Raw genomic sequence first — 72,089 nt, 5'->3', positions numbered from 1 at the left:
GGAGAAAGTGCAATTTGTTACTGATAGTATGATAGTTAAGGTATAGTCATGGGAATGAGTGGCTAGGGCAGAATGAAAAAGGAGTTGAGAGATCTGAGTTTTGAAATTTTCATCTGCATGGATATTGAAATCATCAAGAATTATCAAAGCACAAAATTTGGGAATTGGAACTTTAATCAAGGTTTTTATCCTCCTAGAATGAGAAGGCCAACTTGGGTGTCTAAAAACATCTGGATGGGTTTATTCTGATGACATCGGATTCAAAGTTGTATGATTTGAGGAAGAATAGAAGGTTCTAGAAGTAGCATTGGGGAAGTAAGACACAGAGATGCTGCTCCTAGCACTTTAAAATCAATGGAGTACACAGAAAAGTGCCACGTATATGAGTAGGACACTGCAGCATATGCAGCAGAGTCAATGAATTTTGGCACATTTTTTAAATGTCTATTTATTTTGGGGAGAGAGAAAGACAGAGTTTAGGCGGGGGAAGGGCAGAGAGAGAGAGGAAGACACAGAATCTTAAGCAGGCTCTAGGCTCCAACCTGTCAGCACAGAGCCCAATGCGGGGCTCGAACTCACAAACTGTGAGATCATAACCTGAGCCAAAGTCAGACGCTTAACCGACTGAGCCACCCAGGTGCCCCAAAATTTAGTACATTTTTGCAGAAAGTGTCTCAGTGTGTTGAGATAATTGAAGATTCTAGTTGAGTTACTCTGTTCTAAACTGTATCCCCTTAGAACCTATAAACACAAAATTTACTCTCACATTATGTCTATTTTTCCTATCTTGAGAAAAATAAAATTTAACTCTGTAGTTAATGAAAAATGATTTTTTCCAATATAAAAAATAATTAACACAATCCCAAGTAACAGCTAGTGTGTTAATGTCTTAATTACTAATATCCACATATAATTTAGATTAGATTAGATTTAACATCTGCATCAACATATAGTTACACAGAAGCAGTAATATCTTTAACCCTACTGAAGGTACTGATTTATCGTTCTCTGCCATATTGTAAGGACAGTAAATAAAAGGAAGACAACACATTTTAATCCCACTAACCCCAAGTTAACAATTCTATTGATTAAATAAATGATCAAACATCACCTCTTTAGTGATATTTTATAAATGATTATAGATTTTTGTCATTGTGTATATAGGGATAAATGTAAATGAAACCAAACAAAACTAAAGTATTAGTTGAACTAAAAGAATTAAAATGAGCTTTGCAGGGCACTCATGATGAGCACTGGGTATTGTTTGTAAGTGACGAATCACTAAATTCTACACTGAAATTAATATTACACTGTATGTTAACTAGAATTTAAATAAAAACTTGAAAAAGAAAAAAAGATATGAGCTCCACAGATAGCAAATGCAAAAAAAAAAAAGTGAAAGCAATGCATATCAATTATTGATCCTTGATATTTAAAGCTTCTACCAGAAACTAGCCCAAGCTGCACATATATAAATAAATGTGTCACCCTTATGTATAATTGACAACACATAACAGTGTATAGTAAAAGGATGAATATTTGCCTTCTTGTGTGTGTATCACACGATTGAATGGGTGTCAGGTTCTCTCCTTCTAACCACGAACACTCTATTGCCAATCTACACTGAAGATTTTGTTCCATTGAGAAGTGCCTTCCCACCTTGCCTTTGTACATATTGCCTCTCAGGCCTTTCTCTATACTACTTTTATAACTCCCCAGCATGCCATCTTATCTTTAAAATTTTTACCCCAATATCAATTTTCCTTAGGAAATGAATGTCAAAATTTAATTCCCCCCAGCATGTGCTCCATAGTTGTTTGTTTGTATCTTTACTTGGAAGTCTGTTGACTTTTATTACAGTAATTCACTTCAGTGACTGTTCCCTTGGACAAAACGCACACTTCAGCTGGGAAAATATCACAAGCTTACTCATGCAGAGGAGGAAAAATAAATTTTCCTCTACATTTCTAGGTTCTTGGCAGAGATATCCCCTGTAATAAAAGGGTGATTAACAGGAGAAAAACAAATTTAATCTTATTTCATACATAAGGGAGTCTAAAAGATATAAGACCCAAAGAAATGACCAAAGTAGACAGCTTTTATACCCTTTTGACAAGGAAACAATAAATTTGTGAAGAATTGATAAGACAAAGAAGTTTGAGCTTAGGGTAGGAAATTAGAGAGGAAGTAACAAGTAACAAACAAGGCTTGTTTATATAGCCTTCTTAGCTCCAAATTCTCTCTCTCTGGTTGTAAGGATGTCTCCTTTCCTTTTTATGCTGGGAGGACACCCTTTCACATGGGAGATTCATTTCCTACATTCATGGAGAAAGAAGGGTTAGAGTGTCCTTGCATGGACTATTTCTTTTGTAACTTTAGCTCAAAATAATCAATCTGCCAGAGTAGCACCTTTTGGGGTCACCTGCTTCGAAACCCATCATTTATATATTCCAAACTAAAACAACATCTGACCTATAAAGGGTGATTAATAATTGTTACAATGAATACCTAATTTTGCCTTATTCCTTTTTGTTTTGCAAGGCTATGAGATATTACAAAAGAGTGAAATTCTTCCCTGCTAGTGTGATAAAATACTTGCCACCTTAGTCTGTTTTCCCTCAGTCTCTTTGTATGACTGACTTCTTACTTTTCACTGTAGTTGCGCCTCTATTACCTTAGAACAAATTCAGAGACAAATACTGACCATGTAATTATAGAGATTATTCAAGCTATGTAATAAATTCGATCGAGTACTAGGTTTCAAGTTGATTCCTAAATTATAAGCATTGAGGGTTTTTTCTTCTTCATAATTGTACTTTCTGTCACAAAGTGCAACAATACCTGTATTATAGGCCTCCCCTGGGTCTAAGTGACAATGACCTAATAGTCCTAGTTGGTCTACTTCGTGGATAAGTTTGGCAACATTTTAATTCTATGAAGATTTCCTCTCTACTCTAGCAATTTGAACCTCTGCTAACAATCCTTTAATTATTTTTTGTCAAGAAATTTTCTGATGAATTATGAAATAATTTTAGTATTAGCCTGAGAAAAAGTTGATTAAAAACATAAGCCACTGTCATAAATAAACCAAACATTTTCCCAAGTCAGTTTTCAATACAATTGTGTATTTTATTATTTTCTTTTTAATTTGTATCATAAATGCTAATGCTTAATCTAAACAAGTCAATTTAGAGAATAGTTCTAACAATATTAAGTGCTGACCGTCAACTCTAAAATGATTCAGGATTACAAATTTTCCACCAATGAAATATAAGATTGGAAAACATGGTAAGTACCAACATTCCTTTGACTTAATAGAGATTTTTCTGTGGAATTACATGTTGCTGATTGTTCTTTATTTATTAAGTATAAATGAAGAAATAAATCTATTTAAATTCAGGTAAATGAGGTAAAAAAAGAAACAACAGGAAAATGTTGCTTTTCCTCCACTTATGTTAATGTACTTTACATATGTATTCAGTATATCTAAATAATTTTTATTTGATAAGCATTGTCTGCATTTTTTGTAATGACAAAATAGCCATATAAGAATAACTATAGCAGGGAAATTAGCAAACTGAGTGCTTAAAGGTGTAGTCTACATTTTGACAATAAATTACTATCACAGAGGATGAATGGACACCTGAACTAATAAATGTCAACAAGATCATACAGAAAAATCAGACTCTGCTCACTCATATCATATATCTTATAATTTTGTGGTTGCATTATTAATAATATTCCATGTTATGTTTGAGCTTTTCACATTAACTTAATACAAAGCAACAGCATAATAAATACTTTTTAACAAATTAAGTCTTGTTATTCCTTTAATAAGAAGAATCAAATGGTCTGAGCTATTATTCAAATCCTAATGGTAATTTTGTAACTATTTGGGTATATTACTTTTCCTTTGTTAATACAGATTAACTATTTACATTTCTAGAATCTTTGCTTTCATAAATCACTCCCCTGTCACTTTTGAGATGAAGATCCTCTGTCTCAGAAAAACTGTTCTTGAAATTTGCATATGTAAAAATCGCAATCATAATAACTAATGTATTCAAGAAGTTTGATTTGTGATTTATTCATACTAGTTTAACAGAAGACAGCTCTTCTTACTGTAATAGGATTTAATTCTTAACAATAGTATACTTCAGTAACTATGAATAACATTAAACGTTCAAAATAAGTACTATTGAAAACATATGTGCTATTTAGGGGGAAATGAAACATTTTTGAAAGTATAATTATGGAGAGTGCTTTATTCCTTTTATGTTTTAGTTTTCTTCCACTTGTTTTGTCTTGAGTTAAAAAAATGTTTTTGATCACATTGCTTTTGTGGGGTTTTGGAAGCCTTTGGACAGAGTGCTTTGCTCATGAAATCGTTTATAGGGAAACTAGTATGTGAATCAAAATAGTGCTGCACCAGTTCCCATTTTATTTTTCTGGCCAGTGTTCCTGAATTCAGTAATATGCAATTATAGTAACTGCCAAAATGAACACTAACCCAACAGAAATAAGAAAACAGGCCTGGTGTTCTTGCTTCTGAAAAGTAATTACATAGCTGCATCAAGAAAATAAGAATCATCATGTAAAAAATACCAAAGCTAAGCTAAAGAGGAATACTGGAAAAATTTACGGCAGGACATAAAGGCTACTTGGATTGTTATGTGTAAAGCAGGTCTACAAAAAAACCCATTCAACATAATATCTGTAAATATCTCTGAATTGCTCTTTTCATACCGCAGTGTATAGGCTTTCTTAGAAAGACAATTTTGGCCTGACATGAAGAGATGGAGGGAACATTTTTCAAAGGGCTTTTTAGTTGAGGCGCCTGGGTGGCTCAGTCGGTTAAGCGTCAGACTTCCACTCAGGTCATGATCTTCCAGGCTCATGAGTATGAGCCCCATCTCACTGGGCTCTCTGCTGTCAGCACAGAGTCTGCTTCAGATCCTCTGTCCCCTCTCTCTCTGCCCCTCCCCGCCCATGTGCTCTCGCTTTCTCTCTCTCAAAAATAAATAAACATTAAAACAAAGGAGTTTTTTAGTTTAGAAACCCTACCTCATCTTCATTATCTCCCTAACCTAAACCTTGGGTTATAGTTACTGCCTACACAAAATTAGTCTTCTCCCTTATGTTGGCAGCCTATGTAGCTTTGCAGTTTCCAGTACATATCCAGGTCACTCTAGCACTGACATTAAGAAAAAAAAATATCCTAGGTTTCCCCAGGGGTGGTCTCAGCATTCATGAGAAAGAACCAGCTCTTAGTCTAACAATCCACGAGTGAGGTACAGACTACGATTTTATGATGTCCCATCTCGGAGGATTATACGTTCTCCCCAGTGTCCTTCTTCTTTTTCCTGAAGAAGGACAGCCCTCAAGAGAACTATCCACTCATCAAGTTAGACCAGTTTAATAGATGAAATTAATTATTATTTACTATTTAAAACAATTTTAAGTGTTTATAAAAATAATTTACCTAAAAAGGTAAAGAAAAACATTAATGTAAGTATTTTCCATACTTTTACAAACTATTCCAAACAACACAGTGGAAACAACACCTTGTTTGAGAATTAGACTCAGATTATAATCAATCACATTCCTAATTCCAGGTCATGACTGGCTAGGGTAGCTAGTGGTGAATAAAACACTGGAATTCCCATTTGCTTGTATTAGCATAATATTCAAATTAGGGCACTGTGGAGACATACAGAACTGCTTTAGAAGCATGTAAAAATTACAGATGCCGACTTCCTTCCATGAATCTGAAGTGCCTACTGCTAAAAGCTCTGGGATCAGACCCTTACCACGTTAGAACCACTGCTTATTAGAGCCTACATGTTTTTGTTTAAGGTGACTCAGTTGATTACACCCTCAGAAAGAAATTTTTTTTTAATTGCAATTTTTATTTTTGTGTTAATTGTTGTCCCATTCCAGCTATATAGTTTAGAGAGAGTTCAATATTCTCTATATTCTTTTCCAGAAATGTTACACTCGCCAATAAGATCTTTGAAGACTTGTATCTATTTAGGAAAAGGATTTTTGTCTGCCTTGTCAATTACTTATAAGGCTTGCTCTGTAGAGTATTTTTGTTTTTAGAAAACAATTCATTTCATCTAAACATTTTAGTTGATTAGCCTAAATTTATGTACAAAAGACTCTCAGAATTTTATCTATTTACTCCCTATCTGAATTTATTTTCCTGTTTTTGTTTTCTTTTTTAAAAATTTTTTTAATGTTTATTTATTTTTGAGAGAGACAGAGACAGAGTGCGAGTGGGGGAGGGGCAGAGAGAGCAGGAGACAGAGAATCTGAAGCAGGCTCCAGGCTCAGAGCTCTCAGCACAGAGCCTGATGTGGGGCTCAAACTCATGAACCAGGAGATTATGACCTGAGCCGAAGTCAGGTTCGACTTTGAGCCACCCAGGTGCCCCAACCTATTTTTGTTTTCTAAGGTTGTGTATGTATCAGCAATCAAACTTGCCAGTAGCCCAAAAGATTAGCATTGGGTTTTACTAAACAATAACTACAATTTTCTTTCTATTTAGAATTATTTTCTTTTTCCTTGAGTTTGTTCTATAGAATAGGTTCTCCTAAAATAAATCTTTTGTTAGCATTAGCCAAATGCTAACCTCATACATTTTCTTTGTTTCTAATTTACACATTTTCTTGAATTAATCATACCACATATGTAATATTTACATAATTAAATAACATGAATTATTATTTTCTTCTTGTCTAAGAATTATTTAGAAAGTGTATTTTGTTTTAATGGTGAAATAAATTTTTGGCTAATATTTCACACTTTGAAAAGTATCTAGTAGAGGTAGGCTTTTTCTTTTTAAATTATCTGAGACTTCTTTTAAGACTTAATACATGGAAGCTGTTCATTAATATTTCTGTAAATGTTTAAAAATAATGCAAATGCTGGGCTTGTGGGTATATGGTTCCATACACATCTATTAGGTCAAGATTTTCGATTGCGTCATTCAAATACTCTTCATTCTATTCTTTTGTTGCTGTTGTTTACTCAATCTATTTTTTTTCTAAAAGAATCATGTTCAATTCCTTCATTTTTGTTGTAGTTTTTTTTTGCTATATTACATATCTGTGTACTTGCATGAAGATCCATGAATATTATGATCATCCTAATACCCATCCTATCCACTGAGATGTTTTTATGATCATAATTTATTACAATCTTCACAATTTTTGTCTTTAAATACTGTCCTTGCTGTATCAATATAATTTTCTCAAATTTCTCTTGTAGCTCAAAATAGTTTCTGCACTTCCTTTTTCTTAATCTTTTAGAGATGTGTGGTGTCCAGCCATTTGCAAGCCTGGTTCTCCATTTCTTATCTGTTCCAAGATCCCATTCCATCTTTCTTTGGCTGTGTTGCCAAAATATGGTTAAAGTACAAGTTTAGTTTTATAATTCTGTAATGGTCACAGCACATCAGGAGTAGACATGGGGACCAAAGATGTTACAACTGTAATTAAAGAGGATTAGACATGCTTTATTTAAAAAAATTTTTTTAACATTTATTCATTTTTGAGAGTGAGACAGAGCATGAGCGGGGGAGGGGCAGAGGAAGAGTGAGACACAGAATCTGAAGCAGGCTCCAGGCTCCAAGCTGTCAGCACAGAGCCCGACGCAGGGTTCGAACTCACCAACCGCAAGATCATGATCTGAGCCGAAGTCGCACACTCAACCGACTGAGCCACCCAGGCGCCCCTAGACATGCTTTATTCAAGAAGAGTTTGTCATTTTGAAATAATACATGTGATAAGTCATGTACCTGGGATACAGCACAGATAAGAATTTACCAAAATGTAGGTTATTTTAAAACCTTGGAGGAAAATGTGTTTTATTTCACATTCAATTTTTCACAGTCAAGTTATTGTGTTTTTCCATGTGGTTTTACTCCTGTTTGTTTAAAATCGCAAACCAACATACACAGCAAGCATACACTTTCAGCAATTTTGTTTCCTGCTTTTCTTCTAGTTCCTGGAAAAGTGCCTGGTAGAGGGTAAGAGGGGTAAGAGCGGTAAGAGCTTGCTTGCTTGCTTTCTTTCTTTCTTTCTTTCTTTCTTTCTTTCTTTCTTTCTTTCTTTTATTTATTTTGAGAGAGAGAGAGCAAGCGAGCAGGGGAGGGGCAGAGAGAGACAGAGATAGAGAATCCCAAGCAGGCTCTGGCTGTCAGTATGCATACCCACACAGAGCTCAATCTCATGAACTGTGAGATCATGACCTGAGCTGAAATCAAGAGCCTGTTGCTTCACTGACTGAGGCAACCTGGCGCCTCAGAGAGTAAGAGTTTAAAAAAAAAAAAAACGGATTCATAAATAAATTAAGAGGTTTAAAAATACTAAAGAATGGTGGGACAAGTTAGACAATCTCTAAGTATGAAGGAGAAAATTACATATCAATAATAATATCCCTGTTTGGACTGCTTAATTTCTTTGAAGTATATTTAATGTGATAATTGCACATTGAAATACCCTTAATGTTACTCTACTGTCTTCTGCACATTGAAATACCCTTAATGTTACTCTACTGTCTTCTCTATATTTATCATAGAGACTAAGAAAAAAACAAAACCATCTGAAGAAAATTGATTTAATTTGTTCTCTGTGCTTCTTTTACCTATTACAAAAGATTTTCCCCTGGCAAAAGAAAAGTTAAAAATGATGAAAAATTATATCCTTTTGGCAATGACAGTATAGTTTTATTTCTTTCATGTCTTTAAATATCTTGATAAACTATAGCTTCCATAATGTTGTGAGAGTTGAGTGCCTTTTTAAACATACTATAAATTTTATAGTATATAAAAACTATAATAATTTTCTTACTGAGCTTCCTATTTTCCTATTTTTAAAACTTTAAACAGACATGTAATTCTAAAGTTACTACTGGTCTGATTGAATACTATTTGCCTTGATTTATATAACAAAACTCAATATGATGTTGAAGTATAGATTTTTTTTAAAGGGCTCTACTGTGTTTTGCTTCAAAGTGTTCTGTTCTCTCTGTACTAAGCCTTTCAGCTTAATGTTAAAGATCTTATTCTCTCTTGGACCCAATTTAATCAGAATTTTATCTGCACTACCCCAAGAGAACTCTTTACCAAGGTCACCGTTAGTTTCCATATTATTAAATTAAACCATCATTTTTCAGTTCTCATCTTACTGTCAATAGAATTTGACATAGGAAATCAGCTCTACTATTTTTCACTTGACCTTAAGAACATTTTTTTACTCTTGAATTAACCCCTACTTCACTGCCTGCTTCTTCTAGTCTCCTCACTTATACCTCTTCTATTCAACTTCTTAATGTTGGTAGAGTCCTGAGTTAGGTATTGATTTCTCATCTCTTTCAATCTACACTGACTGCCTTGGTGATCTCGCCCAGTCTGATGACAAAGAACCTCCTTTATTTTTATCTCTAGCATGAACTCACCCTTCAATCCAGCCTCACATACCCAATCATAATACCTAGTATCTTACGTTATATCTCTAAAAGATACTTCACGTGTAGCATCTAAAAACTAGTCTTCCTCAAACTTACACATTTGCAGTTGTAACTATAATGAGTAATGGCAATATTGTCATTTCATATGCTCCAGCCAAGAATTTTACAATCTTTTTTGACTAATCTTTTTCTTGCACCATCCATGCAATCTATTAGAAATTCCTGATAGCCTTATCTTTCAAACATACCCATAACTCAACTACTTTATTCTGCCTACCCCAATTGCTACCATTATGGTCCAAACCATCATGATATGTCATCCGGATTACTACAATAGTCTCATTGTAGAACATTGATGCATTTTCACCCATGCACTCTTACTGTCTTTGTTCTACAGCTAGACTGATTCCTTTAAAATCTAAACCAAGTTATGTAACTCCTCTCCTAAAAACCTTGTATGTTTCTGTTTTGTAAAAAGATAAAAAAAATCCTTATTATGGCCTGCAAAGCTTTATATAATCTTCCTCCCTTGTTACCTCTCTAATTAACCATTATTCACTCAACTCTATCTCCTCAGACTTGCCTTTTGACTGACCTTGAAACATGCCTAGGGCATTAGCATTAGTTACGCTTTTGCCTTGTGAATTCTTCCCTCAGACATTCTTATGACTCAAAGATTACCTTCTCAGTATTCTCAAAACAAGGAACTCTATTCAAAATCACAAATCATCCCCATTTCCAATACTCCTAATGTCCCCATCACACTTATTTACTTTCATGTATTTATTTTATAAAAAAATTTTTAAATAGGGTCTGCAACACTCAGGGAGTCCTTGAGAACTTCACAGGTCATCTGTAACACCAAACTGCTTTCATAGTAATATGATGATATTATTTGCCTTTTCCACTGTGTCATCATTTGCATTAATGATGTCAGAGCAATAATGGGTAAAACCGCTGGCATCTTGGCACAAATCAAGGGATGACACTACCCAGTACTAGCAGACTAGCAGGCAACATGAACAAGAAGTCATTGTATTGTTCACCACCACGCACATATAATTTTTAAAGCTAGTTTCAATTAAGAATATTCTTCATAAACTGATAGCAATTATTAATTTTACTGTATCTGAATCCTAAAGCACACGTTATTTGAATATTCTATAGGATGAAATAGAAAATGTATTTAAAGCGCTTCTACTGTGTAAAGTTTATCTCAACCAAAATCAATTGAGCAATTATTTGTGATGCAATTGAACTAGCTACTTTATTTTTATTTATTTACTTACTTACTTATTTAGAGAGAGGGAGACTCTCTCTAAACTGTGAGCAGTTTAGAGACTGCTCACAGTCTCTGGGAGTGAGCAGTCTGGGAGTGAACTGGGAGACTGTGAGCAGAGGAGGGGCGGAGAGGGGGAGAGAAAGAGAACCAAGCAGGCTTCAAACTGCCAGTGCTGAGCCCAATGTGGGTTTGAATTCACAAACCATGAGATCTTGGCCAGAGCCAAAATCAGGAGTTGGACACTTAATAGACTGAGTGAGCTACCCAAGTGCCCCTGAACCAGTTACATTTTAATGAATATTTATTTTACTGGAAAGAGCAAGTGACGGAAAAACTATGGTTATTCAGACTTGGGTATTTCCAGATATTTCTTTAAAATGATGTGTGTGAGTCTGTTACTTAAAGGAAAACACCTGACTGAATTTCTTGCCTGCTGTATGGAATCTCAGCCTATTGACAGTGATGTTCTTAGCTAGGGATGCCCAAGGCACTTACCTGGGCCTGCATTCATGCATAGCGAGCTCCACAAATACTCCCCACCACCACCACCACCAGGGCCCATGTGGTCGACCAACCCTTGTGACTGCAGGACACAACTTAGCAAAATCATGAGTGAATTTTGAAGAGCAAGATTTATTACTCACAAGTGCTGGAGGATACGTGACACACCTGAGAGCCACACAGCAAAGTTTCAGGTAGAGAGTGGGAAGGAAAACAGACCTGGACTCTGCCTTTATTAGGGATTAAGGGTGAGATACGTGGAAATTCACAGGTTCCCTCCTTATTGACAAATTTAAACCATAAGAATTAGAATGAGGGTGTGAGAAGGGAAAAGTGGGGTCATTCAGGCATTCAGTTATCCAGTTACCCAAGACTTTATAAAAGGGGAACTTCATGATGGAGCACCATGTTTCCTAATCAGTTGTTTTGTTAATAGCCAGTCATACAGCTAGAAATATGTTTATTTGAAATTAATGTCTTTGAAACAGATGCATTGTATAAGTCATACACTTACAATCAAAAAGCCTAATGCTAGACATTAACAGTAGATTGCCAATAATGCAATTCAAATTTTAAACAAAAATTAGAATTCTTGAAAACTTATATCAGTGTCTTAGTATTTAATGGCTTTTCTGTTGAAATTGGTACTGATTTTTTATATTGTATAATGAAATGTATCGATATAGGAAATAATCTGTATATACTTAATGGGCAGGACATGAAGTTACAAAATCATGCTTGTTTCAAAGATCTGTTCAAAGTACAAGAACCACCAGTGGATTTTAATGTAAGAGAAATAGAGAATTTGTTGATATGGTTTCAGATACCTCACTGCAAGCAAGCTTTAAGAAACTAATAGTTATGGAGTGTTGGCATTATCAGAGGAATATATCCACAGTCATTTTCTTTAAGGAAAATGACATATCACAATAGGTTGAGTGAAGGGCCAGATAGATAAATCCAGTTATTATCTAATCAGTCAGATATGCAAAACAGTAGTCAGATTTGCAAAAATTGTAGAAAATGCCACTTTTTTCATTATTTTTATATTTTGAATTTGGAAAATACAGTTTTTTCCATGAAAATATATTGTTAGCCTGTCCTGTGTTGTTTATTGCTACTTTTAACAAATACACATAGTTTAAAAGTCTGTTCAAATATCCAATATGGTATATATCAATAGATATCATTAACAGACAAAATTTTTGTGATCTGTAATTATTTATGAGTGTGCAGAAATTCTGGCTCCAAAATATTTGAGAATAACTCTCCTGATGTATTCTTATTCATTTGTATATTATGCTCATTGTGTCCTGACCTATATCAGTTATTTATTGTTATCTGACAAACCACTCAAAATCTTAGGGGCTTAAGCCAACAACTCTCTAGGCTCTGAATCAGCAGGGTATTTCTGTTGGGTGATCTGAGTTGGCCTCATGTATCTCCACTGCTTGGGAGAATGCCCTTCTTATAGTAGATACTCAATAAATATTTGTAAGACAACAAAGAAAACACAAGAGGGGTTAATCTGATAGAAATTAGTGTCATATCATTGTTTTCTTGAACATTGAAATATACTATCATCTACTGGATAAAGATCCCTAATATAATTTAAGCTCTTCGAAAATAGGAACTAAATTTGGCTCCTACTGAGTCCTCAGTAAATATTTGTTGTATTAATAAATAGATCTCTTCAATGAATGAAGAAAACTAAATATGTAAAGAAATAGAAAATTATTATGAGATTTAAATAATTAATTATTTATTTATATGCTTAGTTAATATTAGTTAATACCTCTAAGAAGGTAAGCATGTAGACAAATATTTTACAGAAGAAAAAATAAAACTAATTACAGAATGTACAGAACAAAAACAGGAATAGGAAAAGGAAGATTCATATTAATGTTTGCTTAACATTTTCTTTCTTGGTCTTTTATTTGCTCAATTTGCTCTTTTTATTCTCTGTCATGTATACACACCCAGGAGATAGTAGAGATTCTAAAGATTCTCAAAGGAAATTTAAATATAAAATTTTTAATTGCACGATTATTCATAATTTTAGAAAATGCAAGCAGCAGAGGCATCTGGGTGGCTTAGTTGGTTAAGCACCCAACTCTCCATTTCAGCTCAGTTCATGGTCTCACAGTTTGTGAGTTCAAGCCCCACATTGGGCTCCATGCTGACAGTGCAGAGCCTGCGTGGGATTCTCTCTCTCTCTCTCTCTCTCTGCCCCTCCCCTGCTCATGTGGTCTCTCTCAAAATAAATAATTTTTTTTTTAAAAATGCAAACAACAAAAAATATTTGCAGAGCAAAATCAATGAGTCAAATGATGATATCAAAATAATTATTATGGGGATGCCCGAGTGGCTCAGTTGAGTGTTTGACTGTTGATTTTGGCTTCGGTCATGATCTTGCAGTTTGTGAGTTCCAGCCCCACATTGAACTTTGCACTGACTGTGGAGCCTGCTTGGGATTCTCTGTCTCTCTCTTTCTCTGCCCCTTCCCTGCGCTCTATCTCTGTCTCCCTCTCTCAATAAATAAATAAACTACTACTAATAATTATTATGAAATTATATTGAATTAAAAAAAATTTTTAGTCTTTATTTATTTTGAGAGAGAGACAGAGTGTGAGCAGGGGAGGAGCTGAGGGGAGAGAGACACAGAATCTGATGCAGGCTCCCGGCCCTGAGCTGTCAGCACAGAGCCCAACACGGGGCTCAAACTCACGAACTGTGAGATCATGACCTGAGCCGAAGTCGGACGCTTAACCAACTGAGCCACCCAGGTGCCCCATACTGAATTTTTTAATACAGAGTAAAAAATATCAAATTGAAATCATATGAAATGTGCAAAAATAAATTTCAGATCAGATATATTATTGTCACTTCTGAATGTGTATCGACTTTTGCAGCTATTCTTTCCTCAATTGCTGACTGAAAATATTATTTACAGAAGAGATTTTCATCTTCACCTAAAAAAAAAGTATGCTTAATAATTCTAAGTGTAGTAAAAAAAAGTATATGCTCCCTTTATTATAGAAAGTCTCCATAAACAATATTCTCTAAATCATCATGCCTGCCTCAGGACCAGTAGAAATACAGACACAATTTCTTAAAGATAAGAATTATAAAACTTTCTGCTTGCCTAGGCTTTCACAGTGTGCAATGATAAAATATGCTTGCTCTAGTGGCCTCTAGGTTAGACCTTGCTACTTTTCTGATGCAGACAAAATCTTCAGAGAGCCACAAATGGTGTGGATTTTACAAAAGTATTCTCAGCTGAAATATAATGGTTATAACTGCACTCCATTCTTTAGTTTGACTAAAATATCTGTCATCGGTAAGACCAATGAATTTGACCTTTCTGGGACTTTTGGATAGGTTCTGTATTTAAAAAAAATACAGTTCAGGTCTGAAATTTATAGCTAAAAGCTTGAAAATGTGTAGGTTAACTCAAAACAATTGTAATTTTCATTCATGAGCTGCGCTATCGAAATAGGTAATATTCGCATGTTCCAATCAATATGGATAAAATGCAAAATTAAAAATCATACATAGTCTATAGACCAGAGAAAGCCATCTCTGTCATAACTGTAGTCTTTTGATACCTGCTAGTTGCCTAACATGAGCAATTTTGTGCAATATTATAGGAAAAGAATCAGAAGATTATTGAATCTCCTAGAGCGAAACAGCAGGAATCTTATCTAAGCTATTCTTGATTGTTCTATTTTCTTGAAATTTTGTTCTTGCAGGAAAAGAATACTTTTCCAATCTCACATTAATTTTTTTGCAAACCATTTTAGAGCTAATAAGCATAGACCATTTTTATATATTATTTTTCAGAATACATTATTTTATACTGCCATTAACAGAATCATGGAAAATAAAATAGCATATGATTACTCTCACTTTTACTCATAGGATGCTTCACAAAAAAATTTTTAAAAAAAACAAAACTTACTATGCTAAAAGTAAGTTAAGAACTTACTATGCTAAAAGTAAGGTGAGAACCTTAAAATAAGAAAAATAGGGGCACCTGAGTGGCTCAATCAGTTAAGTGTCTTGACGCTTGGTTTCGGCTCAAGTCATGATCTCATCGCTGTCCAAGCTGGCAGCATGCAGCCTGCTTTGGATCCTTTGTCTCCCTCTCTCTCTGCCCTTCCCCCACTTGTGCTGTCTCTGTTTCTCTCGGGATAAATAAACAAACTTTTAAGAAATAAATAAAGTAAGAAAAATAGAATATATAAGGTAAGCAGAGGGGCGCCTGGATGGCTCAGTGGGTTGAGCCTCCGACTTCCTCTTACATCATGATCTCACTGTTTGTGGGTTCAAGCCCCACGTCGGGCTTTGTGCTGACAGCTTAGAGCCTGGAGCCTGCTTCAGATTCTGTGTCTCCCTCTCTCTCTGGCCTTCCCCTGCTCACACTCTGTCTCTCTCTGTCTCTCAAAAAAAATGAATAAATGTTAAAAAAAATAAAAGTAAAAAAAAATAAATTAGGCAGAAAGTCATTTGTAATTTTTGGAAGTAAGTTAAGGGAAAAAACCATGCTTAAAAATATGGTTTGTGTGTTTTGAATAAGTGTGTACAGTCTAAAAATACTGTTTACTTGGAGGTGTATTTTTATACATGAACATGCATACACACACATGCATGTGTAGACACGCACACCACATATTCTTCTCTAGAACTTGGAAGTTACAGAGTTAAATATTAAAGTCAGTGCCTTCAGAATTTCAGTAGAAAAATAAATTGAAAAATAAAATGTCTCATTTTATATCTTCCACATAGTTCATGATGTTTCTTTATATTATGGTACTGAATAGGGAAAGTTCACTTAATGTCAACCCTAATAAATTTCATAGACCCAAAATAGGTCCTGTGATTTTTTTTTCAGAAATTTTGTTTTTGGTCAAGCTATTCTCTTCACTCATCCTATTTAGTACAATTTTATCTCCTTGAAGCCTTCTCTGATCAACCTGGAGAGCAGTAATCTCTTCCATCAATGAGCAACTCTAGGACTCTTAATCACCCTCACTTATTTTTACATATACTACTGATATGACACTTTTGTGTATTTCTCTTGCTTTTGTATCATTTATTTATTCAATAATGCCTACCACATTCTGGTTACTATTGTAGATACTCGGGATGCAGCTTGAACTAAGCAAAGACCCTATACTCAAGGACTTTTCTTTGTACTTTAGGCAAACTATAAAAGAGTAACTGTGTCAGCTGGTAAAGAGGATAAGAGGAAAACAAGTAATGTGTAAAAGAATAAGGAAGCTATTTTATATGGGGTAGCCTAGGAAGGCCTTTCTGATCAGATGCCTAACTCATCTGCTTTGTGGAATTGTCACATACTTGTCACATAGTATGTATGACTTGTATTTCTTTATATAAACTCTAGAGTTCCTAAATATTACTGGGAATGGCTGTAACCATTCATACCCATTTACAATGGTTTCCCTACATTAAGAGGAAACAAGACTTCTGGTATCTCTTCATTCTTCATTCATCCTCTCATTCTTGCATATATTCAGTTTAGGATCATGATCCAACTCAAGCCTAGCTCTATCCATTTGTCTCCCCTTTTCCTTGGGAGCCAACTTCTAAAACGAGCATGTACTCTATTATTCTCAGCAATGTGGTGAAGAACCAATCCCCATAAGGGAAGATAAAGAATGGTTCTGCACTGTTATTGACTGAGTGGCTCTGTTTATATTAGAGGTCTGTTATTAGGAAGACCACTAGCCCACAGACATAAGTCAGAGTTTTAAATGACCATTTCATCATTCATAAATGCTATATTTTGCTCCCAATTACTTAACTCACTTCTTTAATTTTTCAATTCATTTGGAATCCAATGAGGAAGAAGGAGGTTATTCAAATTACCACATGTAGGAATTATGTAGAAAGAATAAGTCTAGGCAAAAAAATAGTCTAGAGAAAAAGAAACAAGAAGAAACCCAAGGGTAAATCTTATCAAGGAATCAAAACAACAGTAGTTCATTTGACAAAGGGAGAAGCAGTCACCGGATTTAATCTCTCTGAAAATTGAATAAAGTGAAGACATAAAAGGGTATGTACCTTTGGATGGGACAGCAAAGAACTCATCTGTAACAATGGAAATGATAATCTCAGTGGAATGGAGCAGGAGAAAGCCATGTTGGAATGAGGTGAAGAGTGAAGGGGGCAGGGAGCAAGTCCCAGGCTCATGTGAGGCTAGCATGTGACAGTGATGTAGATGCTGAAAGCTTTTGTGAAATTAAGGGAGAATTTTCCTTTGAAACAATTTTTTGGATTAACTGTATGCTCGAGAGATTAAGGAGAACAATGATGTGTGAGAAAAGGGATCAAAGAGGAATTAGCATTTGCTGGAAGACCTACTTTATCCATGGCAGAAGATGGTTTCAGGCACACCTTGGGGAGATGAAAAAGTTCTTCTCTATATAATCTTACAGACATAAAGCACGAGCTGAGGATATGAGTTGGAAGGAGGAGTAAAGGGAGCAAGGTGGAATTAGAAATCCGGGCACATTAGGAGATGTGTGTAATAACCTTTGTTGAAAATGAGGAAACAAGCTTCAAAGAGCTAATCAGAAAAAAAACAAAACTACTGGGTGTTGTGGAGGGTCAGTTTGAGGTTGGTGTGAATTCAATATAATATTATTCTCAGCTCTGTGATTTATGCCAACAATTCTCATTTTCAATGAAGTCAACTTAGAAGCCTGTCTTTCTGGGCTTGCATCCTCTGTGTTTTATCCCCCCGCATCTTCCTTAGTTTCTCATCTTATCCTGCCTCCTCTTTATATTCTCCTTTATTCAATCATTTCTTGCAGAAATGGCATTACTTCCAATTACATCATTAAATTAGCTACTGTATGTGAAAATATTTCACAGTGTTCCTGACAAACAATAGTTTTATTCCAGTTAAGTGTTAGAGTTTTTTTTTCTTTTTTAGAGATGTAATGTCCTTTGAGAACAAACTATTCACCTAATGAAGACTGAATTCTTAAGCAAGTGCTATGCTAATTCTTAAATATTACACAGAGACAGCTGCTAATTAATTATACAGAAATTTATTTAGACGGACACCTGCCATATTCCCAATAAAAGCTAAGCACTTAATTAAACTTATGTGCTGTTTTAGTAAATGCTTTCTTTAAAATTCTAAACCATTGAATCATAAGCCTCTTACTAAATTAATAATAACTGTTGAATAAAGAGTAAGACTCCATCGGGTCCTTTAGCGTGGTGTTAAGATTGAGAGATAAAACACCAAACTCTAGATGGAAGAGAAAAACAAACACACCTCCATTACCACTTCATTTTTTCAGAAAATTTTGCTAAATGAAAATTAACGATATGTTAATTCTGTACCCATAATCAATATTTAAGTTTAATTAAACAAATATATTTGAAGACTTTATGTGTGAAATGTTGTGGCAGAAACTGCTACATTTTCACCAGTATTAATTATTTTCTTCCGTCCTTTAAAATAATGCCTGCCAAATTTAATCTCAGCAACTAGCACATAGAAGACATTTCTATTCCTGGATCCTACAGCTCAAGTTAATATGTGGTTAACATTATTTTAGCTCAGTAAAAAGTGAGAGGGAATTAAAAATGAAACTTCCCCATTACAACCTTTAAAAGACAACTATGTTCCAGTTGGCATAAACTTTGTAGCTGTTCAATGAACACATTTCCTTTCCTTCCAGCATATAGCATACAGCTAGATTGTATTTCCTAACCCTCCCTTTAGGTCAGGTGTTGCCATGTGCTACATTTTAGAGAATAGAATGTTCTGTAAATGATCTGTGCCACTCTCATTGCTCCAATAGCTCCCAAATTGCTACTTCATGGTCTTTCCCCCTCAATCAGCTGGAAGACCAGCATGATAAACCTGGAATTCACTTGTTGACAATAAGGAAATCACAAAAAAGGGGGCTCAGATCCTTGAAGAACTTCCTAGAAGAGATCCACCCATGGGGCAGGAACACCTGTTTAGGACTTCATGTAAATAAGAAATAAACTCAGAATGGCAAATTCACTGAGATCTTGGGGTTTATCTTTGGAGCTATAAGCATTACTTTCACTAACAGTTCCATGGCTTCCCTTTCCCACTTCCTTGGGCTGAAATATACGCGCCTGTTAGTGAGCCAGCCTCCAACGCCCTTAGAAAGACAGCAACTGGGGCCCTAGGGCAGAGTCGCCTATAACTATGATACATGGACTGATATGTACTATTCTCTTACATCCGGACTCCTATTTGAAGGAAAAGCAAATATCTGTTATCTTTGAGCAACTGAATTATGGGAGCGCTTTGTTCTAAATTTTTACCCTACACCATAAATCAGCACTTCTCATAACTTAGCTTGTAGTAGCATCACTTATAGGGCTTCTTAAAAACACAGATTGCTGTTAAACAGATTTCAACACCCATGATGAAACAACAGATACAAAAATAGCATTGTAGAATATAGAGATTGCCTTGTGACATTATTTTATCTTAATTATTAAAATGTATTTACGCATAAGAAATGACATATAAAAAAAGTCAAAAAGCTAAGCCTTAAAATACAGTTGTGTCACTAAAGATGCTATATTTAAGTTAGTCTTTGATAAAACAGGGCTGTGTTCTGTAACCGAAATGCATTCTACCCTCAAAGTAACATGTCTTCTCTTTACCTCAATTGTTCAAGTATAAAATTGTGAGCTTCTTAGTATAAGTAAATTTCATGAGATATGACAATGAAATCAGAATCTTGGCTTTCTTAATATTTGATTGTAATTATATTCACTTCATTCCTTGCTCGCCTTTATTGGGTTTTAAACCAGTCTGGACTCTAAGGAAGTCTGAGAGACCAAGTATAAACATCTATTCATCTCAATGAAAACAAAGTCAAGTATATGACATACTAAAAATGTGGATCCTGACAAACTTAACAGAAGACCATGGGGGAGGGGAAGAAAAAAAAAGGTTAGGGAGGGAGGGAGACAAAACATAAGAGACTCTTAAAAACTGAGAACAAACTGAAGGTTGATGGGGGGTGGGAGGGAGGGGGGGTGGGTGATGGGTATTGAGGAGGGCACCTGTTGGGATGAGCACTGGGTGTTGTATGGAAACCAATTTGACAATAAATTTCATATTAAAAAAATAAAATAAAATAAAAATAGGATAGACCAATATAGGGAATAGAAAAAGTGTTGAACTACAACAAAAAGAACTAAGGCCTTACTCATGACACTGGCATTAATGGAAACATTGTTTAATATTGTTGGTTTTCTTCCGATTCATTTATAAAATAACAATAATATTTCTTGTCATAATGATCTGACCACGTTTATATTAAGTAGGTAGAAGTGTCTTCTTCTAAAGTGCCATGCAAATGTGTTTTTTGGTGTGGCCATGCTCACAATATAAATATAGGTTAAATCAAATAAGTACATGCTTCTTTTTATTAGGAGTGCTCTGGCCATTAGTTTATTTTTGAACATTATCTATTTACTTAGAATAAGAAGCAAGATAATTAGAAGTTACTTAATGTGTATTTGTATGTGTGCACATTGACTCTCTTATTATACTTTTCTTTGCCCATAAAGTAAGGAAAATACTGTTTGTAAACATGGCAAATCTAAGTATCCAAATGAAAACATTTACTCCAAAGGGAATTTTTGCTTTATAGACAAATTAAAAACCAGCTGTGCTAGACTTTATGTAAAACATTACACAGCAACTGATTTGCCCACAAATGAATCATTTCAATGAATGCAACATATAATGCTGCAGGTGGCATTTATTTTGACAAACTAGTTTTATTAAGGTGGTTGAGTTTTTTAAAAAGGAGATTTCCTCTGTAAAAGAATTTAGAATTGCTCTAAAATGCTATCTTTTAAGTTTAAAAGAGAGAGTTCTTCCTACCATAACTTAGTTTCTAAGATTTTCTATTGCTTTAACATAGAGATACCACATAGATAATACAAAATAATGCATAGTAATTTAGATAAGAGTCCTACAGTACAAACTGGAAAATCTACAAATAGGAGTCCTATTGGCAACAAGCTATCCTTATGTAAGATAGATGAGATAGATAAATGATAGATAGATAGACAAACATTAAACAGCATTCACTGAGTTCCAATGATTAGCTCTAAGCATTGTTCAGACTGCTAAAAAATTCAGTACTAAATAATTCAGAAAAATCATTACTCTGTAGAGTTCACAATCTAATAATGGAAAAACAGATATTAAATAACAGATTATGTTACTGATATTTAATTATAATTTTAATAATTTCAATTATGTATTTCCCAAGGTGACCCAAATTAGTGCATTGTAATTTGATTTTATTTAGAAGTACATATTTTTAACTGTGTGTCATACATGACTGTAGAAGTTTTGAGATATAGCAGTAAGTTTAAAAAAATTAAATCTGTGCTTTAATAGAATTTAAATTCTCATGAGAGACAAACAACATTAAAAATTTATAAATGTGGGGGAGGAGCCAAGATGGTGGAACAGCATGGAAGTTTTTTGTGTGTCTCGCGTCCATGAAATACAGCCAGACCAACACTAAACCATCCTACACACCTATAAAACTGATTGGAGGATTAACACAACAATCTGCACAACCTGAACCACAGAATTCAGCAGGTACGTGGTGCAGAGAGGTGAATTTGGGGAGGGAAAAGCCGGCGGCATGCAGGGAGCCACTTTTGCAGGCAGAGAGAGGACGGAGACTGGGGGGGTGGGGAGGATACTGAAAAAACACCCCTCCCCAAAAGCAGCTGGAGAGAAAGTAGACAATTGGAAACAGCTGCAGGGACTAAACTAAAAAGGGAGAAAGGAGAAAGGAGAGGGTTTAAATTCCATTAAGACTGTAAACAAGGGGAGCGCAAAAGCTGCAACTCTGCAGCTCATACCTGGTGGTGTTCTGGTGGGAAGGACGAATCCCCAGGAACAGAGTGGGGTCCAGGAGATTCTCAGGCCACACGGGGAAAAGCGGGTCCACTGCTGGAAGGGCATTTGGTAGAGACTGTTGAAGCACCTGGTCCCAGCAGACCCTAGAAGGCAGCCACATTGGCTCGTGCTGGAACAAGGTCATTAAGGGTGAAGCCTGGTGCCAGATGTGTGTTGTGATTTTCCATAATCCCTGAAAAGCTGCTGCTACACTATCTCGCGAACTTTTTCTGGCTGGCACCTGGCCGCAATCTCTGGACATCGACAGCAGCAGGGTCCAGCAAGCGTTCCTGGGTGCAGCCATTAGACCATTGCTGGGTGAGACCCTCCCGCAGAGGGGCGGAACAGGTCAAAGCCGCTCCAGTCCTTCAGAAGTAAGGGGCCGGGGAAAACAGCTGCATCTTAGACAAAACTCGAGACAGCGGTACTGCCTGGGGCCTGGTCACAGAGACTGAAAAAGCAGGGAGTGGATGAGAGCTAAAGACAGGACAGGTGTGCAATTGCTGATCCAGGAGAACAGACTGGGTAGCTGGGTGACACCAGGTCCACCACTACCGCGCATGCGCATAGGCACCTACGAGCACTGCAACAATCCACCCCGGTAGGCTAGCAGCGCCATCTAGTGGAGAGCAGAGCTGTTACACTGAGCTCGGCCCAACTGGGCCAACCTCTCTCTTCAAGAACACAAGTCTCGCTGCCAGCTTATAGACTATAAAGCGCTACATACACTGACTTCTAGGGGAAAACGAAGTAATTTCAGTCCTACTTCAGTCTGCTAGCAGGTTCATCTTTCCAATTTTCTTTTTTTTTTTCCTTTTATGCTTCCTTTCTTTTTCTTGACTACAGAAAGAAAAAAATTCACTTTTATTTTCAATTTTATTAAAAATATTTTTCTTTAATTTTTATTACTATATTTTATACTTTGTGTAAATTTTTTCAAATTCTATTTTACTTCCATCATTTTATTTTAATCTATTTCAGTGTATTCAGTCTATTTCAGTCTATTTCAGTGTATTCACCTTTTCAAATTTTCAAACAATTTTCTTTGCTTTCTTTTTCTTTTTTCTCTTTTTTGTTTCTTTTTTCTTAATTACAGAAAAAGAAAAAATTCATATTTATTTTTAATATTTATTAAAAATATTTTTCTTTAATTTTTTCTACTATATTCTTTACTTTTGTATATATTTTTTCAAATTCTATTTTACCCCCATCATCTCATTTTAATCTACTTCAGTGTATTCATTTTTTCAAATTCTCAAACGATTTCTTCTTTATTTCTTCCCCCCCGCTTTTCTTTCTCTAATCTGCCAAACCTCTTTCAACATCCAGACCAAAATACACCTAGGATTTAGCATCATCTATTCGAATTATGTGTGTGTGTGTGTGTGTGTGTGTGTGTGTGTGTTTGTTTAATCTTTATTTTTAATATTTTTTATTTTAATTTTTTTTATCCACCAAGACCTAACAATTATAAACATTTATGCGCCAAATGTGGAATGAACCCAAATGTATAAATCAATTAATCGCAAACATAAAGAAACTCATCAATAGTAATACCATAATAGGAGACTTCAACACCCCACTCACAGGAGTGGACAGAACATCCAATCAAAAAATCAATAAGGAAACAATGGCTTTGAGTGACACACTGCACCAGATGGACTTAACCGATATATTCAGAACATTTCATCCTAAAGCAGCAGAATACACATTCTTCTCCAGCGCACATCCAACGTTCTCCAGAATAGACCATCTACTGGGACACAAATCAGCACTAAGTAAGTACAAAAAGATCGAGATCATACCGTGCATATTTTGAGACCACAACACTATGAAACTCGAAATCAACCACAAGAAAACATTTGGAAAGATAACAAATACATGGAGACTAAAGACCATCCTATTAAAGAATGAATGGGATAACCAAGAAAAAGAGGAAACTAAAAAGTACATAGAGGCCAATAAAAATGGTAATACCACAGCCCCAAACCTGTGGGACACAGCAAAGGTGGCCATAAGAGGGAAGTCTATAGCAATCCAGCCCTTCCTAAAGAAGGAAGAAAGATCTCAGATACACAACCTAATCTTACGCCTTAAATAGCTGGAAAAAGAAGAGCAAATAAAACGCAAAAACAGCAGAAGACAGGAAATAATAAAGATTACAGCAGAAATTAATGCTATCGAAACCAAAAAAAAAAAAAAAACAGAACAGATTAATGAAACCAGAAGCTAGTTCTCTGAAAGAATTAACAAAATTGATAAACCACTAGCCAGTTTGATCAAAAAGAAAAAGGGAAGGACCCAAATAAAATCAAGAATGAAAGAGGAGAGATCACAACCAACACAGCAGAAATAAAAACAACAATAAGAGAATATTATGAACAATTATATGCCAATAAAATGGGCAATCTGGGAGAAATGGACAAATTCCTAGAAACATACACTACCAAAACTGAAACAGGAAGAAATAGAAAATTTGAACAGAACCATAACCAGTAAAGAAATCAAATTAGTAATCAAAAATCTGCCAAAAAACAAGAGTCCAGGGCCAGATGGATTTCCAGGGGAATTCTACCAAACATTTAAGGAAGAGTTAACACCTATTCTCTTGAAACTGTTCCAAAAAATAGACATGGAAGGAAAACTTCCAAACTCTTCCTATGAAGCCAGCATTACCTTGATTCCAAAACCAGACAGAGACCATACTAAAAAGGAGAACGATAGACCAATTTCCCTGATGAACATGGAGGCAAAAATCCTCAACAAGATATTAGCCAACAGGATCCAACAATACATTTAAAAAAGTATTCACCACGACCAAGTGGGATTTATACCTGGGATGCAGGGCTGGTTCAATATCCGCAAGACAATTAATGTGATTCATCACACCAATAAAAGAAAGGACAAGAACCATATGATCTTCTCAATAGATGCAGAGAAAGCATTTGACAAAAGACAGCATCCTTTCTTGATAAAAACCCTCCAGAAAGTAGGAATAGAAGGAGAATACCTCGACATCATAAAAGCCATATATGAATGACCCAACCCTAATATCATACTCAAATGGGAAAAACTGAGAGCTTTCCCCCGAAGGTCAGGAACAAGACAGGGATGTCCACTCTCACACTGTTATTCAACATAGTATTGGAAGTCTTAGCCTCTGCAATCAGACAACACAAAGAAAGAAAAGGCATCCAAATCGGCCAGGAGATGATCAAACTTTCACTCTTTGCAGATGACATGATACTCTATATGGAAAACCCAAAAGATTCCACCAAAAAACTGCTAGAATTGATTCATGAATCCAGCAAATTTGCAGGATATAAAATCAATGCACAGAAGTCAGTTGCATTCCTATACATCAACAGTGAAACGACAGAAAGAGAAATCAAGGAATTGATCCCATTTACAGTTGCACAAAAATCCATAAAATACCTAGGAATAAATCTAACCAAAGAGGTGAAAAATCTGTATACTGAAAAGTATACAACGCTTGTGAAAGAAATTGAAGAAGACACAAAAAAATGGAAAAAGATTCCATGCTCCTGGATAGGAAGAACAAATATTGTTAAAATGTCGATACTACCCAAAGCAATCTACATATTCAATGCAATCCCTATCAAAGTAACACCAGCATTCTTCACAGAGCTAGAACAAACAATCCTAAAATTTGTATGGAAGCAGAAAAGACTCCAAATAGCCAAAGCAACTTGAAAAAGAAAACCAAAGCAGGAGGTATCACAACCCCAGACTTCGAGCTATACTATAAAGCTGTAATCATCATGACAGTATGGTACTGGCACAAGAACAGACACTCAGAACAATGGAACAGAATAGAGAACCCAGAAACAGACCCACAAACTTATGGCCAACTAATATTTGACAAAGCAGGAAAGAATGTCCAATGGAATAAAGACAGTCTCTTCAGCAAGTGGTGCTGGGAAAACTGGCAGCGACATGCAGAACAATGAACCCGGACCATTTTCTTACACCAGACACAAAAATAAACTCAAAATGGATGAAAGACCTCAATGTAAGACAGGAGGCAATCAAAATCCTTGAGGAGAAAGCAGGCAAAAACTTCTTGGATCTTGGCCGCAGCAACTTCTTACTCAACACGCCTCTGGAGGCAAGGGAAACAAAAGCAAAAATGAACTACTGGGACCTCATCAAAATAAAAAGCTTCTGCACAGCGAAGGAAAACAATCAGCAAAACTAAAAGGCAACCGACAGAATGGGAGATGATATTTGCAAATGACATATCAGATAAAGGGTTAGTATCCAAAATCTATAAAGAACTTATCAAAATCAACACTCAAAAAACAAATAATCCAGTGAAGAAATGGGCAAAAGACATGAATAGACACTTCTCCAAAGAAGACATCCAGATGGCCAACCGAAACATGAAAAAATCCTCAACATCACTCATCATCAGGGAAATACAAATCAAAACCACCATGAGATACCACCTTACACCTGTCAGAATGGCTAACATTAACAACTCAGGCAACAACAGTTGTTGGCAAGAATACGGAGAAAGAGGATCTCTTTTGCATTGTTGGTGGCAATGCAAGCTGGTGCAGCCACTCTGGAAAACAGTATGGAGGTTCCTCAAAAAACTAAAAATAGAACTACCCTACGACCCAGCAATTGCACTACTAGGCATTTATCCAAGGGATACAGGTGTGCTGTTTAAAAGGACACATGTATCCCCATGTTCATAGCAGTGTTATCAACTATAGCCAAAGTATGGAAAGAGCCCAAATGTCCATCGATGGATGAATGGATAAAGAAGATGTGGTATATACATACAATGGAGTATTACTCAGCAATCAAAAAGAATGAAATCTTGCCATTTGCAACTATGTGGATGGAACTGGAGGATATTATGCTGAGTGAAATTAGTCAGAGAAAGATAAAAATCATGTGACTTCACTCATATGATGACTTTAAGAGAGAAAACAGGTGAACATAAGGAATGGAAGCAAAAATCATATAAAAACAGGGAGGGGGACAAAACAGAAGAGAATCATAAATATGGAGGACAAACTGAGGGTTACTGGAGGGGTTGTGGGGGGGGGTGGATGGGATAAATGGGTAAGAGGCACTAAGGAATCTACTCCTGAAATCATCGTTGCACTATATGCTAACTAATTTGGATGTATATTTTCAAAATAAAAAATAAAATTAAAAACAATTATAAATGTGTAGAATGTTACTAGGGGATTAGTGCTATGAAAGAAAATAAATTGAGTAGGAAAATAATGGTGTTTTAATTCAATGGTAGACTTAAGGAATTATATCCTGGGATGAGCCAAATATTGAAGGACTTGAAGGAATGAACTATGGATGAATAGATTCCCAGGCAAAGAACAAGAATGTTATGAGGCAGAAGTGTGTTCAATGAATGAACGGCAAGATTATTAAGGTGCAGAGGACTAATCAAGATGATGAATAGAAGATCATGGTAGAAATATGTCCCCCCCCCAATCCATATCTTGAAGCCCTAATCCCCAGTATGATGATATTTAGAGACAGGGCTTTCGGAAGGTAATAAGTGTTAGATGAGGTCATGAGTATGGGAAAATCAGGAGTCCAGCATAAGACATACTAATTTTGGTGATAGACATCTAAGTAGAGATTTCTTATTAGGCAATTTGATAACAAAGTCTGTTCAGGGGAAAATTATTGCCTGGTTGATACCTTTGGATTTACCAATATTGTGGTTTGCCAAGGAAGTGAACTTAGACAAAAGAGAAACTTGAAACATAAAAAAAAAAAGAGAGACAAATGAGAGAACCATTGGAATAATTAGGCCTTCCAACATTTACAAGTTTGAAAATGGAAAAACAGAAGAAGGAGGAAGAGGCAGAAGGAAGGAGAAAGAAGAAGAAGAAGGAGAAGGAGAAGAAGAAGAAGAAGAAGAAGAAGAAGAAGAAGAAGAAGAAGAAGAAGAAGAAGAAGAAGAAGAAGAAGAAGAAAGAAGAAGAAAGAAGAAGAAAATCAACCACAACGATAAAGACAAGTGAGTTAGAAAGGGTAAAAAGGTATCACCTAAGGCAATTAAAAAGTGTTTTTTTAATTTATTGTTTGTTTTTATATTTCCACAAAAGAGAGTAACTCAATTCTTTATTAAAAAATTTTTTTTTACATTTATTTATTTTTGATAGAGACAGAGCAGTGGGGGCTGAGGGGGACAGGGTGCAGAGAGAGAAGGAGACACAGAATCCAAGCAGGCTCCAGGCTCTGAGCTGTCAGCACAGAGCCCGACACAGGGCTCAAACTCACAAACCCTGAGATCATGACCTGAGCCAAAGTTGGACGCTTAACCGACTAAGCCACTCAGGCGCCCCGAGAGTAACTCAATTCTATAAATGCTACTGAGAGGTAAAATAAAATGAGAATCAAAAATTGATTGACAATTTGATTTAGCAATCAATATCATTATTGAGCTTCATCAGAACACGTTTTAGAGGGTGATGGAAGAGTAGGACTGATTGGGATTTGGATCAGAAGGAAATGATAAGAGGGTTATAATTCCAGCATGACAGCCTGAGAAACTCTATGGATCCACTCACCATGGAAATTGGTAAAAACACTTTTCAAAAACCATTTGAAATCTATGGTAGACATTTTTCTCCTGCGGTATCCAAGTCCTGGTGGTTATTAGTACTCAGACTTACTGTAATATATATCTAAAATTCCCAATTCCCAATAAAACTTGAGGCATGTAAAAAAAGTGAATTATGACACATACATAAGGAAAAAGGCAGCAACTAAACTCCCTGTGAAAGCAAAGAGATGGCAAGTTAAACAAGGACTTTAAATTGGCCATTATAATATGTTCAAAGAACTAATGGAAACCATGATTTAAAAAAAATAAATGAAATTGTGATGATAATGTCACATCAAATAAAAATAACACTAAAGAGAGAAATTATTTTTTTAAATTTTTTTTTCAACGTTTTTTTATTTATTTTTGGGACAGAGAGAGACAGAGCATGAATGGGGGAGGGGCAGAGAGAGAGGGAGACACAGAATCGGAAACAGGCTCCAGGCTCTGAGCCATCAGCCCAGAGCCCGACGCGTGGCTTGAGCTCACGGACCGCGAGATCGTGACCTGGGTGAAGTCGGACGCTTAACCAACTGCGCCACCCAGGCGCCCCGAGAAATTATTTTTTTAAAGAACAAAATGTAAATTCTGGAATTGAAAAGTACAATAATTGAAAGAAGAAACTCACTAGTTGGGCCTGACAATAGATCTACTCTTGCAGAAGAAAGATTTGGTAAATTTGAAGACGTATAGATAGACAAAGAATAGAGAGGAAAAGAATGAAGGAAACGTGAACAGAAACTCAGAGATATGTGCTCTCCAATATTTGTGTAGTGAGAGTACCAGTAGGAAGGGAGACAAAGTAGCAGAAAATAAAAGTCAAAGAACCAATGGCTTCAAACTTCCCAAATTCATCAAAAAATATGAATCTTCACATTTGGGAATCTTGATGAACTCCAAGTGGATGAAACACAAAGAGATCTGTGGTGCTGGAGTGCTGGAGTTCAATTGCAGCAATCCATTGCATTCAAAGTAACAAGGTTGTAGTACCCAAGATACCAGGAAATGTCCATGTGTAGAGAAATTGCTGTAGCCTAGCAGTCAGATGTGTATCTGCAGAGTCACTTGTCAGTTAATATACCCAGCAGCTAGGCAAATTCCATGTGATGGCAACTACCTGGTGTAGGCATACCAATGAATTTGGTAAGGTGGAAGTCACACAGGCCACTCTGTGGGACTGAGACAAGAGAGGTTGGATTACCTCTCTTCGTCTTTCCCATGCCTGGGCTCAAAGGTTGGAAGGTACTCAAGTTCTATAGTGATGGGAACTTTTCTTAATCAACTGTAATGTGGGCAGTTTGTCCCTTACCATGAACAAGAGTAGCACTTCTTTATCCAATCCACAGAATGATGAACCCAAAGTTTTTGGTTTCTATCTCCTTGTGGCCTAACAAAAGTTTTTATTCTATATCCATCACATGTGGCTACTTGGAGCAAAGCACTTTCAAAAGCATTTTGAAAAACATTTTCAAAGGAAAATGTTGAACTAGAGACTTCAAATTGATGGTCATCATCTTAGAAGCCCTTGTAGACAAAAATCTATGCTGTGCATCTGGGGGTTAAAAGAAGGAGGTTACTATCTTCCATATCTTGTTGTTTAACAGCCATTCTAAACTTCCATCTCTCAGAATCTTCAGAAACGGGTCAAAGAGGATGCAAGACCCGTGCAGGATAGCCTTGTGGCAGGAATTAAAGGTGTATTGTAACCCATTCCACATAAAAGCAAACTGATTTTTATCATCCCGGTGGAGAAGGATGGCTTAAAGGGACCTTTGTGATGTCAGTGACCAAGTTCCCTCAGCCTGAGCAATAACCTGTAACTGTCACAATGTCATGTAAGTACTGCAGTCACCAATGGCTGAACTACAGTGTTGAGCTATCTATTATCAATGGTGAGGCTCCAGGCACCTGACGCCTTCCACACAGGCAAGATAAGACTACCAAACATAGAAATAGACTCATGAAAGGCTTTGGCTTCCTTTAGCTCAGCAGTGAGGGCAGTTATTTATTTTTTTCCCACTGGCAACTACTAATAAAACAAACAAACAAACAAACAAACAACAGCTTTAGGTGCAGATATTAAGGTTTGTAGCATTCCACTTGCCCCACCAAGATGGCCTCAACTGCAGCATTTCCTGACAGGGCTTGGAGGTAAACATAAGCAAGAGTACACATATATAATAGATCTATAGAGTCAGAAGGGGGGGGGGGTTGGGAAGAGGGGGGAGGCATAACAATAATGGGTTGTAGACCCTAAGGGATCCATGTATAGTCAGGCTTTGTCAGTGCTCCTGGTGGTGGTGGCCTCAGCCCTCAAATCAGAGAACATTATCTATTTTCCACTCATCTTGGTTCCAGGGGTTTTAGGAACCACAGTCTCCAGTGCACTAGTACCTAAAGGACTGAAAAGCTGCAATTCTTCCCTACCTCCCCATTGAACTCTAACCTTGGTGTAAATCTTCATATTTTCCTAGAAATTGATGGGCACACCCACCTTCACTGCCTCACTCTGCCAACCTCTAGTATTGTTTATTTTTGAAAGGCAAGAGATCTGGGTAAAAGTTGCCAGGGCCCTCTGATTCATCTTCAGATTTATCAGAAAGGTCATTGGGGATAGTGCTGATATTAGTTATAGGGGCTATCATCACAACGGTCCTTACAGGGTCACCTGCAGCACTCTGTATGTCTGGTACTTGGCCTTGAATTCCTTAATGGTATTCTTAATCTCCTCCATTGTGCCTCTGTGTTTGAGTAACCAGATCCATAGATCTCTTTGTGAAGCTCCTTGCCCGGATTGTCCAGGGTAGGGTGCCTAATTACTGTTTTACCTCCTTTTTGTTGGTTAACGTGGGCAATAGCTGACTTTTCCATCCCTGGGTTTGTCAGTTAAGATCTGGACTGTGTCATGGACAGATTAAACTGCCCTCATAGAGCTTTAATTAGGCTTGATAACCAGCAGGAGCTACATAAATATAGAAATCTGAGTCTGATTAGTAGTTTCACCAGCTATGATTCCCACTCTCTGATTGATTGTAGATCCAAGAGACAACCAAGGTAACTTTCAAAGCCACTATATCCTCTGTGAGAGTAGTCTAGAATGTTTTTCATTGGTAGGGTAAGTCAAACCTGAAGGAGCCCAAATAGTACCCAGCTGAAGAAGAGAATCTCAGGAGTTTGTATTCTCACCTTCTTCCTCTTCCTCTTTAGGCAAAGGGACAGATCCCAAGGTATTCTGGAGGAAGGGGTTCTATTCTAAGGAAAGCAAGGTTGGGTTCAAAATTGAAAAATCTATTAATATGAGTCACTTATTTAATAACAAATTAATCAACTAAGTGAATATAACTATATTACCTTCTCAATAGATGCAAAGAAATCATTTGACAAAATCCAGCACCCTTTCATGATAAAAACACTCAACACACCACAAATAGAAAGGTATTTCCTTCGCCTAATAAAGGAATCTATGAAAACCCCTCATTTAACAACATACTTGATGATGAAAGATTGGATACTTTTTCTCAAGGTCAGAAAAAAGGTAAGGATGTCCACGATTGTCATGCCTATTCAATATTGGATTAGAGATTCTGTCCAGAGCAACTCCGTAAATAAGTAAGTAAGTAAATAAATAAATAAATAAATAAACCATCTAGATTGGAAAGGAAGAATTAAAATTATCTCCATTCATACATGACATGATCTTGGATATAGATAATCTTAAGGAATACGTCAATAAATTTGAACAAGGCTGCAGATGCGAGACCAATATACAAATCAATTGTATTTCTATATATTTGCAATGAAAAATCCAAAAATGGAATTAAGAAAAGAATTCCATTTATAATAGCATCAAAGAAATTAAGAATAAATTTAACCAAAAAATATGCAAAACATAAACTTTGAAAACTACAAAACAGTGTTGAAAGAAATTTATAAAAATTAGAAAATTCATGTCATGTTCTCAGACCTCAAGAATTAGTATAGGTAAGACTGCAGTACTCACCAAATTTGTCTAAAGATTCAACACAATACCAACCAGAATCCCAGTTGACTCCTCTGCAGAAATTAACAAGCACATTCTCAAACTCATGGAGAATGGCAGGAGACATAGAAAGCCAAAACAGTCTTTAAAAGTAAAAACAAAGTTGCAAGACTCAGAGTTCCCAATTTCAAGTCTTATTCCAAAGCATAATAATCAAGACAGCATGGTATTGGCACAAGGATAGACACATAGACCAATTTATAAGAATCAAGAATCCAAAAATAAAACTATGTATCTATGGTCAATTGATTTTCAATTAATGAGCCAACACCATTCAATTGAGAAAGAATAGTCTTTTCAACAAATGATGCTGGGACAACTGGATAGCCATATGCAAAATAATGAAATTAGATTCTTACCTTTCACCATTTTGTAGATACAAAATTCATCTGAAAATGGATTCAAGTTCTAAATGTAAAAGCTAAAGCTATAAACTTTTTAGAAGAAATCATAGGGACAAATCTCTGTGAACTTGTCAATGGATTCTTAGAAATAACATCAGAAGCAATAGTAACAAAAGAAAAAATTAAAAACTGGACTTCACCAAAATGAAAGCATTTATTTTTCCAAGGGAAATATTAAGCAAAATGAAAAGACAGACAACAGAATGAACAAAAATATTTGAAAGTTATATCTCTGAGAAGGTACTTCTATCTAGAACATAAAGAGAACACTTACAGCTCAATAATAAAAAGACAACCTAATTTAAAAATGGGTGGAGGATCAGTATAGACATTTCTAAAAAAACATATGTGATTGGCCAATAAGCACAGGAAAAGATGCTTACTGTAATTAGTCACCAGGGTCATTATTTCTTTAGTGAACTGGAATTTTTTGGTCCTAAATAAGTTCTATTCTCTTTCATAACCTGGGATTTGGTTTTATTTATTTATTTACTAAAATTAAATCCTAATTTTATTTAGTTTGGTTTATTTTTTATAAATTCTGATTAATCTTTTGGGTCCCCAGTTTCAAAACAGTAAAATTATAGGAACTCTAATATATATACATACATATATAATATCCATATATGTTATATCTATATATCATACCCCTAATATATATATCCATATCCATATATATGCTATATATATAACTCTACTATATATGCATATACATACATACTCTATATGTAACAGAATAACTCTACAGCTATGTTTGCTGCTATTACAGCTATTTCATTTTGGTACAGCATAGATTTAGAATTTAAATCATGATTCCAGTTTTTCTGCTGCAATAATCTTGTTTAAATTACTTCATTCCCTCTACCCTCATTTTCCACAAGTATACTTATCTATAAGCACATTAACATGTGTCTCTTCTGTAACAATATTAAATAAAAATCATATATAGAGAGCACCCTCCCCCCTTGTGTTTAAGATGCCATACAGTTTGGTTCACTTTACATCACCTTTAGTGGTTAATATCACATGAAAACTTTTCTCAGTATGTGTATGCTCAGTAATTTCAATCAAAATCAATAATTATGTGATTAAAAAATGCTCTAGGCTCAATATGGAAACCTCCCTTCTAAATCAAAGCATAGCTTTGAACTCAACAATGGAGGAAAAAATAAAAGAACTCATTATCAATTCCATGAGTTATTCAATATTTTGGAACATTACCTCTGGTTGAGGAAGAAAAGTTTAAAGAAGTCATTTTTCATTCCCTGAGAGGTGTAATTATTTAACTCATTAACAGGAGTCAAACTGCTAAATTTTGGGGGATTCATACCAAGTAACTAAAATTTGAATATTTTTCTGGTACTTCTTCACAATGCCAGCTTTGAAAACTGAGAAATGATACAGGACAATAAGTTTCTAACAATAATGGATGTTCTTTTTTGATGCAAAAAGGGTAACTTAAAGCATTTCTTATTTAAAAAAACTCAATTCTTCCCAGCTAATTTGAAAACCTGGTGCAATCTGAGTTTACAAAAAAGCTAATATTAGAGCTCTCATTAATCTCTCATCGAAGATGATAGAAATTTCAAAGTCCTTGAAATATGCTATTGCCTTTAAAAGTATACTTATAAAGCTACCCCTTTTTTTCAAAATGTACTTCATGCATCCAAAGTCATACTAAAAACTCAGCTTTTTTTTCTGCTTCTCCATTGTTCCGTGTCTAAAGCCTAACTAAAAATAGAGGTATAGCAACTGTGTATTAGCACAAAATACTGATTGTTGTGTACAATAAAGGCAATCAGTTAATAAATAAGATATACTTTTGTTTACACATAGAGGAATACATTAGCTGTTAATTTTTAGATCCCTTTTCTGGCTTTGAGAATGTGTATCCTATATGCACACACATTCTCTCATTTGTATATGTATTATATCACTTTTATTGACTCTAAAATGCACAATTTTCCACATTATCACCTTTCTGATATCATAATGCTTTTATAATCAGGGGAGTCAATTGCTGTTTGGTGGGCAGGAATAGTAACGTAGTTGTCATTGCCTGGTACTGGACTTGAATTTTCCTCTTTGCAATACATCAAAGTGATATATATATTTAATAAAAGTCTATGTTATAAGACTGCATTGTATTGTACTTTTAATTGGCAAAAGATTTTTTTAATTTCTTATTAGTACATAAGATAATGGTGATTTAGATTCAGCCAATGGTATCTTGAATTCAGTATTATACACAATAAACACATACACACAGTTAGTTGACTTTGAAATCACTTCCAACCATATGCACTCTCACCCCAATTACATTAAAAAGTGTTTATAATCATTCTCTCCATTTCCCCCTGCTCATTCACTGTTCAATTTATTGTTTGGCTTCTGTTCCCAGCACTCGATAAAACATTTTGGGGGAATGCAATCAATGTCTTGAATATTTAGTTTTCTTCCTGTGTGACCTACCTGCATTTCAAAACTTTGACTCTTCTTGAAATTTTTCTCCTTTAGCCTTTCGGCACTTTCCTTAATCTTATCCAATATTTATTACCATTATTTCTGCCTTATACCCAGGAATATCTTCCTCTTAGCCACTTAAGTCTTGCTATTTCCCACAGTCTTGTCTTTATTCCTCTCACTCAACCTCTACTGACTTCCTCTTAATTTTATCCTAACAATATGGTGTCAAATATCACTTGTTTGTGAATAAGTTCCAAATCAATATAATTTTTCATACATCTCCCTTGATAAGCAAACCATATATATCCAACATTTTACCATATATGTTCCCCTGACAATCTGACACCTCTATCAAACTCCAAATAGCTCACAATGAATTGTAACTATTCATTTACTTAATCATTTCAGAAGATTCTGCCAGAAAAAGTGCTTTGATTTGCAGAATCATTATTTCACTTCTAGACTTTTATTTATGCCATAACCTACATAGTTTCTAATACTAGTAATCAAGGACACGCACAGGACTTCTCATTTTCTTATATCCTCACATTAAACTAATCTTTAGGATCAGGTAATTCTACCTTCTAAATATATCTCCAATTATCTTCCCCTCGTCAGTCCTACTGTCACTCTCTTGATTTAGGTCTTCCATATACTTCACACTTCACCAAGAAGGCCTCCCTCTGGGTGTCCCTTCTAACTTCACTTTTTAAACCCACCCTTCAGATTGTTATAACGATTGTTTGGAGGGAAAAAATTTTTGATTATTTCTATCTCCTAATGAAATCCTCTTAATAGCCCCCTGTTTCCTTCTAGAGAATTAAGCCACCATGAATTCTATAACTTCAAGGAAATACGTTCTGCCAACAACAACATGACCTTAGAAAAGGATCCTGAGGGGCGCCTGGGTGGCTCAGTCGGTTGAGTGTCCGACTTCGGCTCAGGTCATGATCTCACGGTCCGTGAGTTCGAGCCCCGCGCCGGGCTCTGTGCTGACCACTCAGAGCCTGGAGCCTGTTTCAGATCCTGTGTCTCCCTCTCTCTCTGATCCTCCCCTGTTCATGCTCTATCTCTCTCTGTCTCAAAAATGGCCTTTTGTAGCAACGTGGATGGAACTGGAGAGTGTGATGCTAAGTGAAATAAGCCATACAGAGAAAGACAGATACCATATGGTTTCACTCTTATGTGGATCCTGAGAAACGTAACAGAAACCCATGGGGGAGGGGAAGGGAAAAAAAAAAAAAAAAGAGGTTAGAGTGGGAGAGAGCCAAAGCATAAGAGACTGTTAAAAACTGAGAACAAACTGAGGGTTGATGGGGGGTGGGAGGGAGGGCAGGGTGGGTGATGGGTATTGAGGAGGGCACCTTTTGGGATGAGCACTGGGTGTTGTATGGAAACCAATTTGACAGTAAATTTCATATATTAAAAATAAATAAATAAATAAATAAATAAATAAATAAATAAATAAATATAAATAAATAAACGTTAAAAAAATTTTTTTAAAAAAAAAAGAAAAAGAAAGAAAAGGATCCTGAGACACAGATGACACTACAACTTGTGCAGAGAATCCAGTTGAGCTGTGCCCAGATCTCTGACCTTTGGAGACTGTAAGATAAGAAATGGGTATTGCTTCAAGCCACTGAATTTAATTTATTATTAATGTATTGCTATGCAGCAATAGGAAACAAATACCTGTGGTGTACAAATACATATTCAATGTCACAGGATGATAAACATGGAACAACCTAATGGAAATTGTATAGTTACTGCAATTTTAGAGAAGAATCACTGCTTTTGAAGTTTATTCAAGAAGCATATTTGTCTGATGGATTGAGATTCAAAATTCATGTGAATTTTTAAGGCATTACCTGAGTCTTCAAAGATACAGCTATGTTTACTAAAATTTGAGGCCTGAAACTGTTGTTTTTCTTCCCTCTAACCTTGAGTGTTGTGAATGAAAAGATGAATGATATTCCTCTGTCTTCCATGCCTGAGGCAGTTTGAGTGTTGACTAGATGTCCTTTTAAACATATTGCTGAAATTCACCTAGCTAGAAGATAACCCAGAGGCCTTAGGGGTTGCCATGTATAAAGTTCTTGTCTAAGAAGAGTTTTAGCAGGATATGCTTCACATATCTAGATTTCTAATATTTATTTATATTATTCCAGTTTATTTATAAAAATATATTCCAGTTTACTTATAAACTGGAAATTTCTGGATTTATAAGCCATAGGAGCTGTGTAATAAAAATTACTCATGTATGTTCTCTAGGTACATGGTAAATGGGGTATAAAAATTTTAAAGACTCTGACCTGAAGTAACTCCCATGCACTATCTTGGACAGTACAGATAATTCATGCTCCCAAAATGCACCCCAGTACAAAAAAAAATTGAATTTGTTGGGAAACTGACAGTGCTTAAAATGTTTATATCTCCTTGATTCATTGATTTTGCTTTGACAAAATATTACAAGGATATAATCATGACCCAATGCCAAATTGCTTTTTAGTAATAACACAATGGTATTTAAAGTTTCTATGCTTGGGGTGGCTCAGTCAGTTAAGTGCCCAACTCTTGATTTCAGCTCAGGTCATGATCATTGTGTGATCGAGCTCTGCACTGGGCTTGGAACCTGCTTGGGATTCTCTCTCTTCTCTCTCTGCCCTTCCCCCAACTCATGCTTGTGTGCTTTCTCTCTCTTTTTCTCTCTTTCTCAAAGTAAATAAATAAACTTTAAAATAAAATAAAAAAGTTTCTATGCTTTAGGCAGCACAATTATCATTCCTGGAATGTCCTTAATTCCCTTCCTTTATAGAAATAAGACCAGACATTGTCTTATTTATCTTTGTAATCCTTTTGTAATTTCTTGGAACATGTATTTCCTGAATGATTGAAAATAAAACCTGCATCTGACTCTTTGGATTAGGGTAGTTATATGTCATATTGGTCTACGTATTTTCTTCCACAGAGATTTAGCATGTATATTTTATTTTCTAATTAAAAAACAGATCCCTTGTTTTTAAAAATGAATACCTGCAATAATGTTTGAAATAGTCCAGTAGTTTATATTTCCTTTCTTGCTTATATTACTTGAACAAAATTGGTCCCGAGAATAAATTCTCATGGAAGCTTGAATGCATCATATGCTAAGGATGTGTTACTCTCCATGCAATCACTGAATTGAGCCAACTTTTCTGTTTGATTATTTGTTTTTTAATTAGTGTGGTTGATACACTGTCAACAACCTCCTGCCTCTCTGAAATGGCTTAGTGAGTTCATTTGGGTTTTATCTGAGAAGTTAAATTTTCCAAAATTACTTAGGGATTAATTAGTTTTTTTTTTTTTTAATTAGAAAATTGCTGTTGATTTTTGGGATAGTGTATGAAAGTTCCTAACTGCCTGAGGCCACATCCAGAATGATGATGGAATTACATGGGCCCAACTGAGGGCAATTTGGGTATGTATGTGTGTTCTTGATAGTTTGTGAGTTTGTGAACATTGAGACAAAAAAGATGATGGAAATAAAGTAGCTCTGCCAAATTTTCTGGTTTAATTGTTTTTAATATTCAGTCTAAATGTTTATTTGAATAATGTTTCTTGACATTTTCAAATGAATTTACAAATATATAATTCAGCAAGAAGTGTCAACTTCTTTACATCGTATTGAGGTAAGAAATAATACTTAAACATGCACCCTCAATACAAAAGACTACCTCAGACTTGAGGGATCACTGACATGTTACCTAAGACTGAACATCATTTTTGTAACTGTTTTAAGCAGAAATGAATCAATGGGCAACATTTCAGGCAGATAGTTTTCATATCAATGAAAATCATCCAACATGCAAGGCTGTAGAGAGAGGAAATGTGCATTATTATAAAGTGGCACTTTCCGATTGGAAAATATGCTTAATTCAATTTTAAATTTATGTACAGTAAAATTCACTCTGTGGTGTACAACTGTTTGTTTTGACAAATGTGGTATTGTCATTTTTGTCAATTTTTAGCCACTGGAACACATGTATAGTGGTATGTCACTGCGGTTATAATGTGCATATCTTTATGGACCAATGGGGCATATTTTCATATCCTTATTTGCCATTCATATACCTTCTTTTTTTTTTTTTTTTTTAATTTTTTTTTCAACGTTTTTTATTTATTTTTGGGACAGAGACAAAGCATGAACGGGGCAGGGGCAGAGAGAGAGGGAGACACAGAATCTGAAACAGGCTCCAGGCTCCGAGCAACCAGCCCAGAGCCTGACGCGGGGCTCGAACTCACGGACCGCGAGATCGTGACCTGGCTGAAGTCGGACGCTTAACCGACTGCGCCACCCAGGCGCCCCTCATATACCTTCTTTAGTGGAGTTTCTATTCCAATCTTTTGACCACTTTTTTATTGTGCTGTTTGTTTTCTTATTGTTGAGTTTTGAGAGTTATTTAAGTATTCTGGATACAAGTCCTTTCTCAGATATGTAATTTATAAATGTTTTCTACTGGTCTATTGTTTTTTTTTCATTTTCTTTAAAGCATATTTCAGTAGAACCAGACTTTTTATTTTTATAAAGCCAAATTTATTAAAGTTTTATTTTCATAAAGTGTTTTCATTAATGTATCTAAGGCTTCTTTGCCTATCCAAAAGTCACAAAGGTTTATACAAACTTCTATTAAAAGTTTTATATTTAGGTGTCTGATCCATTTTTAGTTAATTTTTTAATAAATTTAAGGCTTATTTTTAGTAGACATTCCATTTTTACAGCACTATTTTTGTTTTAAAAAATTTATTTATTTGTCTTTAGACCTTGATCAAAAATCAGCTGACTATATTTCTGTGGGTCTGTTTCTGGACTCTGTACTCTGTGGTTTTGATATATATGTGTGTCCTTTGACAATCCCTCACTGTATTGAGTGTTTCGATTACTGCATATTCATAGTAGGTCTTAAATCAGGTAGTGTGAATCCTGCAACTTATATTTTTTGAAAAAATTATCTTGAGTATTCTTGTTCCTTTGCCTTTCCCTCTAAATTTTAGAATTAGCTTGTTACAGAAAAATCTGTTATATTTTATTAGAATTGCATTGAATCTGTACATTTGTTTAAGAAAAATTGACATCTTGGGGTGCCTGGGTGACTAATTTGGTTAAGCATCCAACTCTTGATCTCAGCTCAGGTCATGATCTCACAGTTCATGGTGTGTGCGTGGCATTGGGCTCCATGCTGCCAGCACCAAGCCTGCTTGGGATTCTCTCTCTGCCACTCCTCTCTTCACTCTCTGCCTCTCCCCTGTGCATGTTCATGCCATCTCTCTCTCTCTCTTTCTTTCTTTCTCTATCTCTCTCTCTCTCAAAATACACTAATAAATTTTTTTAAATGAAAGGAAAAATTGACATCATATTAATATAATCTTTCAATGCATAAATACAGCACATTTATTCATTAAATAGTTTTTAAATTTTCATTAATGTTTTATGGTTTTCAGTGTAAAAATCCTATTTATATTTAACTCAGTTTATATGCATTTACTTATTTTGCTATAATAAATGATACTGTTTCTTTAATGTCAAATTACAAATGTTCACTGCCAGTGTATAGAAATGAATAGGTATTTGGATTTTATAACTTGCAAATTTACTAATTCACTAATTTAAGAAGTTTTCCTGTTGACTGTTGTGTATTTTTATATAAATAATTGTGTCAACTGAAATATTCACTTGATATCAAGTTAAGGAAGTTTCCTTCCATCTCTAGTATGTTGTGAGTATTTATTATGAAGTGGTATTGAATTTTGCCAAATACATTTTCTGCAACTATTGAGATGATCTATTGAACACTTGTAGTAATGGACAGTATAACCAAAGAAGGAAAAAATGTTTTTGAACAACCAAAAAAAAAAAAAAAATGGAAAGAACAACTAGAACAAAAGTCCCATTGTTTAATCCCTTCTTAAATTTAATTAGGTTTTTTAGTCCATATGTCTTCTAAGTCTATGTATAAGATCATGCTACCTACTCTCATAGACACCTACTCTCACAGCATACACACATGCACACACACACACACACACACACACACATTCCTAAAATATATAATGTTTCAAAATATGATGAGCATTTACTTCATTTGCTTATAAAATTAAAAGTCTTATTTCTTATTAGTAGTCATATCTCTCTTAGTTGGTCATCCAATACCTCAGTCTTCAACATACATAATACGTGGCTTTTAGGGTCACTGCCTTTCAGTGACATGCTGAAAAAAGGGAAATAGCATGGATGATCACACATGGAAGGTCTTTATGGAACAAGGCTGGAGTGGCAAACATTCTTCCCTTTACATATCAATGGATTGCACTTAGTCATGTAGCTATGTCTTATTGCAAATTAGGCTGGGCTATGTGCTTTAGTTGTTATGTCCAAGAAGAGCAGAAGTTGCATAACTTGCTAACCTTTGTCATAGCCACCAATGATTTTGTAGTTGAGTTTGAATTGAATGTTAATATTCTAACAACTAAATTTACAAATACATGACTGGAAAATTTTTGCATTTTCTTTATTTTTAAAAACAACATCCCATAAGCATGAAATTAATAGTGTTAAAATAATGTTTCCATTCTTCCATAAAATTCTGTATAATATTTGAAGCAATATGGGGCACCTGGGTGGTTCAGTAGGGTAAGTGTCCAACTCGTGATTTTGACTCAAGTCATGATCTCACTGTTTGTGGGACAAGCCCCTTTTTCGGCTCTGCGCTGACAGTGTGGAGCCTACTTGGGATTCTCTCCATCCCTCTCTTTCTGCACCTCTCTCTCTCTTTTTTTTAAAAATGTTTTTAATGTTTATTTATTTTTGAGAGAGAGAAAGAGATAGAGCATGAGTGGGGGGAGGGGAAGACAGGGAAGGAGACACAGAATCTGAAGCAGGCTCCAGGCTCTGAGCTGTCAGCATGGAGCCCAATGTGAGGCTCTAACTCACCAACAATGAGACCAGGACCTGAGCCAAAGTCTGACGTTAACTGACTGAGCAACCCAGGTGCCCCTCTCTCTTTCTCAAAATAAACAAACATTTAAAAAATATTTGGGGGCGCCTGGGTGGCTCAGTCGGTTAAGCGGCCGACTTCGCTCAGGTCATGATCTCGAGGTCCGTGAGTTCAAGCCCCGCGTCAGGCTCTGTGCTGACAGCTCAGAGCCTGGAGACTGTTTCAGATTCTGTGTCTCCCTCTCTCTGACCCTCCCCTGTTCATGCTCTGTCTCTCTCTGTCTCAAAAATAAATAAAAACGTTAAAAAAAATAAAAATAAAATAAAATAAAATAAAAAATAAAAAATATTTGAAGTAATGTCAACATATTTATGAATTATATACTTGTATATACTTATGAATTGTTTTTCTTATATAACAATGCTTAAATTTTTCTTCATAGTAGCATAGTTTTAAAAACTCACATAGAATTATTGCCTCTTTCATACATGTAAACATTTGTTTTCTCAAATGTGAGGATATAAAACATACATTTGGTATATTCTTGGATGTACCATATATTTGAATCTAGCAGTGTTCAATATGAATATTTCATATGCATTCCTGATCATTTTTAGCCAGTCTTGTAATTTTTGGAAATAAATTTTAAAAACTAGTTTAATTTATCATAAAATATAATTTTGAAATTCTAATTTTATTTTTATATGATATCAATCAATAAGCTAATGATAATATATTCACATCTAGCCACATGTTTTACAAAATTTTAACCATTAGTGTGAATTTAGTTGTTTAAGGTTACATAACACAGACAATGCTTCCCAATTTTTCTTCAAAGTACTATGGGTCCATTACCTTATTGTCATACTAAGAAAGAACTAAAGAAAGCACCAAAGGTAAGAATCAGGGGAACTGTAACTTACTGATGAAATTTAGTAAATTAGAAAAACTGGGCTCCAAAGAAATATTTAAATATTAAAATACTGAGTAATTGAAATATTGTTGATATTACTAAAATATAAATTAAATTACAAAAACCTATGCTTAATGGAACCAAGGGATTCTTTTTTAAATTGTAACTACAAATAAAATATTTGGCATCTAAGATGAGTCTGACAAACTTGTATGCAGTGAACTTAGGGGAAAAAATAGAATAGCATCATACTCAAATTATACATTATACAAGATTGGATCGTAGTGTGTTTTAGGAAACCTCAACAATGATACCAAGCACAACGCTAGTAAAGCAAAAATGTTATGTTAACAAATATCCTATTTGTGCTTCGTACTAAAATAATATTTACATTTAGATTTGGATTTTATTACATTGGTGTTTTATTTACACTTTGAGTTATAACATTAATAATAGTAGGCTAAATCAAGTTTAGCTTAATTTCATTTTCCACAAACTTCACTTTTATGCACATTTGCATAATTTCCAGCAACAGTAATCACAGTAATTCAAATATCTATAACCTCCTCTAACCATGTCATTCGTAATTGCAGAAAATAGAAATTAACCTTTCTAGGAACTCAATAGCATAATATCGTTTGCTATTATGGAAAAGGTAGCAGGTGTGGCATTGGGCAGCAGTCATTTGTCAACTTAAGTAAACCATAATGGTGGCATCAAGAAGAAAATTATGCTAATGTAAAAGTAATGTTTCTCAGTGCTATTATTAGCACTCTATACCAGCAGAATAATGAGAAGCAAATCACTCCTGAATTTCCAAATTATTTTTTTCTTATGGTACAGTGTTTTCCAGATTCCTTTTTAGATTCTATAAGCGCAGAAATAGACACATGGAAGGTGCTTAAACAACTGTAAATGAATTGAATGTAACCTAAAGATTAGTCATAATTGGCTAATTTGTATTCCTTCATGTGATGAATGTATTAATTTTTTATAAGTGTAACAGTTTTCAGTATTTATGTTAGTCAGATGTTTAATAACACATTAGGATCCCTTCTGGTCCCTCAAACAACTTACATGTTTAAGTTTGTTAGTAAACAACATGTCAAAAATATTCTGCACTTCCTTGGGATTCAAACTTACAACTTAAGTTTGAAGCCTGAATCTGCCCTGGATATATGAGCTTCAAATAGTAAATCAATCTCTCTTAATTTGTAATACCTTTATCTGTTAAAAAAAAAAAAAAAAAAGAAATAGTCACCATTTTCTTTGTTTTAAACTTTGTAAGGGTTGATGATATTATGTGTATAAAAATCACTTAGTGAATTTCAAAGCACAATATGTTATTAAAATATAATTCTTAATATCACTGGACAAAAATTAAATTCCACTAAATTATGTCAGTGATGAGATAAAATATGCAACTATTTGTAGAATCCAAATGTTGAAGTATAACTGGTTTTGTAATTTTGTCTTTGTCCAAAACCTGATAAATCAAAATAATATCAAATAGCATAATAATATGGTTAAATGTAGAATTCTCTCTGCCACTTGTACATGGCAAAAGATTAGGTGAAGGATAAGCAGTATCATATTTGATAAAAATAAAATATTTAAGGTAGGCATATGTGCCCCATGATGAGAATAAAGAATGGAAAAATGTCTTCCTCTATTGTAGAGCTAAAAATGCCAAGCACTGGGATTTTTACACTGACTACTTTTACTGCCAAACACCATATTCATAATTTCTTTTTTTTCAACATTTTTTTTAATTTATTTATTTTTGGGACAGAGAGAGACAGAGCATGAACGGGGGAGGGGCAGAGAGAGAGGGAGACACAGAATCGGAAACAGGCTCCAGGCTCTGAGCCATCAGCCCAGAGCCTGACGCGGGGCTCGAACTCACGGACCGCAAGATCGTGACCTGGCTGAAGTCGGACGCTTAACCGACTGCGCCACCCAGGCGCCCCAATATTCATAATTTCTAAGCCAAAGGTATGTAACTTCTCAGAATTTATGAATCAATTAAATTATATTCAACAAAAGGCACCTGGGTGGTTCAGTTGGTTAAGTGTCTGACTTCGGCTCAGGTCATGATGTCATGGTTTGTGAGTTCGAGCCCTGTATTGGGCTCTGTGCTGACAGTGAGGAGCCTGCTTGGGATTCTCTCTCTTACCCTCTCCCTCTTTCTCTCTTTGCTCCTCTCCCACTTGTGTTCTCTCTCAAAATAAATAAACTTTAAAAAATTATATTCAAGAAAATCTCTGTGGAAAAATAAAGATGGCCACAAAGTTTTTGTATCCTTCCCATTGAGTGGTAGATTTGAATTCCCTTCCCACTGAATCTGAACTGGTTTTATGGACTGTATGACTCAACTGAATGTAGTAGAAGTGACATTATGGAACTAGCAAGGCTAGGTCATAAGACACCTGATAGCTTTCACCAGGACCGCTTAGAAGACTCATTCTTGGAACTCTGAGTTGCTATGTAAAAGATTGTCCTGCTGAACAGGCCACATGGAGAGGCCCAAGACTGCCTGAAGAGTAAGAGTCCAGCCTCCCCCGCAGACATCCTTTCAAGGTGTCAGAAATGACCATATTGGAAACTCCAGACCACCTAGCTGCCAGCTGAATAATGTTGGGTGACCCATGTCGATATTAGGTAAAATAGAAGAATGGCCTAGCTGATCCTTGTCTGAATTTCTGACCCACAAAATCATGAGATATAATAAAATAGTTGTTGCTTTATGCCACAAAGTTTTAGAGCAGTTTTAAAGCAGAACACATGAAGACCACAAATGTTAGGATAAATAAGAAATGATTCTCTACCATTTTATGATAAAATAAAATATATGTCATAATAATAATAATAGTTACATATCAACAAAATGGTGAATATTACAGATAATTTTGAATATGTGAATTAATCCTAGACTAAGAAATTTGGAGAGATTTCTTATTGAAGTTTACTTTCATTTGAATGTCAATGCCCACCAGATCTCAGCTTAAGATTTGCAGCAAGTGATTTTTATCTATCCTGAAAAAGAATGCATTATGTTCTGTTGGATCATTATATGTGTGTTTTACACTTCATAATTCTGTATTAATTTACATGATGAGGGAAAAACAATTTCAACAGCTATGAAAATGGCCATATAATCAAACCATTGGTATCAGTCAAGGGAAACCCTCATATTTTTTCCTCAACTTTAAAAATAATATTTTGCTCTGGGGCACCTAGGTGGCTCAGGTGGTTAAGCATGCGACTCTGGCTCAGGTCATGATCTCACGGTTCGTGAGTTCAAGCCCCGTGTCTGGCTCTGTGCTGACAGCTTGGAGCCTGGAACCTGCTTCAGATTCTGTGTCTCCCTCTCTCTCTTCCTCTCCTGCTCATGCTCTGTCTCTCTGTCTCTTACCCTTTCTCTCCCTCTTAAAAACAAACATTAAAAAAATTTTTTTAATAATATTTTGTTCTTAATGTGGTAAGTTTAGTCTGTGCTTCTATAAAATAGGTATACTCAACACTTCTTATAAAAATCATGCAAATAATATTTTGAAAAACATCATGTCTCTAAAATTTCATAGGTAGGAATATATCTGACAAGTACAGGTAGCAGAGATTTGAAATGAAAACCGTAGCACATGAATCAACATATATGTTTTTAGTACTCAAGACCCTAAAGTGAGTAAAGCATGAAAGGTGACTAAGATTCCTGCTAAACCAACTGCTTTTAAAAGAAATTCAATATCTTTTGACGTAAAGAGAGGACATGACTATAAAGTTTATAGAGAAATGTTTTTCTTAAAATAAAAAAGGTCTTTTTAAGAAAATAAATCATAGAATTCTCATCTTAAAATAGTCAAAATTACACAAAATACAGACACAAAATCCCCTTGGAAAAAACAATAAGGATAACTGCAAATATCCAGGTTAATACTGAACAAAACATCATTCCCCATGGTATCATTTCATATAGGCTGAAGAGGACATGATGGCAAGTGAACCCTTTACTTTTTCCTAGCATACACTATGCAGAACGGAAAGGACAGCCACATTTTCCAACAAAAATAACTTTACTGTTTCACTTCAGGAAGAAGGAAAGTAACCATTCTGGGTGTTATGATATAGTTCCATAAAAAAAATAAAGTCAAATTAAAATTTAAAAAAAACCCACAGAATCTTTAAATTCATGTCCTAAACATGAAAGAAAAATAGCAAGATTATCATTATTCAAAAATACAAATAAATAAACACATAAGAACTTGTATCTTCTTCTAGTGAATAAATAATAATCTATATCTTTGTCAATGTGATTAGGAATTTAAGAAAATTTAAGAATTGCCTCCATATTTCTTTTCTGAAAAAAAAATTAAACACAATTGAAAAACACCTTATTTGACATATAGTAACAAATAAAGTTACTGCTCTAGCTCCCCAGGTTATATAAGCTTATTACCACAACAAAGGGAAAGGTTATTATTATGCTTTTTATGCAACTGGTTCTAAAATAATTTATTTTTTTAAAACTGGAAATATACCTAGAAACCTCCTACTCCAGATGTGCTGTCACAAGATATTTCATCACCTAGCTGGTTCTTCCTGGAACACTCTGGAAAGCATGTGATTGTAGAAACTAGTGAAGTTCTTCCAACATATATATGGTCATTATTAGGCATCAAATCCCAGGAATTCAGAAATAATCCACTTGGCGAATAACCTATGCTTCTCTGCAAATAAAGATCTGCTTTTGTTATTTCTATTGTTGAAATCATAAGTAAATAATTAACTAGTCTTCAAACCACAAACCATAACTGTAGTCTTCAAACCACAACACATGGGTCTTGGTGGCCTTTCTAACACCAACGGTTCTTTTCTATAAGATTATTCAAAAGAGTAGGGTCAACTCTTGCAGCAAGATCCATACAATAGCTTTTTCTATTCACATAACACTGTTGTGGGAATTCTTAGGTTTTCAAAAAGAATTTTAAAAAGCAGATATGGAAAAAAAGGGGATTCATTTTTGTATTTGTTTTTGCTTTTACCCAGTGATGTGTATGAAAAATTAATTTCTCCAAGCTGGAGAATATTCTATTTCTAAACAAGGATTAGGCCCCTGGGGCCAAATAAATGTAGCAACACATGAATATTTATACATTAATTCCTGTCAAAATTGTGAAAATAGATTGGTATAAATATTATGACTTAGAAGATTTACATGGTGGTGTGGTGGTATCTAAGCATATATTAGCACAAAGAGATTTGAATTCATAGTGCATGATCTTGCCTGCACAGCCTCTCAACAATTAGTGCCTAAGAGTGCATAGGTTTAAAAGTTGTCTAAGAATGCGTTCCTGTTCACCTAAGTGATGTCAAAAGAAATTTTATCTTTTTTTGACAGAAATTGGAGGCGATCTAGAAAATGACAGCAGTGTGGCTTCCCTGGACTTCTTAAAAAGGGAATTCTTAGGATTTGACCCAGCTAAGAAAAACAGAAACAAAATAATAGTGAGTTTTTTTAAAGATAGAATCTTATTTCTCTCCACATGAGAAAAGTTTGACAGCTGGCAGTCGAAATGTTGAGAGGAGGGGAAGCAGGCTGCTTCTAGCTTTCTCCGCCAGCAATCTTGGCATATAGTTATTGTTCACAATTCCATCATGCCTACTCTCGCTCTGAAGTGATGTCTACTTCACAAATGCAGCAGAAAGAAAGAGAGGAAGAAATATGTGTTTCCTCTTCATTTAAGACACTTACCAGGACCCACATTAGCTCTGTCACTTATACCTCACTGGCCAAGGCTCAGTCAATGACCATCACTAGCTGCAAGGGAAGCTGGGAAATTTAGTATTTAGCTAGGTAAATGTACACAGCAAAAAACTGGGGCTTCACAGATTTGAGGGAAAAAGGCAAGAAGGGATATTTGGTTAGGAGCTAGCAGTTTCTAGCACAACCAGCATAATTTCAATGAGTTTCACAATTATATACAGTTAACACTTATAATAACCCCAGGGGAAGAGAGTGGTGTCTATGTGTTCATAGAATCAGTTGGCTCAGTTAAGCAAGCCACTGTAAACCACAGATAAACTTTACCAGTTTATAAGTGTTGTGATGATAGATTTTTTCATTTATCACTTAAAACCTTAATTGGCAACTCATCCTTCAATGAGAAACATACTATGAAAACATTTCTCCATTTATCATTCAAAGCTTTGATAGACAACCTGTCCTTCAATGGTAAATATACTATTGAATATACTGTGGGGGAAAAAAGTGGCTGTTTGTCCCTTGTCAGCTTTTATTTTGTCTGCAGCATACCAAAAAAAATATTCAGTGACAGCAATTTGGTTGTATTCATAATTTTACTTATTTTCTTCAACACTGGAACAGAAAGTATAATATTAACTGGCAATTACTCTCTGAATAAAGCATAGTAAGGATCACATTCAGATAAAAAATGTAATTCACATGATTTTCACTGTGGTAAATATACATAGTAAAAAATTTATCATTTTCACCATTTTTAAATGTACAGTTCTGTGACATGGGGTACATTCTGATCACCATTATTGACATTCAGTTGCAGAACTTTTCATCTTCTCCAACTGAAACTCTGTACCCCTTCAACACTGACTCTTCATTCTTCCCTCCCCTCAGCCGCTGGAAACCGCTATTCTATCTTCTGTCTTTATGAATTTGACTATTTTAGGTACCTCATATTAACTGTCTCTAAAAGGGGCCAGATAATAAATATTCCATGCATTGTCTGTTGCAAACACTCAGCTTTGCTGTTGAAACCAGCTTTGGCCAACTCTTGAGCAAAATGTGTGGCTCCGTTCTAATAAAACATGAAATATTATTCTTTTGATTTTTTCACTATTAAAAAAATAGAAAAACCATTTCTTAAATCATTAGCCTTACAAAATCAGGCAGTGGTCCAGATTTGATCTGCAGACCATAGTTTTTGACCCCTGTTTAAGATAGAGTCAATTGGATTTAGCTTATGTATAAAAATTGAATGGTTATTCTATAGAACTCTTCCCTGCCATCCAGAGAATCTCTGGATGACAGAGAATCTGACTAGTACATCACATTTTTCAAGTGGCCGCTAAGAAACTCTGACTTTTTAGTTATTTTAGGAACATACACTAATGCCATATTTTATTTATATATAATGATTGTCCAAATAGCCATAACATTTCTTAAGTTGCAAGCATTTTGTTTTATTCCTGTTTATAGTACCCATTTTTACTATGATGTACAACCCAGTGATTTGCATTTCTACTAAGATACAATAATTCTCAGATTCCTAGGGGAAAAAATCTTACAAGATATTCTATATTTAAATGTGCATCCTTCTCATTAGAACCTTAGAATGGGTTTGTCATCATTTTTGTTGTAGTATTTTTATTTTTTGTGTATTTCTTATTATTTGGCGCATTCCAAATAGTAAAGTATGCAGGGTTCAATTTATGAGGCCTGAAGCTTTAGATGTGCTATTACTTGGTTGAATAATTGTCATAGCAGTCTCCTAGCATTTTCGTCACTGGATGCAAACACATCTGGAAAAATATATGTACTGTTTATTCTTTTATTCTCAATCAATGTTTAAGAAAAAGTGTCAACCTGGAGTGACTGGGAACAGCAATCACCCTGATGGCCCCAGGTCTTTCTACTATCATATGTCTTTTCTCCAAAAGGAAACCTTGTTGGTATATACTCTTGCTTCTGTTAAAGGAGGTTTTGAACAGTCCTATTCCTCTGCACTTCTTACAATAGCTCACAATGAATATACACAGCAAAACCTACCTTTTCACTTGTTCCAAACACACTTTAAACATGCATTATTTGAGCATAAGTCCCAAAAGTCCAACAGCTGGAACTGTAGAGCTTCCTTTGCTATTTTCAAAAGGCTCCAGTCAGTGTGGGCACTTAACAGATTTGTAAGAATATTAGACTCTTGAAGATCTATAGAGCCACCTGATCATTATATTTTTGACTTTCAACTGTTTGCCATTACTCTTTCCCATTAATAAAAAAACTTTAAATGTGACCAGGTTTATTTTACATGTGATACTGGATTCCCAAAGTATACCCAGTTATGTAATAGTATGGCTATTTCTAAAAGATCATCCGGCCTCCATGTAGTGAATAGAGGATAGAGGAAGGGCAAAATGAAAGCATGAGGAATAGTTATGGGGATTTTGAAGGGGTCCAGGCAGGGGGTGTTGGTACATTATATTGGATGCATCCCATTAGAAAGAAATGAACCAATTATGTTTAGGTTGCAAAGACAGAGGAATGGAGAGTTGAGAGAATAAGGGGAAACAAAGATGTCATTTAAATTTCAGACTTGATAATTGGGTATCACTTAGAGGTAGAGAACACCAGTCTGATAGATTGCAAAATGTAGCCACACCTTGCAGTTCCTTCCCTCAAGAAGTGAAATCTAATTTCCCAGTTCTTAAGTCTGGGTTGGCCATGTGACTTGTGCTGGCCAATGGAACATTAGCAAATGTAACCAGAGACACTTGAAAAGTATTTGCACATTTGAGTTTGCTCTCTTATAGAACTTAGAACTCTCCTGCCATTTTGGGGAACAATTCCAGAATACCCCTTGCATGTGTAGAGAGGGCCAGGTTAATTGCCATCCCAGCCAAAGCCTTTATGAAGCATCCTTAGGTGCTGACCTACCAGCTGGCAGACACATAAGCCAATCATGTGTAGACCAATCAGTATAGAGCCAATCAGTATAGACCAGAAGATCTATCCAACCTGCAGAGCTGAGAGCTAAATGAATAGTTGTTGTGTTAAGCCACAATTATTTAAGGTTTGTAGTAGTTACCTTTTGCTGTGTAACAAAGCACAACAAACTCAGTAACTTAACATACATTTATTATCTCATAGTTTCTTGGTTCAGGAGTCAAGGCATCACTTTGCTGTGTCCTCTGCTGGGGGGTCTCTCAAGGTTGTAATTAAGTATTAATAGACCTGTTTTCACCTTGAAGCTTGACTGGAGAAGAATGAACTTTCAAATATACTCAGGTTGTTTAGGAGACCACATGGCTTAGTTGGTTAAGCTTCTGACTTGATTTCGGCTGGGGTCATGATCTTAAAGTTTGTGAGTTCAAGCCCCACAATGGCTCTGTGCTGACAGTGCAGAGCCTGCTTGGGATTCTTTCTCTCTCCGTCTCTTTCTCTCTGCCCCTCCCCCACTAGTGCTGTCTCCCTCTCTCAAAATAAAAACAGTTTAAAAAAAGCAAAAAAAATACACTGAGGCCATTGGCAGAATTTATTTCCTCATGGTTGTAGGAGAGAGGGATCAGCTTTTTTCTAGCTTTCTGCTGGAGGCCACCTTCACTATTAGGGGTTGCCCAAAGCTCCTTGCAGTATGGGCTTTGTCAGTGTGGCCGCTTACTTCACTAAGCCAGCAAGAAGAGTCTCCAGAGCAAATCTGCTAGCGTGACAGAATTTTATTTACATAGGTAACATACTCAGGAAGTGACATGACATCATGCTTGTCATAGTCTGTTGCTTAGAAACAAGTCACAGATCCTGCCTACACTCGGGGGAGGCGATTATACAAGGTCGCAAACACCTTCAAGTCTATCTGCCACAAGGTCATTTGTAACACAGGAGAAGTTATCAATTGATACCAACCAGCAGGTAAAAGGCAGTTACTTTAATGAAGACCTTATGATGTTATGGTTAAAAGAGTAGATTCTGTGGCTAGACTGCCTAAGTTTATATCCCAGGCGAGCCACTTAGCTGTGTGCCACAGGGCCATTCATCGAACTTTATTGTTAACTACCTAAATAATTGCTATTTTAAGTATTGGTAGATTTTTTTTAATCTACAGGAATCCTTATTATTCACAACAAAACAAGTCACAATCATACTGATACCTTTTGCTCTTACCATAAAAAGAAAAGAAAGTTGAAGTGAGATGTTGTATGTCTGTCACAATTTTGTACCCAAACAACTTAACAGTAAAGGACCTTTTTTAAGAGTATCTGTGAGCATCAGCACTGTAGAAAACAACCCGATGCAAAGCAGTGCTACTGCCTCAGGCACCTTTCGGTGACATAAATATTGAAGCCACTGAGACATTAAACTATAATTTGGGATTCATGCTGCAGTGATTTGACTCTATGGCATAGTCTGCTAGGATTTCCCACCTGTTTTTCCATAAAACTGAAAGTAGGAAACCACTGAAATTCAAGTAGGTTTTCCCTTAAATGTGTTTATTTGTAACATCTAAAAAGGCAGGAGGTAACAGCAAAAAGAATACACATTCTGATGCCAACAAAGTAATTCTAAACTTTATTCTGTTTAAATTGCAAAGTATTATCTATACATGCTCTCCCACTGTACATATTATTTACACATCTGGCTTCTAATATATATCACCAATATTATTTGTATGTTACGTTGCAACTTGGTCTGAGTGTTAAGTGGCATATGTTGAAATAATATAAAAATGAAGCATTACTACTTGATTCCTACATTTTTACTTTAAACACTTGAGTAATTCAAGAGTATGTTTTTCAAATCTTGACGTTTCACTACTTTCAATGAATAATTCACTCATTACATATGAACACAAATTGTGAAACCTCACTATGTTGTTTTATTTTATTATTGGCTAGTTTGTGGCAGCATAGTTTTCGAAATTCCTGATGCCCTGTTAATAATTGTACATGGAATTAGCACATACTTCTTGATCTTTTCTAAAGCAAAATATATTTTTCTGTATTATAGTATGTTACTTGCTGATACACAAAAACCACTGAGTATTCATTACCCTACACGCTTTCAATGGTTCATTGTCATTACTTCAAAATATGTATGAGTGAAAAAATGTTCCCGCATGAAAAATATCTGAAGTTTAACTCTTATTTAATTTGAGAAACAAGCTTTCTTATTACTAAGCAAATACTTCTTCTTTGAGACATTTAGGTCACTGAGAACTTGTGAGTTGGAAAAGTAACTTGTAGAATCATTAGGATGCTAAGATGTGAGAAAGAGAGAAGGAAAAGCACTAAGTATTAAGCATAATGATCTGCACCTGGTTTCAATCACGACTTTCTTCCTAAGCATCGACCATTTTGGAATACAAATTTCAGTGCTTGCACAGCTGGAATACAATGCTACTTTCCAGACAGTGGAAAGTCATTAAGAGTACACAAATAGACCGCAATATGATTTCGTAAGACTGAACTATGAAATTTACTGAGGGGTAGGACTGTTTAAAATATGTTCGGTTTGTTCAGAACTACTTTTCTTAAATAGCCTAAAAGTAAATACAGAGAAGATCATTCCGTTGCCTGTCTGGGATTGATCTACAAGGAGTCTATAAATACAGGAGTGATTACCATCCAACGTGGGAGCTATTGCTGCTGTCCGAAAATAAGCCTCCCTGTATGGCTCCAAAGGGTAAAAATTCTGCTACCAAGGGAACAGACTTGACTTTCCACTTATCTTTTAATGACTTCCTGCAGGCAAAAACCTGGAGCCAAAATCCTACTGACATCTGTTTGTTGGTATGGGTCTTATTTAGAACCCCAGTACTAGATAATTATTTATTATTTGTTGGCAGTAGGATCATGCAGCTCGTAATGTTTTGCAACATTTAAGCTATAATAAATAAAGGAATAAACAAAACTCTTCTCCTAAATACTCATTTATATAGAGCATCAGCAAAACAAATGGAGAGCTTATCACAATTTATTGCTAGATAGTCACTGCTTAAAGTTCACATTTATCATTAGCAAATGCAAGGAAAGAAAACTGTTAGCTTTTTCATCTTATATCAAGTGTGACATTTTAGTGATCAAGAACACTTCATGTTGTAATTTATGCTATTAAATGAGTCAATGTGTGGAGTATTTTATTTTATCCTTAATATTTACTTTTAAGGCACTACGATTTTACTGAAGAAGAACAGGGTTTCAGTTAGAAAAAAAAATGTGGATTTGAGCCTCAACCTGACATTAGAGATATTAGGAAAATCACTTAACCTTCTTGATCTTCTTTACCCATGTATTATATGGTGATAACAATATTTATCTCAAAAGGTCATAGTGGAGAATAAGTTAATAGGGTATATGACATCACTGTCTTAATAATGTTTTATTTTCTTCTTAATCTTCTATTACTTGCTTTGAAGTGTTTAGTTTTAAGCACTTGTGCTTAAGTCAGTGCTGACCAAGTGATGTTTAGCATTGAAAGACAACTGAGTTAATTCAATTTAAATATAGGTATGTGGGACCACTACAGGATAGAAATATTAGGCACTTACAATGTGAGAATGATCCAAATATGGACCATGTCTATGGTAGGTTAAAAAATGTCCCCCCAGGATATCAGGACCTAATTCCCAGAACCTATGAATATCACCTTACATGACAAAAATATGTGATTATTTTTAAGAATTTTGAGATGAGGACATTATCCAGGATTATGCAGGTGGATCCTGAATGCAGTCACATGTCCTTATAAGAGAGAAGCAGAGATAGTGTTAGCACAGAGAGAAGAGGAGACACCCAGAGAAGATGATGTGTCCATGGTGGCTGATCTTGGAGGAATATGGATGCAAGTCAAAGAAAGCTGGTAGCGGTCAGATGTTGGAAGAAGAATGAAACAGATTCTCTCTTAGATCCTCCAGAGGGAATATGGCCCTGCTGACAATTTGATTTTGAACTTCTGGACCCAGACTGTGAGAAAATATATTTCTTTTGTTCTACATCAACAAGCTTGTAATAACTCATTACAGCAATATCAAATACTAATACAGTGTTCTTTATTATTTATAGCTAAGTGGGATTGACTAACAAATGATCCATGACATTGGAAGGGATAAATACTAGAAGTTTGATCCAGTTGCTAGGGGACCATGAGAGAGAAATTGTTGAGTCATAAATCATCACAAATGTGATATTTGAGTGGGCACTGGACCTTATACAGAATTCATAGGAACATAAAGAATGGAAAAAAGACATTCTAAATGTATCACATACATGAAGGCAAAAAAGATGGTTAAAAAGTTAGAAAGCACTGGTTAGTGGATGCTTTGGTTTGGGTTTGGTTTGCTTTGCTTTTGCTTTTGTTTTTGCTTTTTTGTTGTTGTTTTTAATGTGAGCTCCTTCCACTGAAATGGAGGAACCATGTGGACGAAAGTCAACTTTGAGACCTAGTAGTAAAGGACATAATGTAAATAGTACCCGGGAACTGGATTGAGCTACTTGCATAGATAAGCATGCGAGCAAAATGGAAAATGTTCTTTATCTCTGAACCTCAGGCACTGTGGAGATGCTTTCTCTTCATGTAATACATGTGCCCTAAACAGGGAAATCAACTTGTCTGGTCTACACTGGTGGGTACAGAATGGAGTGGATTGCAGGCTAGGACAGTATACAGATAGAAGTATAATGGATAACGGGCACCTTGAAAGAAAACAAAGCAGATATGTTAAAGAGAGAGCAAGATCTGGTCAAGATTCCCAACCACTCATTAGGGCAAAGAAATTGAAGAAGCATCAAAACCACTTATTTGTAGGTATATATGTCAGTGGTAGTTTTATTGATGATATTGGTATTTAGTGAGCATGAATGGGTTCATCTTATTACATTAACTGTTTAGCATATTACATTTATTTAATAGCTTTGTGTATGGTTCGTGTATCTAAAGGGAGCATTTGTGTTGTTTTTCCCCGAGTTAAAATAGCCATTCGGTATTTTCATGAAGAACAGTATTTTGAAGGGTAGAGGACAGAAAAAAAAAAAAAAAAAAAGGCCAGTATTTTGAATCCCTGCATAAGCAGATTAGGTAGGTACTATATTACCATTTTAATAAAAATGTCTCGACCACTTTCATTTCTCTCTAATTTTGAAGAAGCTTACTCATACAGAAGGGAGAATACCTGCAAAGATGTTGAAGCATGAACAGGCATAGCCGTTTAGGAAAAGTAGAGACACCACTGTTAGAATAAAAGGTGAATGACCAGGATAATAGAAAAGACTCAGTGGTGGTTTGCAGCAATGTTGAGAAGATCTTATATGGCAAGCTGAAGGGTTTAGAGGTGAAATGCATAGGACGAATTAAAAAAGAAAAACTGAAGGCGGAGAAACCACATAAGGCAAAGAAAACTAAGACTAGTAAATAATTTTAGACAAGAGAAAATGCCAGCCTGAACTCAAATATTAGCCCTGCCACAAAAAGGATACCTAATATTTAGTATATAAGGCTTATTTTGAGGACCCTGGGGAATGACAAAATGAGGCAGCAAATGCATATCTCTTTTCCCCTCAATACACTTTCTGATCTGATTAATAATAATCCTTTGATCTCCAGGTTTGACTATCTCAAATATTCATAAAAACTCTGAATTTATACCTAATATTTAACATGCAGTAATATACAAGTGGACAGAACTCTGAATGATAATCTGTACAAAGAAACAAAAACTGAAAGCTTTTAATGTTCCATCAAGGTATATAGGGTTGTCTAAAATAAAAGTACAAGTGTTTCAGATAATATTGTCCCCTACAATAGTAGAGATGCCAAATTGGCATTTCATTATAAGGCAATCCAAGTTAAAATGAAAACCCTATCACTTAAAAAAGATTGACTGATGAACATATAAATGGAAAAATTGCTTAAATTTGGGGGACTAGTAACTCATCACCAAGGAATAGAGTTTCGTGCCAAGAAAAATATTAGAAAGAAATTTTATTAATCCAGAGCAATAATAACAAACAAACATGAGAGGTTTTTTTTTTCTGAAATAGCCATGTTTCATAGCATGAAATTATTTTTGATTTTTAAAATATTCTTTTGATTTAAATATATGGTCCATGCAGTAGCTAGATAAAAGCTCATTAAAATTAGATGAGACCGCTACCAATTACAGTAATTGTCAGAAAAGCAGTTGGCTTTGGAAAGTTAAAATTATTGTCTAAAAGCTATTCTGAATAACTATTGAGATGAAATAATTTAAAATTCATTTTTCATTTACCACAAAAGACCTAGATAGAAGAGGCTGTATTTATTGGTTTTGGCTAATAATAAATTGCTTTACCCTTATGGGAAATATTTTAAATGCTTCAGCCATCAAGAAAGTTTGGAGTTGATTTTTCAGTTTAAAACATTTGTATAAGTATGTAACTGTATTTTTTACACCAGCTTTAAAAATAATAATATTGAAATTAGAGTGGTAGTGTCCATAATAGAGTTTTTCAAACTTTTAAAAAATATGATAGTTTCAAATATTATCCTATGACGGTATTAAAATATAAGACTGTCCATGAAGTAGATCAAGGATAAATGAGGATTAGAAGATATTTTCAATTTTAATTGTCCAAAAGGCTGTTATAAACAACTTTCTAGTGAGAAAAAGTTACATGAGTGGTTTTAACCATGTACTTTAAGTATAGACATTAGAGGATAATATCAAATATCAGAGATAGAGATGTAACAATTGAAACCATTCTCGGAAGAGAAATGATTCACCTCTAAAGCCCATTTGAGAGAACTTTATAGATACAGTGTATCCTTGAAGCCAAGAACTATTTTTCTGTGTACTCTCAAAATTTAGGATTTTGGCTATTATGTAATAATAATATTGTCCATTGTAGGGGTACCTGGGTGGCTCAGTCAGTTGAGCACCCATCTTCGGCTCAGGTCATGATCTCACAGTTTGTGGGTTGGAGCCCCGCGTTGGGCTCTGTGCTGACAGCTCAAGCCTGGAGCCTGCTTCAGATTCTGTGTCTTCCTCTCTCTGCCCCTGCCCTGCTCGTGATCTGTCTCTCTCTCAAAAATAAGCATTTAAAACAATAAAAAAAAAAAAGAAGAAACTGGAAGATATTTAAAAATAAATAAATAAATAAATAAATAAATAAATAAATAAATAAATTGTCCATTGCATCAAGTGTGTTCAGTAAATGCTTAGGAAAGGAATAAATGAGCATCATGAAGTTATTTGCCAGGCACTTTTCCCCAGTGAAGAAGCTCTTTCCCATGGAGTTCCCATCCTAGGGAAAAAGGAAGCAAGATGAGCCCCAGGATTGGCACAGTCCGCCAAGCAATATTACATTTAATAATTAGAGATGAGTCAGCTAATGACAGCACGAAATGGAAAAATTCTGGTCACAACATCACTGACATACTTTTTTTTTCTTCTAAGCATTGTCAGTAAATCAGGAAAAAAGGCATGAGTATTCAGGCGTTTTAAAAAGGTTCATGTTGCTATAGAAATTAATTCTAATTTGCATATCAATCTAAGTTGATATTACTATGAGGTATAGTTGACCTTTGCTTTTTTTCTAAACACTTGTGTTTGCTTTCATCTGCAGATTTTTGAAAATACAATTAGAGAGGTTGCTTAAGCCTTTAACCTTATGTTAATCAAAGTAAGAATTTATGTACCAAACATAATTAGAGGATGAGAAAATGAACTTCCAGCTAGCACATTGACACTTTCAGTTAACACATATCTTCTTTTCTCATATTTTGACCTAAAATAATTTTTACATTTGCTCTTTGGCATCATAACAGCCGATTGTTGGGCTTATTTAGAAGAATGGTTACATTACATTATAAATGATATTGAAGATGAATAATTACATTATCTGAACCACTTTTTTTTTTCAGCAAATATGCATAATTCAGCTATACCTTGACTCTCAGAATCTGAATTCCTGGAGGTGAGACTTAGACATTACATTTTAATTAACTAGCTGGGATTCAGAACTTCTGCTACCAGACACGCTCAGGCACATTTCACACCTGTTCCCCTCCACCACCCTACCTCTGGCACCTATCTCGATGTGGAAGGAAAGCTTAAACATGATTCAAGGACACAATTAGTACACTGTGCTAATGGGATAGGTTGGGGATTATAAACAGATTTACACTAAGACAAGCAATCTCTTGGCTTCTCCTCCGAGATATCATCCTCTTTCAAATTTATTCCTTTTTTGTATTGGTTCTTTTGTCTTCATCCCCTATGCAACTGGTACAATAAAACAAGTCTCATGCTACCAATCGTTTTGAAAGGACTCCCTTTTATTAAAATTTGTAGCAGACGCAAGGAGACCCATAAGAAGGGAAGTCTTAAGCTAAAATATATTCTTCCTTAGAATATATTTTAATTTCTATTTCTACCATAATTTCTCACCACTCATTCATTCACTCAATCAGTTAATCAGTTAACCAGCATTTGTTGAGTTGCTACTATATGATAGGCAGTATCACAAACATTGTTGGCTAAGCCCTAACAGTGGTCACAGAACCTACTCTCATGGAGATTATCTCATGGAGGGAGTGGGCCATAAACAAATCCTAAGGAGGGAAACAATAATTAGAAGTCCTATGAGGGGGAAAATGAACAGTTTAATGGGGATTGGGACTTTGCTGGAGTAAGGGAGTTCAGGTAGTGTTTTAGATAAGTGGTCAGGGAAAGTTGTTAACAAAAAACAAAACAAAAAAGAGAGAAAGAAAGAAAAAGAAAGAAAGAAAGAAAGAAAGAAAGAAAGAAAGAAAGAAAGAAAGAAAGAAAGAAAGAAAGAAGGAAAGAAAAGAAAAGGAGCATACCACAAAGTTATCTGGGAGAAGTGCAGTCCAGGAAGAAGCCTGAAGATGGAGTGTTTGGTCAGTTAAGAGACAGCTGGGAGGCCAGAGGGACTGTACTAGAAAGAAAAAGGAAAGGATGTTAGGAAATAATGCCAAACACACAGTGAGTAGGAGACCAAATGTAGCCTTGTAGGTCTGTATACAACATAGACTTTGGCTTTTATTCTTAGTGATTTGACAATCTTTGGGAATTACCATGTCAGAATAGAGAGACCAGACTTGCCAAATCACATTAAGAATGCTTGGTCAGCCTCTAGCATATGTAAAAAGAATCGTTGATTTACTTAGCCCAGCTTACATTTAATTTGCACCTTCAAATGGTTTAATCAATTAGATGAATGTCAAAGTTATTGCTCATAATAAATATAATTTCTTGTCTAAAATATCCTCTTTGGTAAAGAAATATAAGTCATCTCACACCCAACTAAACTAAAACAATACCAGTCTTAAGGCTTGGCCATTTTATTAGTGAATGTTTCAGCAAGAAACAGAATCAAATTCAATTTTTCAAAGAACTTGAATTAGGACAACATTTACAAAAGTGTAGAATATTATAACGAAACAAACAAAAGATTGATGAACTCAGAGAATAGTAATAATAGTAAGCTATTGCCTCTCCTAGGACTGAAGGGGTCCAGTAGCCTAGTGAGAGATCAGGCCATGAAAGAAAAGCTGCCCAGAGTTGCACTGAAAAACAGCCACTGCCAGGGATCTGACTCAGACCCTACCCATGAGCAAGCATAAAACCAGACCTGTCTTACCTTCCACCCTCTAATCTTTCTTTTTTAACTTGTTTTATTTTTTCTTTTTTTGTATTCACATCCAAACTACTTAGCATATAGTGCAACAATGATTTCAGGAGTAGATTCCTTAGTGCCCCTTACCCATTTAGCCCATCCCCCATCTCCCACACCCCTCCAATAAACCTCAGTTTGTTCTCCATATTTATGAGTCTCTTCTGTTTCGTCCCCCTCCTTGTTTTTATGTTATTTTTCTTTCCCTTCCCTTACGTTCATCTGTTTTGTCTCTTAAAGTCCTCAAATGAGTGGAGTCATATGATTTTTGTCTTTCTGACAAATTTCACTTAGCATAATACCCTCCAGTTCCATCTACGTAGTTGCAAATGGCAAGATTTCATTCTTTTTGATTGCTGAGTAATACTCCATTGTATATATATACCACATCTTCTTTATCCATTCATCCATCAATGGACATTTGGGCTCTTTCCATACTTTGGCTACTGTTGATATTGTTGCTATAAACATAGGGGTGCATGTGTCCCTTCGAAATAGCACACCTGTACCCCTTGGATAAATGCCTAGTAGTGCAATTGCTGGGTCATAGGGTAGTTCTATTTTTAATTTTTTGAGGAACCTCCATACTGTTTTCCAGAGTGGCTGCACCAGCTTGCATTGCCACCAGGAGTGCAAAAGGGTTTCTCTTTCTCCACATCCTTGCCAACACCTGTCATTGCCTGAGTTGTTAATGTTAGCCATTCTGACAGGTGTAAGGTGGTATCTCATGGTGGTTTTGATTTGTATTTCCCTGATGATGAGTGATGTTGAGCATTTTTTTCATGTGTCGGTTGGCCATCTGGATGTATTCTTAGGAGAAGTGTCGATTCATGTCTTTTGCCCATTTCCTCACTGGATTATTTGTTTTTTGAGTGTTGAGTTTGATAAGTTCTTTATAGATTTTGGATACTAACCCTTTATCTGATATGTCATTTTCAAATATCTTTTCCCATTCTGTCGGTTGCCTTTTAGTTTTGCTAAATGTTTCCTTAGCTGTGCAGAAGCTTTTTATTTTGATGAGGTCCCAATAGTTCATTTTTGCTTTTCTTTCCCTTGCCTCTGGAGATGTGTTGAGTAAGAAGTTGCTGCGGCCAAGATCAAAGAGGTTTTTGCCTGCTTTCTCCTCGAAGATTTTGATGGCTTCCTGTCTTACATTGAGGTCTTTGATCCATTTTGAGTTTATTTTTGTGTCTGGTGTAAGAAAGTGGTCCAGGTTCATTGTTCTGCATGTCACTGTCCAGTTTTCCCAGCACCACTTCCTGAAGAGACTGTCTTTATTCCATTGGATATTCCTTCCTGCTTTGTCAAAGATTAGTTGGCCATTCGTTTGTGGGTCCATTTCTGGGTTCTCTATTCTGTTCCATAGATCTGAATGTCTGTTCTTGTGCCAGTACCATACTGTTTTGATGATTACAGCTTTGTAGTATAGCTTGAAGTCTGGGATTGTGATACCTCCTGCTTTAGTTTTCTTTTTCAAGATCGCTTTGGCTATTCAGGGTCTTTTCTGGTTCCATACAAATTTTAGGATTATTTGTTCTAGCTCTGTGAAGAATGCTGGTATTACTTTGATAGGGATTGCATTGAATATATAGATTGCTTTGGGTAGTATCGACATTTTATCAATATTTGTTCTTCCTATCCAGGACAATGGAATCTTTTTCCATTTTTGTGTCTTCTTCAATTTCTTTCACAAGATTTCCATAGTTTTCAGTATATAGATTTTTCACCTCTTTGGTTAGATTTATTCCTAGGTATTTTATGGTTTTTTTGTGCAACTGTAAATGGGATCGATTCCTTGATTTCTCTTTCCATCGCTTCATTGTTGGTGGATAGGAATGCAACCGATTTCTGTGTGTTGATTTTATATCCTGCAACTTTGCTGGATTCATGAATCAATTCTAGCAGTTTTTTGGTGGAATCTTTTGGATTTTCCATATAGAGTATCATGTCGTCTGCAAAGAGTGAAAGTTTGACCTCCTCCTGGCCGATTTGGATGCCTTTTATTTCTTTGTGTTGTCTGATTGCAGAGGCTAAGACTTCCAATACCATGTGGAATAACAGTGGCGAGAGTGGACATTCCTGTCTTGTTCCTGAACTTAGGGGGAAAGCTGTCAGTTTTTCCCCATTAAAGATGATATTAGCAGTGGGTGGTTCATATATGGCTTTTATAATCTCGAGGTATGCTCCTTCTATCCCTGCATTCTTGAGGGTTTTTATGAAGAAAGGATGCTGTATTTTGTCAAATACTTTCTTTGTATCTATTGAGAGGATCATATGGTTCTTGTCCTTTCTTTTATTGGTGTGATGAATCATGTTAATTGTCTTGCGGATATTGAACCAGCCCTGCATCCCAGGTATAAATCCCACTTGGTCGCGGTGAATACTTTTTTAAATGTATTGTTGGATCCTGTTGGCTAATATCTTGTTGAGGATTTTTGCCTCCATGTTCATCAGGGAAATTGGTCTATCGTCTGGTTTTGGAATCAAGGTAATGCTGGTTTCATAAAAAGAGTTTGGAAGTTTTCCTTCCATGTCTATTTTTTGGAACAGTTTCAAGAGAATAGGTGTTAACTCTTCCTTAAATGTTTGGTAGAATTCCTCTGGAAAGCCATCTGGCCCTGGACTCTTGTTTTTTGGCATATTTTTGATTACTAATTCGATTTCCTTACTGGTTATGGTTCTGTTCAAATTTTCTGTCTCTTCCTATTTCAATTTTGGTAGAGGATATGTTTCTAGGAATTTGTCCATGTCTCCCAGATTGCCCATTTTATTGGCATATAATTGCTCATAATATTCTCTTATTGTTTTTATTTCTGCTGTGTTGGTTATGATCTCTCCTCTTTCATTCTTGATTTTATTTATTTGGGTCCTTCCCTTTTTCTTTTTGATCAAACTGGCTAGTGGTTTATCAATTTTGTTAATTCTTTCAAAGAACCAGCTTCCACCCTCTAATCTTGTGTCAATTCTTCTCATTACTGGATTGTAGGATGTTCTACCTAGATCATGGTAGGTAGATGGTTGATGGTTCAGAGTTGCAGAAAAATTCTCTGATAAATATCTTGGGCCTTGGCCTCAGAGAACTGCCTCACCGAAGGAAACTTCTCTTTGAATAACAATGCCCAATAATGATTAGTTGTGGTGGGACTACAAATGGAACCCACTGGAACAAATCTGAAGGGCCAATCGCAGCTCCAGAGCTCACCCTCAATGACTGAGGCTTCAGATGTCCTCACATAATAGGACAGCATCTTCTTCTGCTAATACTGCCTACTTGACTTCCTTGCAAGTGTATCTTTCAAAGGAATTCCCCATTGATCTCCAAATAACTCACCATCTCAAAGTCTATTTTTAAGTAATTCAATATCAGGCACTCTCGTTCGCTGAACCAATCCCAACTCAGCCAGCAAGAGAGCTGAGGCAGTGAATGTCATAGCAGCCAGTCTGCCTAAGCTCAAAGCAGAGGAAAGACAGACTGAGAATGAAAAGGAATGAAAGTAGGGTTGGGGTAAAAAGGCTGAATAATAAATAATCATCCACAAAATCTGGAAGAGTCACTTATGTTTTACAAATTATGACTTTTTTCCTTGTTAATAAGTTTACATAAAATTTAAAAACAGCCCTCAAATTTCAGTAATACATAGGATATTATTCTAATAAACATTTTCTACAAATACCTGCATTGTTACTGCATCTTATACCTTTGAGTTTCAATGTCTAAATATGACACCAATAATTGTGTCATGACACCCATAAAATATCTGAGATGTTCCAAGCTTCTCTTTTAAATTTTCTGTTTCTCCCGCAAGTCTTCTGATTATATAAATATAGGTAAAAATAATATGTTTCCTCCAATAGCTGTGGCCATGCTAAAAGGCCCTATCCAATGTTCCCTCAATTGTAGACATAAGACATATTAAGATGGACATGAGGGAAGTATAAAATAGTGTCTTAAAAGCTCTATTCCAGGGGTGTCTGGGTGGCTCAGCAGGTTAAATGGCCAACTCTTGGTTTTGCCTGGGGTCATGATCTCACAGCTCATGATCTCACAGGTTCAAGCCTCACATCAGGCTCTGAGCTGCTTGGGATTCTGTCTCTCCCTCTCTCTCTGCCCCCTCCCCTACTTGTGCTCTTTCTGTATCTCAAAATAAATAAACTTAAAAAAAAATGGTTCTATAATGCTGAAAATGGTTTTATTTTTCAACAATTAAAATTGTATGATTTAGACTCATTGCAGAGATTGTTCAAAATCGAGTAGGATAAATGAGGTAGATCAAGCAACAATCAGAAAAGCACAGCTTGATGAGCTTACGGTTTATGCCACTCTTTCATGGACCTCACTAACCTCACAAATGTCAAAAAATAAGGAAAGACTTGCACCTAAGGAGGAAAACTAACAGATGCAGCAAAAAACCTTTGAATCAATAGATGACTTAACCTTGCTTCATCCATCCTCCCAGCCTCCATCATTCAGCAAAGAGATGGTTGCTTCCGTTAAAAGGCAAATTGGACTTACAGACATTGTATATTTTGTTTTGTTTTTTTAACATGGGATAAAATGTTTGTGTTACTCTGTTGATCCAGTAAAAACAAGATGATTTTTTATCAGATAGTGAAAAGAATTTCTCAAGACACATCTTTGTAGGCAATAAGTGTGGGAACATGTGTATTAGATAAAAGCACAGAGAATCCATCTTTGGTGAAAAGATGTAGCATTAACATAGGATATATATATACATATATATCCTATTTTTTGAAGAAAAAAAGAGAAAGTAAAATGGTCTGCTGTGGGGTTTTTTTGTTGTTAAATTTTGTTTTCTGGTTAGCCTTTGCCAGATTAAAGAAGTTCTCTGTATTTACCTTGCTAAAAGATCATGAGGTTGTTACTCTTTTTATAATGAATGAATGCTGAATTTTTGTAAATATTATTTCTGCTTCTACTAATGTGAACACATTGAACACATTGTTTTATTTTTTAATCAGTTGAGATATTGACTTACACTGTTTGATTTTTAATGTCCAATGAAACTTGCATTCCCTGAGATACATCAAATTTGTTCAAGATATATTTTCCTATTCATGTATTTTCTGATTTTGGCTTGCAATTATTTTTGAGAATTTTTACACCTATGTTTTTATATGAAATTGGCTAGTAATTCTCCTTTCTTATACTATCCTTATCAGAGTTGAGTGCCAAGGTTTTCCAGTCTCATGAAATGAGTTGAGCTTTCTTGTTCTATTTTCTAGAAGATCTTCTATAACATTAAAAATATTCCTTTCTTGTTTGTTCAGTTATAAAAAAGTTAGTTGTCATGACCTTGAGGTTTACTTGTAGAAAAACATTGATGGCATTCAATATTTTTAAAAATATAGAATACTCATTTAATTTTTTATTCCACAGTCAGTTCTGACAAGTTGTTCATTTCATATCTATTTTCAAATGTATTGCTATTAGATTGTTTATAATATTTCTTTATATGATCTATTTAAATTCTATTCCACCTGTAGTCAACCACTCTTTTTCACTGCTAATATTTATACCTTTTCTCTCTTTTTTGTCTCTTCATAAGTACCACTGTTTTGTCAATTGTACTATTCATTTCAAAGAAACATTTTTTTTTGCCTTTGTTGAACTTTTTGTCGCATGTATGTTTTCTACTTATTTTTCTCCGTTTTTATGTTTATTTATTTTGAAAGAGAGAGAACCTGAGCTGGGGGAGGGGCAGAGGGAGAAGAGAGAGAGAATCCCAAGCAGTCTCCCTGCTCAGTGCTGAGCCCAACAAGGCCCAGTCTCACACACCCTGAGATCATGACCTGAGCCAAAATCAAGAGTCAGATGCTTAGCTGCATGAACCACCCTGGTGCCCCTGTTTATTTTTCTCTTAAAGTTTTCTTCTGTCTACTTTTTGGATCTGTTTTGCAACCTTTTGAAGTAATACTTGATTCCTAAGTTATACATTTGAAATTATAAATTTCTCAAAATGCTGCTTTAGTTATTTCAAATAAGATTTGGTATGCATTATTTTGTTATCCATTAAAACATTTTTTAATATTTTTTTTTTGAGAAGGAGAAAGAGAGAGAGTGGAGGAAGGACAGAGAGAGAGGGAAAGAGAATCTTATGTAGTCTCCATGCCCAGCGCAGAGCCCAACATTGGCTCTATCTGTTAGATCATGACCTGAGCAGAAATCAAAAGTTGGACACTTAACCAACTGAGCCACCCTGGTGCCCCTAAAATGTTTTTCTTAATACATTCATGTTCTTTGTAATATCCAAACATATGGAGGATATATTATTTATAGTTTGCCACTGATTTATAATATAATTTGTACTGTATTCAAAAAATATACTTTCATTTCACTGTTGAAGGTTTTTGTGATTTGCTTTTTTGCACTAGTATGTTTGTATGCCATATTTACAGTGTTTGCAAATGTACTTTGTAGGTTTGAAAAATAATGTATAATCTAGAGTTCTTAGGTATAGTAGTCTAATTTGTCCATTAGGTCAAAATGATTCATTATAATTGTTCAAGTCTTCTAAATCCTAACTTTTTTGGTCTATTTTCTACTTTTTAAAACTTAATATCTATTTTTATAGAAGATTATCTTATTTTTCTAATGAAATAAATTGTATCTACTTTAGAGATACTTTACTGATTTCCAAAGGAAGTTGAGCAAAGCAGGTAATTACAGAAAGAACACAAGTCACCTATCTTCCCATGTACTTATTCCACCAAGCTATAAACTATTTTTATAGAGCAGATTTAGGTTACTGATGAGTGAATGTATTTGAATCTATTCAAACAGTTTCAACCAACTTGTATTTCTGCCCTACCAGAAAAGTTTATTTACCTCATAGCCATGAGAGAATTTCTTTAAAATACAGGATACATTGTCCATTTGAATTTCAGATGATGAATAATGTTTTACCATAAGTACATCCCATATAATATTGGGGACCTATTTATTTTTTAAATGTATTCATTGTTTATCTGAATTTGAAATTTAACTGGGTAGCCTGTGGTTTTTACTTGTTAAATCTAGAAGTTCCTCCTCTGCCCAAAACTTCCCAATGGCCTCCCTCCTCTCAAGGAGTAAAAGCCAAAGTAAAAACCATTGTGGACATGGGAATCCATGCTCTGACCTTGGACTAACTCTTGGGTCTCGCTTTCTATAATAACATCCCAGTGTTATTCCAAAATATCCACATTTCCCTTCTTGCTGTACCTGGACTACATCAAACACACTTCTGCCCCAGGGCCATTCTCACTTTCTTCAGGTGCCTGTGAAAATGGGTCACTTTTTGAGAGAGCTCCTCCCTGACCAGCTTATATAAAATAGCAATCATTTCCATATTCCCTGCCCTCACTCTCTTATCTTTCTTTCAGATACTTATCACCATCTGATGTTATCTAATTATTTTGCTGCCTCCCTTCCAATTAGATTTAGGCTCTATGAGGTCAAAGACTTTGTTTTGTTCACACTTGTATATACAAGGCCTAGAACTACACCGACATGTAGTAGGGGCATGTCAATACATTTTTGCAGATGGAATAAATGGAATAAAAAATTGTGTATCCATAAAGTAACATAATGTTTGCCATTTATAGTATTTTTTCCAGTGTACCATCACTCTAAGCATTGTATACACAACTCAAAGGGATTTTACTAAGAGAATTAAGGTGATTTAAATGATTGTTCAACCAAAATTATATTTAATCTTCAACTGGAAAAAGTAATACTTATTTAGATGGGGGAAACAGCATTTATTTTCATGTCTTCTTATGATTTATTTAAAATTAAGCAAATAAGTAAGAGACATTGAAGTTAATGACACTATCATTCTACTATAGTGTTGAAAGCAATTAAGATTTTTTAAATAAATTTTAAATACACTCACTTATAATTTTAAATTTATTCATGAAATTATTTTGATTCGTCAATATTTTTACATCAACTTCTATGTTTTTAAAAAATCTGATTACAAGTTCTTTTTAAAAACCAACATATTATAGAGTATCATAGTAAGGTCAGAGATGCATATAAACCTATCCTCACAAATGATGAAAACTAGCCTCATAAGTCCAGTGATACTTAACGATTGTACTTTAAGAAGATATTCTGAGACTGGGTTGGAGTTCCAAGTAACAGCTCATTCAGTTCACCCTCACCTGCTAAGGCATAGTATCTAAAGAATAATATAATGCCAACCAAAACTGGTTGTGCCCAGTGGCTTATAACTTCAGCTATACACTGTGACAACCCACTCCATAAATAGTCAGACCATCGAGTTTACATAGCCACCAACAAAGGCCTGCACTTCCCTCAAAGTGAATTCTGTTAAGAATTTGGATAATTTTCTTTCCAGAAGACATGACTTAGAAGCTTCCCACCCTATTACAGATGTCCCAAGAATATTGGGGGAAAGAGGTCCTGATCTCAATTACTTTCCTCCTAAGAGGCTCCTTGACCATGTTCCAAAGGTGATCATAATTTAGTGTTTAGTGTTTAGCATGGCAATCCAAGAATTCTATTCTCTACGGAAATGAGTGTTTACTTGCTTTACATTTGCACAACCAGAAAAACGGCCGTTCAAGGAATTATTCTGTAAGGAAAGTGTGGGCTATGCACCAATCTGGTCTTTATGGAGAAACAGTGCCTCTTCCCAGGTGTTCTGTCACATCATCATGAAAGTATAAGAAAAAAACATGGAAACACAGCTTCATTAAAAGAAAAAAATTGCTACTACATTCTGATTTCTTTTTTTTTTCATTAAAAAAAATTTTTAACATTTATTCATCTTTGAGAGACAGAGAGAGAGAAAGAGAGAGAGAGAGAGAGAGAGTGAATGGGGGAGGAGCAGAGAGAGAAGGAGACACAGAATCTGAAGCAGGCTCCAGGCTCCGAGCTGTCAGCACAGAGGCCAATGCGGGACCCGAACTTACTGACTGCGAGATCATGACCTGAGCCGAAGTCGGACACTTAACAGACTGAGCCACCCAGGCACCCCCACATTTTGATTTCTTAATTCAAAGGTTGTTAACATTTGCTCTAACACTTGGTTTAAAATATGACTTTGTAATTAAGATTAAAGTTTAGATATGACCTATTTGCAGAGACTATAATTTGTTGTCAATATTTCTACAGCTTTTGGGTAATCTATCATATTATTAAAATGCTTCACACACAATGAAGGAGAAAAAAATATTGCCTAGTTAGCACTATAAGACTCTTCTCAAACATAACTAATATTTATTTTGAACAAAATTGCTATAGAAAACTAAGCTGTATGAGATTTTATATGATCTCTACAACTACTAGGCAGTATCATACTGTGGAATGACTATATTTTATTTCATCTGTGACACTATTCTTTTTGGTGGAAAAGATCTCCTAATTATTCTGATTTTAACATTTACCCTGTGGCTTAAATTCTAATAATATTTCTGAAGGTATAAATAAAATAGTTTAGTTCAAGATAGGAGCAATAATCATTCCCAAGTTCTCTCTCATAATGGTTCATTGCAGGGAGAATGCACCAAAAAAAATAGGAGGCAAGGACATTTTCCAGGAATTACAGCTGCAGGCTGTACTAATAACCTGGGTTCGGGTATCAAGTTGACATTTCTGCTCTAGTGACAGCTCCATCTTAACCACTCAGCTCTGCCCTCTGTCTGTCTCTTTATTTCTCCTCTTCCGCTCAGTACTGATTCTACTGCCTCTGTTTCTACGCTTTCTCTCTGGATATTACATTTAAAACTCCCAAACAGAGAGAATGTGACTGTTTTGTCACTATCAAATCGAGATCATCCCTGTCAGGTGCATTTGCTTGTTTGGTTTTTGCCTTCGCTTTTAACAAGGGATGCTCTTCATTCCAGTCGAAGATGGCCTTTTGTTTAAGAGGCTGATTCCTGCTTCAGTTACTTATGGAATCAGAGTCAAATGTCAAATCAAAGGGCTGTGAGGGTGAGTTATTTAGAGTTTCCTAGTCTGTTGAGTACTCTAGATATATTTAGCCATAAGCATGGAAGAAATATATTATTTTGGA

Source organism: Neofelis nebulosa, chromosome 15 (assembly GCF_028018385.1).
Source record: "Neofelis nebulosa isolate mNeoNeb1 chromosome 15, mNeoNeb1.pri, whole genome shotgun sequence".
In the NCBI taxonomy this organism is placed as follows: domain Eukaryota; kingdom Metazoa; phylum Chordata; class Mammalia; order Carnivora; family Felidae; genus Neofelis; species Neofelis nebulosa.
Note: the sequence above shows the minus strand (reverse complement) of the source record.